The following is a 65,405-nucleotide window of genomic DNA, read 5'->3' as shown; positions in this document are numbered from 1 at the left end:
GGAGAAAGAGTGCCAGGAGGAGGTTCAACCCTCCCCAGCACACGAAATCAACGAGGTCTGGCGACTCTACACTGATGGAGCAGCTAGTAACGAGGGTTCAGGCGCAGGGTTAAAATTAACAAATCCAGCAGGCCAGGAATATACTTATGCTATTCGGCTGGATTTTCCAAGTACGAATAACGAGGCTGAATATGAAGCATTCCTGGCCGGATTGAGGATTGCGCGTAAAATGGGTGTAAAAAATTTGGAAGCCCATGTAGATTCCATGCTAGTGGCAAACCAAATAAACGGGACGTACACGGCTGTGAACGACACAATGGCCCTGTACCTTGCCCAGGCCAAAGCCATCATGCGCGATTTTAATGATTGTAAAGTGATACACGTCAAGCGCAGCGAAAACAAATCTGCGGATGCGTTAAGCAAGCTTGCATCACTGGCCTTCACCCACTTGGGAAAGGACATCCGCGTGGAACTCCTCGAAACACCATCAGTCCCGCACAAGGAAATCTGTGTCATCCAAACCGGTACAGAAACATGGATGACCCCAATAATAAAATACCTTGAAGCAGGAACGTTACCAGAGTCGAAGTCACAGGCAAGAAAACTACGCTGTAAAGCACTGAATTATCAGCTGGTCAATGACATCCTTTACAGACGTAACTTTCTTGGCCCATTGTTAAGATGCGTGGACAACCAAGATGCCGACTACCTCCTAAGGGAGGTTCACGAAGGCATCTGTGGAGTACACGCAGGCCCCCGCGCTGTGGTAGCCAAGCTAAACAACGCGGGATACTTCTGGCCGGGGATGCATATGGACGCGTTGGCATACATCAGAAAATGCAGATCTTGCCAGCTTTACGCACCCAACACGCATCGCCCGAAAAATGAACTTGTTCCTGTCACTTCCTCGTGGCCATTTCAGAAGTGGGCCATTGACGTGACAGGCCCATTTCCTACAGCAGCTGGGAATGTTCAGTTCCTAGTGGTAGCCATTGACTACTTCACCAAATGGATAGAAGCGAAACCTTTAGCCCAAACAACCGCAAAGCATATCAAAAAATTTATTTGGGAATTTATTATTTGTCGTTTTGGACTTCCACAGAATTTGGTAAGCGATAATGGCACCAACTTTGCTGACAAGAAGCTACAGCAATGGCTGAAAGAACTTCAAATCACCCACACCTTTACCTCAGTGGCACACCCGCAAGGTAACGGTGAGGTGGAAAGAGCAAATAAGAGCATCGTCGAAGGCATAAAGAGAAGACTCTTGGAACATAGATCCGGTTGGGTGGACGAGCTTCCACACGTCCTTTGGGCAAACAGAACGCTGAAGAAGACCAGTACGGGAGAAACCCCGTTCAGTCTCACTTATGGCACTGAAGCCATGATCCCAGTCGAAATCGGTTTACCCTCACCAAGGGTCTTAATCCAACCAGAAGACAATGATGCGGAAAGACGGTTAGACCTTATGCTAACCGAAGAGCGCAGAGACTTAGCCGCCGTGCGTGAAGAAAACTACAAACGACAAATGCAAAAATACTACAACACGCGGGTAAAACTCTGCAATTTCAATAAAGGAGACTACATACTGCGTAACAACGAGGCTTCGAACCAACAACGCCCAGGAAAGTTGGCCCCGATTTGGGAAGGGCCATACGTTATCAAAGAAGTTCTGGGAAAGGGCGCATACCGGCTCGAAAGGCTCGATGGCACTCCCATCCCTAGAACATGGAATGGAGCTCAATTACGCAAATGTTATATGTAGATCAATTCCAACTTGTAAAGAAAAGGCCTAGAGCCACTTCTAATGGAAATGATTCTCCTTTCATGATATATTGATAGCTTGTAACCTATGAACTTCCCTTACGGGAAGAAGTAGTTGCGTGTGGAAGGCGGCAATACCCGCATAAACACAACGCCAAAATGTTAAAAAGTTCTAAGGAAAACCTACACGCAGGTCAGATGTAGGTAAAGTTTAGCCATCCTTGTAAGTGCAAGTGACGGTCTTACCCGCACAATCACAAACAAGGAAGCCAAACTTAACTTACCATCTACCACGTTAAAAGGTTAACTTATGAACACTTAAAGGATAAGAAAAACTTACACGCAGGTCAGATATAGGTCTAAAGTTAAAGCCATCCTATTAAGTGCAAGTGACGGTTGCACCCGCACAATCACGAAAGAGGAAGCGAAAACTTTAGTCCATTATCAACCACGTTCAAAGGTTTAACTTAATGCCTTAGAAATTTCGAAAAGGAAAACCTACACGCAGGTCAGATAGAGGGTAAAGATTAGCCATCCTACCAAGTGCAAGTGACGGTTTTACCCGCACAATCACGAAGGAGGAGGCAAAACTTTAACCCATCATCAACCACGTTCAAAGGTCCTTATTCTAAACACTTGGAAAATTGCTAATTCAAACTAAGTATGCAAGTCATAAGTTTATAAAGCAAGGAACCCAAGGAAGGAAATAACAATCTTATACGCAAAAAGATTAATATTTCACAATCTATTACAAGAATGGCTGGGTAACTACCCGCCTAAAAGAAATCTATACAAAGCCAAGTCTATCCTAGCAGTGGGAAAAGATCTTCAGGATCAGGCTTCAGGGCCACCTCCGCTTGGACCAGCACCGTCAGAGCGCGGCTGCCCAAGGAAAGCCTTAAGGATGTTTAGCCCATCATCAGCAGCAGCAGCTTCATTCACCTTCTCCACCACTGGATGCGGGAAGGAAGCGTACTGGTTCACAGCTTGGTCATAAGCAGCTTCAGTATTAACATTGAATAAAGGGAAGTTGGAGGGCGGAAAGCCTCTCTCAGCAAACCCTAGACCAAGCAGGAAGCCAGTCTTCTCCCCATCCTCATGAGAAGCGTTGAGGGCTGCGCTCATCGCATCGTCATAAGAGGTCTCTGAAAGGACCCGACGCACAACCTACAAAAGAAATACAAGTTAGAACATTTTCTAATTACGACCGGAAAGCGTAAAGAAAAAGATAAAGATACCTGAGGCAACGCTTCTCGAAGCAGCCATTGGAGGGTAGCTTGACTTTCTTTGTAAGCACGTTCGGCTCCGCTTTTATCAAGGTTGGCAAGTTGAACTTCCTTGGCGGCAGCTTCTTCGACGCTTTTGAGTTTCCTTTCAGTGCGGTCAAGCACCCCCCTCTGGTCAAGGATCTCCTGCAGCTTCTTGGCATCTTCCATTGCCAAGGCGTCATGAGCATGCTGAAGAGCCTTTAATTTGCATTTAAGCTGCTCATTCTCTTCGCGAAGCGGCTCAGCAACAGCTTCAGCCTTGGCAGCCCTCTCAGTTGAGTTTCGCGCAGTCTCCTTAGCCAGCCGAAGCTGTTCATTCACAGCTTGGGCAGCCTTGGAGCGGGCCTCGAGTCGCGCCTGGACCTCAACCTCGAGGGCCTTGAATGCCTTCTCCTTCTCGGCTGCGGCAGCGGCCAACTGCCGGTTCTCCTCCCGAAGAGCCCGCGCTTCAGATACATCTTTGGCGCGAGCTGCTTTTAACTTGTCGTTTTCACGACAAAGCAGCTCGACGCGGGGCTGCGTCCGGGCCTGGAGAACCCGAAGCTCATTGGTTAGCCTACCCTCTTGGTAGCTAGCCATGGCTTCCCCCAACGCACCATGAGGAGCAGCGTGGCGAGCCCAGTCCACGCACTCCACAGGGGTACGAAGGGTTGTTCCTCGGCGTATGTTCCATCTTGGAACATACACTTCATTGGAATCCGACACTGCAAAAGAAACAAAGACAGTTAGGGAAAGATGACAAAAATATACAAAGGAAAAAGAACCCTACGTACCTGTAGGGTCAATAACAGGCCGATAGCCGCCAAACCCATCACCTGAACCTAAAGGAAATCCATCCAACAGGTCAGGCAGACGGGAAGGTGGCATAGATCGGCGGGAAGCCCGGCGCGTACCTGATGGTCCGGCCGTCGGTGCCGGTGGCACAGGTATAGTGGCAGCCGCTGTGGTAGCCATTGTTGGCGCCACCTCCTCAGCAACAGTAACCGCCGGCTCCGTGAAAGATGCTGTAAAAATTGCACTCACGGCCGGCGGAGACACCTTCTCAGCTGGAACAGCCTCAGGAAGGCTGGAACCAGCGGAGGCAGGCGCAGACGCCTGGGTCGACGCCTCGGGAAGGCTGACCGAGCCTACCGTCATTGGCGGGGGAATACTTGCTCCAACTCCACCCTGGAATGCGTCAACATCCGCACCTGCACAAGCAAATGTGTTGAATTTATTTGAAACAACAAATCTAGACAAGAATTATGGGGGTACTTACGGGGTTTCTTGAGCTTGAACATACGAACGAGTGGGGGCGAACCCGATGGAGCCGGCCTCTTGACACCGGTAACCGTCGTCGTCGCTGCCTCGCCGGAGGAATCACCTACAGCCTCCGGAGCGGTGGTCTCCTCACCACCGGGCTTCCCCGCCACCTCTGCATTATCTGACTCCGAGTCAGATAGGACTACCGGGTCGGCCGTAGAGGCCACCTTCTCCTTGCCTTTCCCGACGGCAGCCTTTTTCTTCCGCATCAGTGGAGGACCTTCTGCGGATTCCTCAGAAGAAGAAATGTCAACTCCAGCAGCAGGCACAGCATTGAGAGGTTCAGGATAGAAGATAGGCTTACCTGGCCGTCGGTGGCTCAGGATCTCTTGGCCTGGCGGGTAAACCTCCACGAACCGACCCGCGGTCTGCTCTAAGATGGGCAACTCGTTCTCGTCCAGAGCACGAGTACCCATCCGCGCAGGACCATCTTCCTCCCGCGGATTCAGGAGCGACTGAAGATCGTTCCCCTCTGAAATCAACAAGAAAGTTAGAAAAAATCGAAGTCAGCAAAATGAAACAAGACGTACCATAAGGGACAGAGTTCGAACCATATTCAAGGACGATCGGAACCTTATCCGCATTCGCCGCCTTCCACACCCGGCTCATCCCCAGCATCACCATCGCCGACTCCGGAAAACGGAAAACCGGGGACTGGACCCGGGATATCTTCGAGAACCATTCCGCCTCCTCGTAGTTGAGGGCGGGAAGGTTCGGAAGCGCCTGGCCATTCTTGAACTTCATGGCGATGGGGATGGCGCGAGCGGATATGAAGAAGAACTCTCTTCTCCACGAGCGAAGACTCCGCTCGGTGGTACAAATCTTTAAACCCTTGATACGGGTTGTAAGAGTGTACCACCCCTGGATGCACCTCCAAGTGTAGAAGGTCATCAGACGGTCAACGAGGGGCTCAAGGCCCAGTATCCGGCACACCCACTCAAAGTGCCGGACCTTGGCAATGGCCATGGGGTGCACCTCTGTCAGGTGCACACCGTGCCTCTCCAGAACACGGTACACAAACTTTGTCAACGGAAACCTAAGGTTTCCGTAGACAAAGAATGCAGCATAAACCCCGATCTTGCCACTAGGGGCATCGTACACAGTATGGTGGGGTTCAGGAAACTCAGGCTCGAGAGACTCGAGCATGAACTTCCTGACAATATACTGGTACAGATCGACAGGAAGAGAGCACTGGCATTCGCCAGCAGTCTTCTGGTCATCAGCATCATGAGAAGGCATGGTGGAAGAAAGAAGAGATTTCAGAGTAATGCTTTACTGAAAAGAGAAATTCGCCGGAAATTACTGGAGAAGAAGAGATGAAAGTGGAAAGTGTGGATTACAAAGAGCCCTCTCCCCCTTTATATAGTAATCGCAATTAATGAGATGAAATTAATACGGAAGAGAGAGAAGTCAAAGGTGCAATGAAACTATGACACGTGGCAAAGGCAAGCTGGCAACAGCTGTCAAAAGGACGTGTGCCAGAGATTTCGCGGCTACGCGCCCGGAATCCCGTGCCCACGCGCCTGAAAAAGCAACTGGAATGACCACATAATGTCATGTCGCCATAACTTCTGGCACGTCCTGACACAGTCAGAAGAAACCGTCGCACGACGTTTGAGGTATTGGGTTGTTATCCATCCACCAACTCTTCAAATTTCAAAATTTAAAAAATTTTTTTGAAGACTAAGGTTCAAAAAAGTAAGCGGGAAAATACCCCTTACCTTGGCAAACAAGTAACCATAAGCCGGGTGTGGGTACAGTGTAAAGGCAAAACCCTTCACATACCTAACACCCGCAGGGAATTGAAGCCAAAATATTTGGCAACCAAGTAACCATAAGACGGGTGCGGGTACAGTGTAAAGGCAAAACCCTTCACATACCTAGCACCCGCAGGGAATGGACGCCAGGAATACCTTGGAAGTAAAGTAACCATAAGACGGATGCAGCTACAGTGTAAAGGCAAAACCCTTCACATACCTAGCACCCGCTGAGAATTGAAACCAGGAAGGATCTTCTGGGCAATGCTTGTGAAAACGGAAATAATATCCCCGCATAGCGGGAACATCGAGTACTACGTTGTTTGAGGCTCCAAGATGGAATTGGTGGTTTAAACATAATTGATCACTATGTTCAAAAAACTACCAGAACCACAGGGAGAATCCGCACAACTAAGACTCAATGCTCCTGACTTGCGAGGAGGTTACAGACCTACCCGCATCATACCCAAAGACCAAGCAGGAAACTCGGGAATTTCTGCAAGTGACAAGGACTTCCGCGGGAAGAACCCCCATGGAAAACCTTACAAAAACCCCTTTTCAAAACCCTTTGCTTATAAGTCCAAAAGTTCACCTCACTTTATTAGACATTCGTGAAAAGAACATTGGACTGGGGGGACTTGAAGAGGTAGGTCCCAGCAGGGCTCAGTTGGTCCCGCATGACTCACCTTGAACAGGGATGTCTGCGCAAAGACCATCTACTCCCGCAGGACCCACCATGCTCAGAGAAGCCTACGCGCAGTATGCAAGCTGCATACGCAGGGAAAGCCTCCCAATGGTAAAGTAACCCGCCTGTTCCCGCAGTTGCGGATACAAGCCATCAGGGAAGGCTACCCGCACAGCATAGCTACACGCATAAGGCTTAACACTTACAAATATTCAGTGTCACCTGAAAGAATGAGCAGAGGCGGGAGGGGGAAAACTCCCGCCAAAATGGGCCAGTCTGTATGATGGAGGATCTTTTGCGTGATACCTGACGAGGTAAAGACAAAAGATCTGACCAAGAATGCGACAGCTCACTGACAGCAGCGTGGCAGACAGCACGCCACAGCACTGTGACCAATAGCCGCCGCCTGCCCACCAACTCCTGCCAGACCACGTGCCTAGCCTGCAGTGGGTAGAAGACGAAGAGTGCACGGCACGCCTGCTCTGTGTCAGCCGCTACCTATCCACCACTCACGGGTAGGGCACGTGCATAGGTTACAGTTGGTGGCGTGTTGGGCCGGCTAAACCCCTTGGAAACCCACCTTCGGCTATAAAAGACAGCAAATGGTATTATCATTTCATCATCTACTATCTTGTATAACTTACTTGATAATTGCTCTAATAGTATTCATATACTTTTATATTTAAAGAGCAATATAGACTGATTCTCACGCCGGAGGGTGGTCACAAGGAGGAACCCCCCCTTCTCAGTGACGAGCTTACGGTGTCTGTTTTGCAGGTTCCTTGAAGTACAACTTACTCTGCTGGACCTAACCTTCGTGGGAAACATTACTTAGCCCCCAGATTACCCATAATCTGCCAGGGGTCACTTAGTGTTTCTTCACCTACCTTCATCATTTTAATTTCGGCGGCATCAGGTGATGATGCAAGATTAGCTGAATAGGTGGCGTTCACTAGTTGAATCCTTGAACGGAACAAGTTTTACTTCACCGCACTTTTATGCTTTCGGACGGGTGTTCATGAACATCGACTTTAGGTATGAATTTTCCCTGAACCTTTTCAATGTGATAAATTTGATCAATAACTCATTTAGAATATTCATCGACCATTAAAAAAAATAAGAGAGATACCTTTACCTACCCCCAACCTCCCTATTCTATTCGTTTGCAGTAGCCACCTTATGGTATCTAACAGTAATGCTTAACGCACATGCCATAACCTACAACTTGTTATAAAAAAATATTATAAAATCTCTGTAACACATACAAAACATAAAATATTAAAACTTAATAAACATTTCAATAATTTTGTCAAGAGGTGCCCAAACTGGGTATTTTCAGAAACGGAAACCAGACATGGTATGGTCAACAAAACTCAAAACCATGTCGGATATTAACCGGTTCCGGGTACAGATGAGTATTTAACCAGGTTTTTCGGGTTTCGAGTAAAGTTGGGTCGGGTTTTGACCGGATATTTCTGGTTCAGGTTTAGGGCACGGCTCCAAAAAGAAATCCTATGCCAGGTCATATCCGCAGGACGGATAAAACCCAGTTCCAAAATTGGATATTTTGTGAACCTCTAATTTTGTCCGTTGGCCAATTCCGTGTATATTCAAGTATTTGACCTAGTTTTCCAGGTATTTTCAGGAACCAGGTAGGGTATGATTAATAACAGTCAAAATCAGGTTAAGTATGAACCAATTCCGTATATATTCAAGTATTTTCGAGGGTCGAGTGTTTACTGGGTATTTCCGGTTCCAGGGAGTCCGGCTCAGTTCCGACTTATAGTACAGCTTTGGGAAAAAAATCCTATACCTGATCATATTCACGGATTAAATACGAATAAAAACAGTTCCGAGATACGCCAGGTTGGGTCCAAAATAGGATATTTTATCAACTCTAATTTTGTCCGTCGGCCAATTTAGACCACAACTGGACAAAAAGACCTCGAAAATATAACATTTTCCACGTGAGCCATCATGATTGGTGAGAGACCAATCCTTTACATTGAACGTGATAATAAATAATAATAATCCATCAATTATTATTATTATTATTATTATTATTATTATTATTATTATCTAGGGTTTCGTATTGTTAAGGACGATTGATTGATTGTATCGAAATCATTATCATTAACATCAAATGGATCCATTCGAGAATGCGAATTGGGATCTAATCGATTACGACAGTCTCATAAACGACGTCGCATCATCCGATCTCTTACACTGGCCCGATCAGAGGTAACTAACTACTCATTTGAATTATCATTTCGAGTTTGTGATATTTTGTTAGATTAGTTTTATATTTGTGATTATATATTTAGATTATAGAAATTAAAAATGTTGTTGCATGAGTAGATTGGTAATTGCTGTAGGAGTGTTTGTATACGAGCAGAGTCCGAGCTTGACTAGGCTCGTTTCGAGCTCTGTTTGTAAAGCTTGAGTTATTTTTCAAGCTCCGCTGGGGGCTCGGCTACTTTATTATTATTATTATTTATTCATTAGTTTATATACATTTTTATATATTTTGAGAAATGTCTTAACGAGCCTAAGTTTCGCTTGAGCTCGTGTGCAATGCTTAAATAAGCCAAAGCTCAGCTCAAGGCCGGTACAGTGTGAAATTAATACATAGAAGTTTTAAATTCGAGTGTAAACGAGCCGAGCCGGGACTAGGCTTGGGCTCGGCTCATTTTGACTTACGAGAGCTTGAGCTAGGCTCGTGAGTTGTTATTTCAAGCTCAGGCTCGGCTTGTTTTTTATTTATTAATTATTTGATACATGTTTTTGATTGCTTTTATTTATTTTGAGAAAACCTTAAACGAGCCAAAGCTCGCTATGCAGTGTAAAATTATAAATAAAATTCCAAAAGAGGTAAAACTTAAGAAAAACACAAGGCTTGTGAAGACTCAATGAGCCTAAACGAGCTTCCATACAAGGCTCGAGCTTGATAACTATACGCGCTTTATTTGAGGTTCGGGCTTGGCCTGTTTTGAGATTTTTATTGATTTGAGCTCGAGCAGCTTGGCTCGTTTGCATCCATGGTTCTAAAGAGTTAAAACTTAAATTACACTTGGCTAGTTAAGCCTTAACTAGTTTGATGAGCCTAAACAATCTTCCCATACAACGCTCGAGTTTGGGCTTGATAGCTAAACGAGCTCTATTCGGGGTTCAGGCTCAATAAGGCTCTGCTCATTTCGAGCGTTTTATTGACCCGAATTTGAGTAGCTCGCAAGCAGCTTGGCTTGTTTGCACCTCTTAAGTGCTTCCATATATTTGATGCTAGCAACTTCTACCAGTAGATCTATGGCATATACTTGATGTGTAGCCTTTTCTTCTGTAACTAATTTGAAATAGCAAAATTTTGGTTGTTGTGACTTATCTATGAGTGACAGTTATTGATATGTCTAATTCTTGCAATAGTTAGTTAGGTTTAGGGCAATGCATATGTTTAAAGTTTTATGAGAATTGTAAATGTTTTCCTTGGAGTTGAAAGCAAAGTTGTTTGATTGATAGTTAATTTGGCATTGCAGTGCTGTGGTCCAAGTAGATGCTTCACTTGTTAACTTTGTACCACCCAAGAACGAGTGCGTGGAGAAAGAATGCTCAAGAAAAAGGTATATAGAGTACTATTTCAGCTTATGTTAGTAACCGTGCCATCAGATTTGGTCTAAATGACACCGTTACTAACATAAATTGTTTCCTTGTAATGTAATAAAGATTATAGACCTAGAAGTAATATCATATAAAGTATGACGTTTCTAGTTTTCTGCAACTATCATATCCATTTTTAATATCTGAATTAGTTTTCATTATAATTGTACTTTTGTTGCAAGCTAATCACTTTACTTGTTTAAACAAAATATAGACACATAAGTATTTCTGATTTATATTTTTAACGACTGTAATTGTGCTTTTGTGTTACAAGATAATCACTGCACTTTTGGGGTTTTGTTTATGTTGTGTATAAGATTCTAGTTAATCTTCTCGTAATGTTATAATTGCTTATACTGTTCGATAACAGGGGACGCGGTAATTCATGCAGCAAGGCCGAGAGCAAAGCATGTCGTGAGAGGCAAAGAAGGGAGATGTTGAATAACAGGTCACCTTTTTCTTCATTAAGTTTTCTTAAAAACATTATCATTATATAGCCTAGATGAAATATTGTTGATTCTTTTTGCAGGTTCTTAGAATTAAGCTCTACTTTGGAACCTGACCGACCTGCCACCACTGACAAGTTAGCTATACTTGGAGATGCTATCCGAGTTCTGAATCAACTCAAATCTGAATCACAGGATTACAAAGAAATGAATGAGAAGCTATTGGAAGAAATTAAAACATTAAAGGTTAGTATATGTACCAGTCTTATCTATCTAATATATATATATATATATATGATTAGGATCATGTGAGAACCATTTTGAAATTGTGAAATTTGAGAACCATTTTGAACCACAAAAAAAATTCTTTTTAAGAAAAATAAAAAAAAATATAAAACAAAAAAAAGGCGAAAATAAAAAAAGTAAAAAAACCAAAAAAATTTATTTTTCATCCTGGTTTCATAAAAAAAAATAATAAAAACATCGGTTTAGCAAAATTATACATTTCTGTATAATACGTATTTTTTAATTTATACAAGTTATTCTTTATACACATATGTACAATTAAGATATATGATAATGTACATATGTGTACATTATTTAAATCGACATTAAATACAAATATACATATGTGTATAATTAGTTTTTTTTACATGAAATCGGGATAAAAAAATAAATTTTTTTGATTTTTTACTTTTTTAAAATTTTCGTTTTATAATTTTTTAAAAGGTTTTTCTTAGGATTCTCACCCATATATAATATATATATATATATATGTGTGTGTGTGTGTGTGTGTGTGGTGGGAGGTTTTAATAAATTTGGCAAAACGACAGGCGGAGAAGAACGAGCTTCGTGAAGAAAAACTTGTTTTAAAGGCGGAAAAAGCGAAAATGGAGGAGCAGGTGAAAGCCATGACCAATAATATTGCGCCACCTGGATATATGGCACCACATCCAGCTGCATTTCAGGCGGGAGCAAACAAGATGCCTATTTTCCCGGGCTATGGTTACATTCCAATGTGGCAGTATTTACCACCATCTACTTGTGATACATCTCACGATCATGAGCTCAGGCCACCTGCTGCTTAATAAACGCGAAGGGATGACGATCAATGGGGATATTGTTAGCTCATTGTAGTTTGTAAATAGGATTATGCGTAATTGCATTTTGCTGTTTTCGATTTTATGAACTTTTGTGGTTATTGATTTCTAGAGACGGTTAGAGTTCTATTGTAGGACGAATTTGTTGGTTAGAAATAATGGTAGTCAAACCGAAATGTTGGCTTGTTAACGTTGAATGTGATGTTCAAGCCAATCTTAAATTCCTTTTCATGTTTCATCTGTGTTTATAGTTGCTAGGGATTAATGTTAATGTTCCATTGGATCGTCTGGACTAGAACGAACAATACGCCGAGTAATCTAAAGAAACCGAAATAATAATAACCAACAGTGTGGTTTCAGGTATAATGTTTGTTGTTGAATTTTTGACCAAAACTCATTATTTTTGCCAAAAGTTTGTAAAGTAGTGATTAAGACCATGTTTGGCTAAGCTTTTTCTTTTTGCTTTTTTGCTTTTGGAGGGGTAAAATGTCCAAAATGCCCCTCCAAAAGCACCAAATTAAAGCTTTTTTGTTTTTTGGAGGGACATTTTGGACATTTTATCCATCCAAGAGCAAAAAAGCAAAAAGAAAAAGCTTACCCAAACACCCCCTAAGCAATACTTTTTGTCTAAGTTTCGATCTCAAATTCATTACTTTGGGTCATCTTTTTCCAGACCCAAACATTTTAAGTCCAAACGCAAAACCGGAAACCCAATCATAACTGAAGTGAAATCTTATGTAAAACCAAAATCGAAAGGTTTCTTAAAGCTGAATACCTGAGCCGAACTATAATATCAACGCCAAAGTTAGTGAACGTGCAATGCGAATTGAAACTAAAAGGACTAAACATGAAGACTAGAGTAGTAGGGGGTGAACAATATTCTAATTAACTGAACTGAAACTAAAATAGTCAATAAAGCTGAACCAAAATAACCAATCAAAGCTAATAACCGGATGGTTTGTTTAACTTTTCGAAAACCAAAAGTTACAGTTATTTCTCGTTCAAAAACCAAACCGAACAACAAAACCGAGTCAATCCACACCAAATTCTTTATTATTGGATTTGTATCCCAAACTCATTAATTTTTGACAGGTTTTAAGTTCAAATGGGCAACCCTTATAGCCCAAAAATCTCAAGACCAAATGTAAAACTAAAAGGCAAAAACTGACCTAAAACCAAACCGAACTCATATATAAAGTCGAGATGTTTCTTAGAGCATTATCAGCCTGTTTATTAAAAATTATGTGAGTGGGTTTTGTAAATTATATAGTATGATGATGAGCGGTTATGAGTAGATGAGAGAAAAAAATGTTATACGAGAAAGCTAAATTTGGGGTTACATTATTAACATCGTATAATTTTTTAATACTTTTTGAAAGTGGTTGTGAGTTGAGAATAAATAAAAGATAATGATAAATGTATAAAAAATATTATTTAACTGAAGAATAAAAGAGAAAATGTAGTAGTTTTTAATGTAATTATATGGATATAAATAGAAAATGAGTAGTGAATAAAGACGCACATCCAAACCGGTGAATGACCAGTTTCTAACCAATTCTGTAACCAGTCCCTGCCTAACTGGTTTCTACCCAAAAAAAACCGACAGTTAGTAACCAGTTATACATTTTGGCCAAGAAACCGGCTAACCGAAAAAAGTAATTAATATAATTATATGGATATGGACAGAAATTGAGTTGTGAATAGAGGCGCACATCCAAACCGGCGAATGACTAGTTCTAACCAATTCTCTAACCAGTCCCTCTCTAACTGGTTTCTACCCTAAAAAACCGACGGTTAGTAACCATTTATACATTTTGACCCAGAAACCGGTTAACCGAAACCGATTTTAGGTTTTTTTTTTAATTATTTTTCCGGTTATTTACTGGTTTGGTTATATCCGAAACCGGTTATACCGGTTAAGCTTTTTGTGCTTGACAACCGATTAGTACTCGACCTAATTAACCGGTCTAGCCAATTAATTTGTATTTGATCCAAATCCTATAATTTACCATCACAAAACCAAAAGGACTAAACATTAACGAAAAAGGAATACAAAGGACTACACACATATATAACATATTATACAAAGTTATATAATAAACCCTTCTTCCTCCAAAATCCCCAATTCCAAACTCTCAACCTAGGGTTTCACTTTCACTCGCCTTTAATCCAATCAATTCAATCAATCGAATCTAACCATGGCTCGTAACGAAGAGAAAGCCCAGTCAATGCTCAACCGTTTCGTAACAATGAAAGCCGAGGAAAAAAAGAAACCGAAAGACCGCCGTCCGTTCCTCGCGTCCGAATGCCGCGACCTGTCCGACGCCGACAAATGGCGTCAGCAAATCATGCGCGAAATCGGCCGCAAAGTCGCCGAGATACAAAACGAAGGTTTAGGCGAACACCGTCTCCGTGACCTCAACGACGAGATCAATAAACTTATCCGAGAGAAGGTGCATTGGGAGCGGAGAATAGTCGAGTTAGGCGGACCGAATTATTATAAGTATTCGGCGAAAATGACTGATTTGGATGGGAATATTGTGGACGTACCGAATCCGAGTGGACGTGGGCCCGGGTATAGGTACTTCGGTGCGGCGAAGAGGTTGCCTGGTGTTAAGGAGTTGTTTGAGAAGCCGCCGGAGTTGAGGAAGCGGAGGAGTCGGTATGATATTTATAAACGGATTGACGCGGGGTATTACGGGTATCGGGATGAGGAGGATGGGGTGTTGGAGAAGGTGGAGGGGGGTGCGGAGGAGCGGATGAGAGCGGAGGCGGTGGCGGAGTGGGTGAGGATGGAGGAGATTAAGAAGGAGGCGAGGCGTGCGGTGAAGAGCGGAGAGGTTGTGGAGGTTGGTGCGGGTGGGGCGGGTGGTGAGGCGAGGAGGATATTGTTTGAGGAGGAGGAGGATGTGGTGGCGGAGGAGAGACGGGAGAGGGAGAAGGAGATGGAGGAGAAGGAGAAGGAGTTTGTGGTGCACGTGCCGTTGCCGGACGAGAAGGAGATTGAGAGGATGGTGTTGGAGAAGAAGAAGATGGAGTTGTTGAGTAAGTATGCAAGTGAGGATTTGTTGGAGGAGCAGAGTGAGGCCAAGAGTATGCTTAATATTCACCGTTAGATCGGTACGGTTTCGTTTTGTTTTGTTTTGATTCATATTATTGATGGTAGACTGCAAGTTTTGAGTTAGATTTAGTTAGTTTCGGGATAGTTAAGTAGTTATACGTTTAATTTGATGCAAGGATATTTTGTGCTTTAGTTTAGGTTCTTATTGATGCTGCAAGTCTGCAAGTATAGTTATTCTTATTGTTGCTGCAAGTATGCAAGTTTAATTAGATTTAATTAGTTTCGGACTTTCGGGATAGTTTGGTAGTTATACATTTATATTTTATTGTGATAAATAGTTTTTAGTGCAAGTTCATGACTAAAGAGAAAATCGTCATCATGTTTTGTTTATTAGACCTTAAATTGGTTATTAGGAGTTAAAATTGGTTTAAATGCATATCCTGTCATGCTATATCATACAGGCAATGTGAAATCATACGAGCTGTATGAAGTCAAATCAAGTTTGCAAACTAGGGTTTGTTACATCATATGGTCCGTATTATAGGGGAAAAATGGTCATACGGGACATTGGACTTCGTTAGTGGTGATGTCTGTCATTTCGTTGTTAGTAAACACATCATACGAGCTGTGCAACTTGGCCATATGTCCATTTTTTTGCATTTCATGACTTTGCGTGGTCATTTTTTGCTTTTCGTATAGGGCGAAGTCGATACATAATATTCAGCGTTAGATTGGTATGGTTTCGTTAGTTTGGATTTGTATTGATACAATGTTATTTTTGTGCTTTAGTTTAGGTTCATATTGATGATGGTAGACTACAAGTTTTAAATTAGATTTTATTAGTTTCGGGGTAGTTAGGGTAGTTATACGTTTATTGTGATAATTAGTTCTTAGTGCAAGTTCTTGACTAAAGAGAAAATCGTCATGATGATTTGTTTATTAGGACCCTAAATTGGTTATTGGGAGGTTTAAATGCATATCCTATCATACACAGCGTGCCTGCCACTTTGTTCAGGCCATGTGATATCATTCGGGCGGTTTGATTTCATACATGCTGTGCGAAGTTAAATCAAGGTTGCACGCTAGGGTTTGATACATCATACGGGCCGTATTATAGGGCGACAAACGGTCATATGGGTCATTAGACTTTGTTAGTGGTCAAGTCTGTCATTTCGTCGTTAGTTAAACACATCATACGAGCCATGCAACTTGGCCATATGTTCTTTTTTTTTTGCTTTTCATATGACTCTGTGTGGTCATTTATGCTTTTCATATAGGGCGAAGTCGATGCTTAATATTCAGCGTTAGATTGGTATGGATTCGTTTTGATGAAATGTTAGTTTTGTGCTTTAGTTTAGGTTCATATTGATGATGGTAGGCTGCAAAGTTTTGAACTTGATTTAATTAGTTTTGGGATAGTTAGGTAGTTATACGTTTATTGTGATAATTAGTTCTTAGTGCAAGTTCTTGACTAAAGAGAAAATCATCATCATGTTTTGTTTATTAGGAGGACCCTAAATTGGTTATTTAGAGTTAAAATCGGTTTAAATGCATATCCTGTCATATTATATCATACAGGCAATGTGATATTATACGGGCTGTATGAAGTCAAATCAAGTTTGCACACTAGGTTTTGTTACATCATGTGGTTCGTATTATAGGGAAAAAATGGTCATACGGGACATTAGACTTTGTTAGTGGTCAAATAAGTGATTTTTTGTTAGTCAAACACATCATACAAGGCATGCAACTTGGTCATATGTTTATTTTTTGTTTTTCATATGGCCCCATGTGTTTTTTTTAACTGTCATATGGCTCGTATGGCACGCTAGTGGTGTCTTGATACTTTGGTGAAGTCGATGCACAATATTTAGCGTTAGATCGGTATGGTTTCGTTAGTTAGATCTTATTGATGCAGTGTTATTTTTGTGCTTTAGTTTAGCTTCATATTGATGATGGTAGACTGCAAATTTTTCATTGATTCCATTAGTTTGGGGATAGTTAAGTAATTATACGTTCATGTTGATAATTAGTTCTTAAGTTCTTTACTAAAGAGAAAATCATCATCATGTTTTGTTTATTAAGACCCTATTGATTATTGGGACTTTAAAACGGTTTAAATGCATATCCTACCACAGTATCATATACCAGCGTGCCTTCAACCTCATACATGCCATGATGCAATATGATATCATACGGGCCGTTTGATTTCATACATGCCGTATGAAGTCAAATCAAGTCTGCACATCAGGGCTTGTCGCATCATTTGGGCCGTGCATACGAGCCAATGGGCCATTAGACTTTGTTAGTGGTCAAGTCAGTCATTTCTTTCATTTTTTGTTAGTCAAATGCATCATATGAGTCATGCTATTTGGCCATATGAGCATTCTTCGCTTTTCATATGATCCCGTGTGGTCATTGTACTGGCCCGTATGACACGCTGGTGGTTTCTTGATAGTGTGTTAGTAGTGTTTGTATAGCTCCAGCCTCATTCATAAGTGCTTTAAAGCTAGTGCAGGTTAACATATTCTATGAACTCGTATACATGTTCCTGCACATGGAACCAAGTTATTCAAATCCATTATGTGTTTTTTTACAAACAAATCAAGGGTGTCGGAGTCGTGTTATTCATATATATTAAGAAAAATTAATTGAACAAATGGCAAATTGCATGCTTCTACACCCTGGTCTTTTTCAAAGGATCCCTCAAGAGAGTATAAAAACACGTTTTTCATTATTAAATTTTTTATAAATAGTACTTGACAACAACAGATAGAAGTATCTATGCTTCGTAGTTCTTGAATTTTGAGGTTCTTAGAATCTGTATTGACAATTTGCATGTGTATCAAATTGTCATTATGCAGGCCTTTTCAAGGTGTGTGACTGACTGTGGACGCAGTAATAGTGGAAGCTATTTCAACCATATTTTGGGGTGCCTACAAGAAGTAAAAGACACTTGTACAAGGTTATGAAGGGAAAAAGAAAACACTCCTTTTGTTCAGTTTTTGTCATTCGAGTTTAATGTTCAGAAATTGCAAACTTTTGCTTTTGTTGTTACCCGTCCAGCTTTAGTTACTTTAATGGCAGTCAACGATATTGTATGTCTTACCTTTGTCATTAGTATAATCTTTTGTTGAATTGTATGTTTTGTGTTATTGAATTCAGAAGCATTGGTAAAGAGTTGTTAGACTAGCAGATAAACGTTAAGACAATTTTCGAGTTTTTAGATTTTTCATAGCCCGGTTTTGGCTTGTTCTTAGAGTAGGAATGTTCATTGTGATTACGAGTCCCATCAAAGGTAAATTCTAAACTTAGTTCATATGGTTGAGATAAATTAATCCTTAACGGGTCAAGATATACTGAGATTAAAGTCTTGAAAATTCACCACATTCTTTGAAAGGTATATATTAAAACCGCATACCGGTACCCTAACTACTTAGATAGCGCTCGTAGCAATACACCGGTCTGATAATGAATTTTCCAGCCATCTGTCTCATCTGGTCTTACCCAAAAACCTCACAGGTGGTGTAGCCATACGTTAATGGGTGTAGGCACGCGTCGACCTTGTAAATGAACTCTTTTGATGGATTTCAAATGAGAGTTTGTCAAACCAATAAACCAAGTTTCCAACATATACCAACCAAACAACATAATCAAATTCTTCTTAAAATCGCAACAACACAATAAGTATTTCAATACAATTGCTTCACATATCAATACAAATTACTTGACGACACGGTGAACATAAAAAAATATAGCTTTTACTCATTAAAGATTCATAAATTGACGTTTGGACGAGTTAGATCTTGAAATGCAATAGTGAAGAAGTGCCATCAAGCCCCTTTGCTCTATAGTGATTTACATATTCTTTAAGTGTTGTGCCTCTATACTTGGCTGGATTATCTTCTGAAAGCAGCTTGGCGATGGGTGCATATACCTTCGATGTCTCCATCGCACCCGTGGTAAAGAACGATGCCACCGATACTCTTGGCCCAACCTTGTTTGCCACCACTTTGTGTTGCGAACTCACAAACCTATCGTTTGTAATTAGCTGAAAAGTTACATTGTATTTTAATTAACTATACAACCTTAAGACAATACTATATAATAAACCATATTTATGTATGGAGAAAGATGAAGGAATGAGAGATGCCTGCAAAAAATCTCCGACGTTTACAATAAGAGCTCCAGGCGTATGAGGAACATCAGTCCATTGATTCTGATACAAGACCTTGAGGCCACCAATACCATCTTGGAGAAGAATCGTGATGAAATCATTGTCGGTGTGACATGGTGACCCTATTGTTAATTCAGGTTGAGGGCAAGAAGGATAGTAATGACCTTGAACACCAAGCCCGTCAGCACATCCCATGTCGAAAAGGTGATCAAGTTTGAGCCCAAGAGACTCCGACATTAACTCAAATAAACAAACTCCAAGTTCCATCATTAGTTTAGAGTAATCCAACAAAACATCTCTACAACAATATCCCGACGAAAACAAACAAATGAAGAGTTAGTTACTAAAGAGAGTTATAAAATGGATGAAACGTTCAGACTTAAAACTTAAAACCTGCAAGATGGTGGCAACTCATGTGGTTGTGGCGGGTTAGGAGCCATGGTGATATAGACTGTGTCTCGCCAGTTAGTCACCGGTCCAGTGTACAAGTCGAAGTTACTATTATACACCACCCTACTCTTCCCATTCACCTCTCTTTTGTACCAATGCTTCTTCACCTCCGTGTCTTGCTCATGAAAATCCTTCATTCCTTTTATCATCTCGTCCAAAACATTAACCAGGATTCCATGATTCACTATCTGAAAGAAACCCCACCTCTCCGACGCATCCTTCACTTCCTTAATCACCTCCTTACGTCGTATAAGGTCTTCATTGATTCCTTCAAGGTCTATGGTGGGAAGAGTTAGTTGTGTTTGTGGGGAGTTGAGGTTTTCGGGTGAAGGTAGACGAAATATTCTAGGGACTTCGGTTACTCCAGAATCAACAAGTCCTTTCACGCCGGTTTTGGTTTTGTCGAATGCACTAAGCTCCGCTTTTCGGTCATAGTCCCATTGGAAGGTAGAAGTGGCCATTTTGGTTTTGAGAAAACAAAAAACTTGGAAGTGATATGTATTAAATGTGTGTTTATCAATTTATTATCATGAAGAGAAACTAAAACAAAAGTATGCCTCCTATGTGTAATAGAAGTATCCAAACAGACAAAACTTCAGTTGCCAAGATTGAAGGACAACTCACACATGATAATATGATAATGATATGTGGTTCTTTTATAGACTAATACGACAAATTTTGTTTTAACTTTATACTATTTTTGGTGTTGAAAAATCTCAAAAACAATATTTGGCTTATTTAATGTACTTGAAAAGTAGTCGACATAAATTAACATTTTAAATATCTATAAATATTCCATAGGAAAATATTGTTCAAAAGAGTTAATGGCATCGAAAGTATCACATAGGACTATGTGTAGTGTTTAACTAGAAAGTAAAAACGTGACTGTCAAGTTCAGTCACGTTCCAAACATAATGTTTCGAAGGAAACCCATAATTTTAAGTCTTTTAAAATCAGACATAGTGTTTCAACGAAAACCCTCAAATTATTTGCCTTTTAGTTTGTTTGGACCGCGAATTAAGTAGACTGTTTAAGATTCTCATCTTTTATAGGAAAATTACGCATCCGTCTTTTTTTCTTTTAATTATAAATATATAAAAGCTTGCAATACTATTGTTCAATGTCTCCATTCTCCACTAATGATAACACACAACATTATATTAAGTAGAAGTTCAAGCCTACGAGATAAAAGAAGTGTTTCAAGATGGATTATTGGATTACATTATCAAATGACTAACATGAGAATAAAAATGTTCACTTGTAGCAAATATTCATAAATTGACTTTTAAACGAGTTAGATCTTGAAATGTAAAAGGGTAGAAGTGCCATCGATTCCCTTTGCCCTGAAGTACTCCACATATTCTTTTACCGTTGTGCTTCTATACTTGGCTGGATTATCTTCTGAACACAACTCCTTAATAGGCTCGTATATCTTTGATGTTTGAGCCGAACCCGTGGAAAAGAAGGATGCCACCGATACTCTTGGCCCAACCTTATTTGCCACCACTTTGTGCTGAGAACTCACAAACTTGTCGTTTGAAATCAACTGGCAAGTTCCATAAAATGCCCATATTTTAATACATAATCCTTTAAATGTCTAAGTATGTTTGACAACTAAAATATGTTTATACTATAATAGACAAGCAAATCAAAATTTTAACTTGAGAGAGGGAGATAGATATATGCCTGTAAAAGATCTCCAACGTTCACTACAAGAGCACCTGGTACCGGAGGAACATCAATCCACTGATTCTGATAAAAGACCTTGAGGCCACCAATATGATCTTGCAAAAGAATAGTGATGAAAGTGCTATCCGTGTGGCTTGGGCTGCCTATTGTTAATTCAGGTTGTGGACAAGAAGGATAATAATGACAAACAAACGCAAGCCCATCGACACATCCCATGTTGAAAAGGCGATTAGGGTCAAGCCCAAGAGCCTCAGACATTAACTCAAATAAACAAACTCCAATTTTCATCACTTGTTTCGAATACTCAAACAAAATATCCCTACAACAATTATACCAAATGTTAAAAGAGTACATTTAATAACTTCTTATTTAAACCTTTACAATAATATCAAACCTGCAATGTGGTGGCAAGTCATGTGGTTGGGGAGGGTTAGGAGCCATGGTGATGTAAAAGGTGTCGCGCCAATTAGTCACCGGTGCAGCATACAAGTCATGGTTGCTATGGTACACCATTCTTGTCTTCCCGCTAAAATCCCTTGTGTACCACTGCTTCTTCACCTCAGTGTCTTGCTCATTAAAATCCCTCACTCCTTTTAACATCTCCTCCAAAATATTAATATTAATCCCATGATTCACTATCTGAAAGAATCCCCAGCTCTCTGAAGCACCCTTCACTTCCTCGATCACCTCTCTACGTCGTATAGGATCTTCATTGATTCCTTGGAGGTCTATGGTTGGAAGAGTTAGTTGTGTTTGTTGGGAGTTGAGGTTTTCGGGTGAAGGTAGACGGAATATTCTAGGGACCTCCGTTATTCCAGAATCAACAAGTCCTTTGACACCGGTTTTGGTTTCGTCAAACGCCTTTAGCTCTGCTTTTCGCTCATAGTCCGGTTGGGTTCCAAAGGTGCTAGTGAGGGCCATTTTCTTTGTGTTTGGAAGATATTCACCAAGAAGTTATAATAACTATGTTAGTGGAGTACCACTAGAAAAAGTATATATGTCAACAAACAAAGTACCATGGTCATATAATTGTTGATATCATGTCTCTAAAAGTAAAGATATTAGCATGTTCCATAATTTATGATGGAATTTTGTTAAAGTGTCTAAAGTGATTGAAATGACTAATGTGTAGTACCTGTTTATGTGACCACTCATCATATTGCAGTGACTCTCTTTGTACTCTTTCTTTTACACACTTATTTTTCGACGATTAAGCATACATTTATTATAACGCCAGAGGTTTATCACCGGAAGAATTCACTCCTTGTGGCAAGACTAAGGCGTTTATGTATTGCAGATCTGATCAATGGTAGTAATCCAAAAGGTGTTCGGAGTCCAGTGGCGGATGCACTTCATAAGGAAGGGTAAGGGGTAGCATCCGCTACCCCTCAACTTTTGTCCAACACTGTAAGTTTTGTTTTTTGGTCGGTTTCGTATTTCGCTACCCCTGAAAAAATTTTACGTTACCCTTATTTGTTTAAAGGTCAACCAACTAAATAGTTCAAATTAAATAAAGGCCAAACAAATTTATAGCCCAAAGCAAATAAAAACAACTAATTTTTTTTCTTTTGCTTGAACGAGAAACATTAAACATAAACATACTCAAAAAGAACAGGCTCAACAGAATCATCGTTTTTTAAAAGTTCAAATCAAATAAAACCCAAACAAAGTTTGTAGCCCAGAGCAAATAGCAACCATTAACCTTTTTTTTGTTTGAACGACAAACATCAAACAGAAACAGGTTCAACATAATCATCACTTTGAGGTTGAAAATTTTAAAACATGTTGGGATATGCAAATTCAAGAACTTGGAAATAGATTTAGTGAGGTCTTAACTAGTTTGTTAGAAAATATGTCTAGTTTAAATCTTAATATTCGTTTTTCAATTTTGACATATCTAAGATAGTGGCATTTTCGAAAATGTATCCGAATGATTTTAGCAATGAAGAAAGATTGGTTATTTCAGGTGATCATACGGCTTTTATCACATTGTAAAGGTAGATGATAAATTTTAAAAATTAGATGAATGTGTGACCTTGCTCGTGTAATGTTGGTAATAGGAAATACACCACCTTTTTTTTAATCAAATATTGAAGCTAGTGTTGGTTTACCGATTGCAACCACAACCGTTGAAATATGTTTTTTCTTAAATGAAACTTATCAATACGAGTTTGCAAAAGCAAATGAGTGCTTTAATTTGTGTAGTCGAAAGAGAAACGTCCGATAAAGTAAAAGAACATGGTGTAATGACTCGATTTCAAGCTTTTAAAAACCGAATAGGAGAAATTTGCACCCCGTGTATCGTGTTTCTATTTTTGGTTCGTATACATTGTATAAAATACGGTAAAAAGAATTTTAAACGTTACCCTTAAAAATTTATGTATAGATCTGCCACTGGTTATCTCCTGTGAAAGTTGCTATCCAAATCCTTTGGTGTTTACTTCTTCATTTAATCATTTACTCCATTCTTTTTGAGACAATGAGAAATGATAATAATAGCTGTAAGCTAGTGGAGCACCATGGCGACATGCACCTCATACATTCATACACCACTACAAATAGAATATCTCAATCCACAAAGTACCATGCATAGTTATATGTACATATAACTAGGTATGTAATCCCGTAAATATATCACTAGTAGGTTTAATTATTACACAAAGCTGCTATCATGTACTCCCTCCGTCTCAATATAAGTGTCGATGTTTGAAAAACACAAAGTTTAAGGTGGATTGAATGATTACTTTTTTTTTCTTACCAAATGACAATAATGCCCTTGAAAAGTGGGTCAATCAGTATTGTTTATTAATGTTAGTTGTGTGTGTTTAAGGGTAAACTTAGAAATTGGCTAATAAATTTTGAAAATGGGCACTTATAATGAAACAAATAAAAAAAGAAATGTGGACACTAATAATGAGACATAGGAAGTAATAAAATAAGCCGTAAATGTCTGAAAGATACATGCATTTGCATTACATTAATTAATTTGCAAGATATCTAATTTTTGAATGGAATTTTGTTTAAGGAACCAGAAAACCGAGTTGGTTTCAAAATAAAATACTTTTTGACTGTAAGGCCATGTGTAGTGGGCGGCATTTAGGCGAATTTTGGGCGCGAAGGGGAGCGAACAACCGCCCCTGGCGATAAGTGAGCGAAAAGGGGCGGGGGCGGGGTGTTATTGTCACCTGGGTGAAGAAAATAATAATATTATTATATTACATGTTGTGTGTGTATATATATGTATATGTATATGTATATATGTTGTGTGTGTATATATATGTATATGTATATGTATATATGTTGTGTGATATATGTATATGTATATGTATATGTATATGTATATGTATATGTATATGTATATGTATATGTATATGTATATGTATATGTATATGTTGTGTGTGTGTATATATATGTATATGCAAAATGAATCCTAGAAACAACCCGAACCAACCGAACCACCCATTCCCTCCTTTCGGTCAACACCATGCTTCACAAAACCAACCGAACGTGAACTTACAATGGAACCCGATGAACCTAAACCAACCGAGCTATCCGTTTCAATTTCCCGACCCGAACCTAAACATGTACGCCAACCGAGCTATATGTTTTTTTTTTATATTTTTAGTTATGTATTTTTTTGTATTTCTTTTTAATTTTAATGCATTTTTATTTAATTATTTGAAGAAATTGGTTTTTATTTGTAACATCCTACTTTCGGTTATAATAATAAAATAAATTTCGTCTATTTTATAGTGGGTCGTTACCGGTTTAGATAAATAGAATATGAGTTGGGCTAGTGTTGGGTAAATGGGTATGGGTTATGGACTTGGGTTATGAAAGAAAGAAGGAGAGTCCATGGGCTTGAGCCCATGATCCCTAAATATATAAACCCTTAATCTCCATTTAATCCTTATTCACACATATTCCATACACCACCCAAAACACACACTTAAGCTTTCTCTCTAGCCGAAACCAAGAAGGAAAACGATCCTGACCCGAGGTAATACTAGTATGATGTTTTATTTACTTAAACTCGTTAGATATAATCGCGAAACAACGAGCCGACACCGTTAAACCGTTTAAGTCACGAGATCCGGATGGAATCGGGTATAAACCGGACCTAAGATGAGCTTAGGGATCTGTCATACCCCGACCAAAGGCGGCGGAACATGCCGGGGTGCAACGTGATTGGACAAATACGCAAGACACTATTTAAAGTGACAATATTTATTTAACTCATTTTATTTCAACAAATCAAATAAACAACACATCTCGTTCACACAAACAAATTGAATACAAGTAACATTTATATTGTTCGTTTTACTAATATCCTAAAGGTCTTGGTAACGTTTTCATCAAGTCCTCGAGTCAAGTCAAACCTGTAACATTTCATAAAATAAAGTTTGTCAACACAAAGGTTGGTGAGCAATTCATAAGTTTGAGCATATAAGTATATAGTAATAAAAAGCCACAAACTTGTATACGAAACGATAAATAAAAGCAACAACTTGGATAAATTGATAATCACTAATAGAATTACGTTAGCGCCACCTAGCTACAAGGGGTTGCCAAGTAGTCTAGGATTTAATAGAATATCGTTAATTGCATTACGTTAACGACACCTTGCTACAAGGGGATGCCAAGTAGTCTAGGATTTAATAGACTTCCACCAACCAAAAGCGATAAACACATAGACAAATAAGCATAGAACACAAAATCGAGCAATTATTCATTTAAGGTATACAATCACGTTTGTGGGTTTAAGATTCAAGTAAATAAAGCATTTAGTTTGATAAGTATGAAATGTCACCCCAAAACGGAAAATGGAAAAATGGGTATGAAAGTACTCACCTCGATTGACGAATCGGGAAATAATAAATGATCGATAAATAGAAAGCTTGTAAACGAAACGAACGAATCCGACTTGAAAGCTAATTGAAACGAATAAATAAAATATATTAATGAACTTGAAACCATAATGAAACTATATTGGAAACATTGAATGGGACGGTTCGGTTGTAAATCGGATTATCGGTTAATTTGTTAATGGTTAGGGACTCGTATTTAAATGACAATTAAAATAAAATGATATTATTTTATTGGGCTTTTAAATAACTATAAACCAATATTAAATAGAAGCGAGGCGGGTTTTAAATCAAGAGCTCGGTTATATAAAAATGAATAGATAATAAAGCTTATAATGATGTTATTAATTATAAAGATAGAAATGATAATAATGATTTTAAAATATGTTTTATATATATATAAGATAATGATGTTAATAATAATAACAATAATTATTTTTATAATACTAATATAATATAATAATTATAACAATAATTATTATTAATAATACAATTATTAATAGTTATAGAATAGAAATCCTTATATTAATTATAATGTTGTTGATAAAAATGATAATAATAATAATAAATAATATTGATATTAATAACGATACCATACTCGATGTTGGTTCGATTTCTAAACCAGTTCACAATTTAACTATAATAATATTGTTGCTAGTAATTAATGATAAAATATGATTTTAATAAATAATAACAATATGATCCTTAATAATATTAATAACAACTTTAGTATTTATAAAAATAATGATAATAATAATAATAAAATCTAGATAATAAATATAATGTTAATATTAACTTGAATAATTTGTTAACAAAAACAACCAAAGTTGGTCACATAAGGAAATCGAACCCGTGACCTCAAGCTTAAACACACGCACCAACTAACCGCTCTAAACGACCATCTAATTAGGATTTAGGAAAAAATAATCTTAACCCTTACACTTAGCATCATCATTTCCAAAACAAATTAAAACCCAGATCCGATTAGCTCGATTAATTACCAGTTAAACTGAAAGTCACAAACAAGTTCAATACCTGAACTCGAAGCCGGAGAGGAGGAACACAAGGGCTCGCCGGAGCCGATTCCGGAGGTGCGCCGAAAAAATGGTACAGAGAGAGACAAGGCGGAGAGAAAGAGAGAGAGAGAGAGACGAGGCGGAGTGAGAGAGAGAGAGAGATGAGAGAGAGCGAGACGAGGTGGAGAGAGAGCGCGCCGGAGAAAGAGAGACCGAGAAGGAGAGAGCCGAGAGAGATAGAGAGAGCTGCGATGTGACATGGCGGCCGTACACCGGTGGCCGGTTTTCCGGTCACCGGAAAAACGAGGCTGGAGAGTTTTGGGTGTTGTGGGGCTGCCGGAAAAGCCGAGGGGTAGTGGTGGTGTCGCGTCGGAGGTATAGGGGGCAGGTGGTGTTCGGTGGTGGTGTTGACCGGCAGAGGTGGCTGCGGCGGAGGTTGCCGGAGGTGGCTGGGGTCGTCGGAGGCGGCTGCCGGAATTTGGAGAAGAAGATGGGGGTGCGGCTGGGTGTTATGTTTATGTTTTAGGGTTAGGTTTTGTTATATATGTATGCATATTTTCATAACAGCCCCCCCCCCCCCCCAAGTTTCAATCAATGTTTAAAACGAGTTAAAAGGTTTCTAAAGCTTATAACTAGTTTACGAAAATCATTTTAAACCCTCTATGATTTCCTAGCGACACTATAATATGACGAACATCGTTTTATGGTCGAGGTATATAATAATATTATATAATAATTAAATATGGTTTTAAAAGTATTGAGTTGGGTTTACGTATTAAAAGTTTACAAAAACGAATATAATTCGAGATCTAAATTTGACGAATGTCACAGTATCCCCAAGTTTTTGAAAATTTCGTCCCGAAATTAAAATAAACTTAAAGAAAAGTAATTATTAACGAATGTTGTCTTTAATAAGATAATTGCATGAACAAATTTTAAGCAAACGAATAACGTCAAATCCTTGCATGATTTGAAAAACGCTACAAATGAGAAACACAATAAAGGCACTTATATTTAGGATGTACCAGCGGCGTATCCACCATGCCTTTATCACAATTCTCATTTCCATCGTTTTTCTGCCATCATCCTCGAGTCTGAGTTATCGCACACAAGTGTACTTACTATGGCTTCCATACGGGGATTTCGATAATTAAGTGTGCACCCATAATTATTTAGATCGTCGTATGGTCCACATGGTTCGTTCCATTGTGTGGCTTAAGAGACATATTATTTTGAAATCTTTAAATAATAGATGAGTAAATAAATTTATTGAATTTTATCAATATTGACAAAACAGTACTAGCGGTTGAGAATTTCGGGATTTGACTTTTTAATAAGTAGGAAAATGGGATATATAAATGAAACAGTTTAAAGTCTTAGAATATAAACAAGGCGAAAAATAACAATTCGGCTTAAATTAAGTAAAGACGATCAATTTAGATAAGAAAAATTTAGGGTAAACAATATGAAAAAAGATTCGAAGTCAAAAGTCATCAAGATAGTTACCAAAGTTTATAAATCGAGGTAATAAATGAAATTGATAAGATGAAACTCGATAAATAGAAATGAAAAGTCCAATAAATGATCATATAGAGTTGGGATAAACGATTATACAACTTGCAATAACGTCGTACGATGAATTTCACACGTGAACAAACTTGAGGTTATAAGTATTTGAGGATATGATTACATGAAATGTGATAACATGAGAATGAGGTGAGTTTCTTTGGGGTGACACATACGTGCATCAATATAAATAAAATAGTATTGATTAATAACCAAAACAATCGATGAAATGTGATAAAACGTGAATACGGCCACTATTGTAAAACCATTTATATAATCGTCATTATAATAACGGTTTCTAATAGCGCCAAAACTTGTAGTCAGCCACACATAGGTCGTTGATAGATTAGATAAAATGATATAGAATAATGTATAGAATCGTGTTTACATAAATGCTCAAATATAAACAACATAGTCATGAAAATATCGTTTAAATGATAAACGAGATTTTTGGCGAAGTTAAAGTTTTGAAAGTATTACACAAATTGTTGTTGAATAGCTTGGATTCGGTCAAATCAAAACACCAAAAATAAAATCTCATGGGCATAATATTGTCATCGAAACATCTCATCAAATGAAAAGAAAATCGCAATAATCGTGAGACTCGAATTAATGTCTAAATATGTAAATCGCGTTTTATATGCTCATTGAAAATATAAGAATAACATTGAAAATGAAATCTCAAGTAAATTCGTTTTATTGTTTCCAAGAAAAAATGAATATAATAATATCAATATATCGCGGTTGTGATAAAAAAAATATTTATAAAATAGTGCTTGCGATAATAAGAAGTAATAGTTTGCGTAAATCGTTATTGAGCAAAAATTTGTGTAACAATATAAAATATTTATAAATGCGTCCCAAAAGATTTGCAAAGCCATGGTCATTGAGTTTATGCAATATGAGAAAAGTTGTAATTTATTACTAAATAAATTTTCGCATTCAACATTCAAAATGAAACCTCGATTTATAAAGTTATTAAAAGATTTATCACCTTGGGTGACAATATTTAAAGCCTTGAAATTATACATGTAATCGTTTAATAAATTTCTTTGAAAACAAATCCTCATAATTAAATTTTTGTCTTGACAATATCTATTTTTCAATGGTGATTTATAAAATGTGAGTATAATAATACGTAAATCATCCTTTTTTTTGTAAAAGTTTATAATTTAAAAGCGATTATTTGAATACATGAGGTTGTTATAAATACACTAGTTGTATGTACGTATAAATACACACACACACATATATATAAAATTTTAAGGGTAAAGCGAAGCTTGCGTGTGTATGGAGAGGTTTTAGGCTTCGGATGGTGAATGGTTTGGAAATTTGGTGAAGAGTGAGTATGTTTCGATTGACTTGCGTAATTGGGTTTTCTTGAGTTGGATTTATGAGGTTTGTTGAGTTTAGGACTTTTGAGTGGTTAAGCTTGGATGATTTGTGTGAGTAGTGGTTGGCTATTAGGATGAGGTTTGGCTTATTTGAGCTCGGGTTAAGTTGATGGGTTGGATAATTTTGATCTTGGCTAGTTTGGGTTGAGACTTGGTTTATACATGTATTTTGTAAGGAGTGTTTGGGTTGCTATTTTGATATCAAACTCTATAGTTGGATGAGAAATATTGTGGCGATATGGTTTGTGACTTGACCTAGTATGGGTCGAAGGGTTTTGAGTCTTAGTTGGGTAAACTTTGGTTTGTATATGTTCAAGGCATTCGTGAGTGTGTTTGTCGGTGTCTTTGAAGTATTAGGATAGTGAGTTTGATAGGTTTTCTTGGCGTGGGAGTGTCGGTATTTAAGGCCTTTTGTTGGGTTAATGTTGTACATCTTGGATTTTGCATGGGGTTTGAGTTGGTGAGGATATAACGTTGATGTGTTAGGTTTCGTTCATATCGAGGAGAGATTTTGAGTGCTCGGGAAACTTTTGAAGTTGAAGGGTGGTTTGATTTAAGGCGGTAGTTTGAGATGGGATACAGGTGTTTGGGAACTTGTGGATGCGTTTAGGGAAACTTTTGACTCATAATAAGTATTAAACTGAAGATATCATAATTTATAAATAATATTTGAAGTATCAATGAAAATTTTGATAATTAAAATTAAAAGTTAATATATGTATAAGTATATATATTATATAAATAGATATTTTTTGAAATCCGAGTGTGTGAATCACACACCTCTTTTTTTTTATAAAGATTAAAATAATTTTTTTTGCTTATGAGGAAATTTAAAATACGTAAATTGAATGTCAAAATTTGTTATGAGATTTTAATATTAAATGATGAATGTCGTCTTGGAAATATAAAGTTGCGAAATGAAATCCCCTTTTTTACCAAGTTCGTTATTTAATATCGTGTAACAAAAATATCATGGTAAGTTAAAATGACCGGCATTGTAAATCGAGAAATCACAAGTAAACGATTTTTTTTTATATTTTTTTAAAAATAAATTTTCTATGAGTTTTGCGTGAGGATTTCAAGAAAGTTACAAACTATAAGTTTGCGAATTTTCTTGAAAAATCAAAGCGAAACTACCATAAGAAATTTAAAACGAGTTGTATCATAAGATGCAAGTTTTATTGGTGAAAATTTATAATGAAGCAAAAACGCATAGTGAAAGTTGTTGTAAAATAGATTTTAGGTAATGAGAATTCTACCATGGGTATTATGTAATATAATTAGAACGTTGTGAAAAGTTTAAATAATTAATATTGTGAAAGGATCGTTCAAAATAAACGGAGTAGTTATAAAAATAAAATTTTATAAAATTTTGTATAAGGACTTTAAAGACAATTTAAGGTTTATTCAATAAGACATTTACTTGAAAGGTTGAGGTGAAATTTATCATAAAACCTTCTTGATATGATGAAATTTATACAACAAGATTTTTTTTTGTAAATCGTTTTAATGAAAATATATGACATATTAAAAATCATTATGAATAGATCAAACTATATATATACATATATTTATTTATTTATTTTTTTACTTATATCGAAGAGGTTTTATTTTAATGAACGGAATTCACAATAAAAATTCTTGTGAAATCAAAATGAGAAAATTGGTGTAAAACTTTACCATATAAAATTGGGATATAAAAGAACTATTAACAATAAGAAAAATGTAATATTTATAAATGAAGACTTGTGATAAGAATTTATAACAAAATAAAGGAAAAATGATATAAATTCTTGAAATTTGTAAACAATGTCTTAACAATTTAAAGATGGAAAAATCGTGCATGAACCACCATGACTTGATATTCCAACTCTAAAAAAAATATATTTACAAAACACTACGTTGGAGTCCAAACATGTGCACGAACCACCGCGACTTTTCATGTTTTTGACTCAAATAACAATAATAACACAATAAATCGAGATACAACGTCATGTCAAAACACTAGTCCACGAATCACCGCAGTTCTATTGTTTCAACACCGAAAATTAGGATGGCGAGCGGAACGATCGCATTCGACTACTTAAAGTGGTCTTCTCATATGAGACAATCTTTAAGGAGATTTGAAACAACGAGATCCAATTTAAGCTCGTGATCCATAAAACACAATAAAAATCTAATGTTTTTGCGTTTTAAGGTAAGGATACCTTGGAGTACTATGAAAGTGTGTGTATGTGTATATTTATGATTTGATAAAATAAACAAGTGCATTGAACAATCAAGTAGGGTAAACACGTATAGGCAACACGTATAAGGACCCTAAAGTAAAGACTATACTAGGTCGTTACGTCTAACCACCTATCCTATAGTCTTGTGGCTCTGATACCAATCTGTCACACCCCGACCAAAGGCGGCGGAACATGCCGGGGTGGAACGTGATTGGAAAAATACACAAGACACTATTTAAAGTGACAATATTTATTTAACTCATTTTATTTCAACAAATCAAATAAACAACACATCTCGTTCACACAAACAAATTGAATACAAGTAACATTTATATTGTTCGTTTTACTAATATCCTAAAGGTCTTGGTAACGTTTTCATCAAGTCCTCGAGTCAAGTCAAACCTGTAACATTTCATAAAATAAAGTTTGTCAACACAAAGGTTGGTGAGCAATTCATAAGTTTGAGCATATAAGTATATAGTAATAAAAAGCCACAACTATTTTTATATGGTTCATAAGTTTGAGCATATAAGTATATAGTAATAAAAAACCACCTCTACCCTCACCTACCCCTTTTATATGGTTCATTGTATCATTAAATATAATAGGAAAATTGGTTTTTATTGGTACCAACTGTTTTTTTTTTTGCCGGCGGTGGTCCCAACTTTCATTTTGGCTGGCAGTAGTCCCAACTTTCACATACGTTGAAACCACCAGTCCGCGACTAACGGATTACAAACTCCGTTAATTAAATGATGATGTGTCGTCCTAGTTGTCTAATACAGATGACTGTGCATCCTACGTGGACCGGCTCAGCTGATTATACATACTCCCTAAATCCCCAACGTTCGAATACATCAAAATCCCCAAATTACTCAAAAGCCCTAATTGAATCAATTGCACTCTCAAGCCTTAATCACACTAAAATTTTGATCGCAATGAGCTCATCATCATCTTGTACATCTGCTCATAAGAAAAACCCTAAAATTTTGAAACTTAATTTACATGGCAATGTCTACTGCAAACACGATTTAATTTCAATTCGTAGGGTTGCTAGTTACAGAAGTTCTCGAAATGGGGATGAATTCTACAGTTGCCCTTTATGGCCTGTAAGTACATTATTTAGCTTCCAAGTTTAATTTTGCAAATTGTTTCTTTGTGGTTAGAATCAACACTACAAATTCTTTCTTTGTGGCTAGAATCAAGACTGCAAATTCTTCATGTGGAAAGAAGATTTTGATGAGTTCTTAAAGAAATGCAGTTCAATAAAAGATCAAGAGATGCAAATAGAAAATTTAAAATTAAAGTACATGATGTTGGAAGAAGAGAACAAAAATTTGAAGCTTCAACTGTCAATGAAAAAGTCCAATTGGAAGAGTAATAGTGTTTTAGGTTTTGCAATTGTTGTCATAGCACTTTGGTGGATTTTATTTGTGTGAAAACTTTGTGTTGGAATGCAATCTGTTTCCTTTGGACCCGTTGACTATCAAGAATATGTTGTTATGCAATATGTTAATGTTGTTATGCAATCTGTTAATGTGTGAAAATATGTTAATGATGTTAATGTTAATGTGGATATATGGTTACAAGAACATGCTCTATCTGCACATGGTGTATATGCTCATATGGACTTTCTTTTTTTGACCAACATGGCATACTTATCAGATTGACCAATTACCAAAATTAGTCGATATCAGATTGACAATTACCAAAATCACATTTTGACTACTACATAACATGTGATATAGATGTGCAGATAGGAACCACAAACATTGACTCTATGTCAGATTGACCAAATGAACAGATTTATTGGTCAAAATGATCATAATGCCCCTATCAAATTAACTTCATAAATGACCAAACCTACTGCATAACATGTGATATAGATGTGCAGATATGAACCACAAATATGACCAAACCAGTTTATGTCCACAAATATGACCAAACCAGATTACGCCCACAAATACAACCAAACCAAATTATGTCCACAACTTTAACCAAACCAACTGTCAAAATGACCATAATGCCCATACCATATTAACTTCATAAAATTGATCAAAATTACTACAACTAATAATCAATTAAATTACTACAACTAATAATCAATTAATATTTTCCATAAGTCTGCAAAATACATTATCCATACATTAACCACAAGTCTGCATAATTTCCATACATTAACCACAGTACATATTAAAAACATTCCATACATAAACATTACAAAATACCACATGTCTGCAAAAAATATTAACCAAACTTAAACATTCCAAAATGCATTAACCACTTGGCTGCAAACCAGAAACCATCAAGTAGCTTTCTCCTTGCCTTTAACCTTTGTGTTCCCCCTTGTCCTCTTAGAATTTGTTGATTGTTGTGTTGGTTGACTTGACATCTCTTTTGTCATCCCCCTTTGCCTCTTAGAACCAATTGATTGCTGTGTTGGTTGACTTTCACGTGTGGCTTGAGTTGACATTGTTGACCTTCCCCTTGAATTAGTTTGTGATGTGGCTTGAGTTGACCTTGTTGACCTTCCCCTTGCATTAGTTTGTGATGTGGCTTGAGTCTTAGGCTTTGTACAACTTCTAATGTTATGACCAGTTTCTTTGCAGTTGCTGCAACTCATTTCTCCTCCATGTTTTGTCAATTTACCTGGCTTCTTAGGATCTTCATAGTGATCTTTCTTTCTTTTTGTCTTTGGTCTCCCTGGTTGAATTTTGATGGGAGAAGGGTCCAAAGGATGCTCAACTTTTGGCCAGTACCTTTGACTAGGCAAGGGTGGAATTGTGTGTGAGTATGTCCTTAAATATGTCTCCTTAAGATAACATTCATCAACAAACTGTTCAACATTTCTTCCAAGAAACCTAGCAACTGAGCACACATGCTTGCATGGTATGTAACATCCTAAAAATTTTAATGATGAATAAAAGAAGTTATGTTTAGTGATTTCGCGTAATTAATTAGTATCGGGTAGGGAGCGGGTCTTGGACGTGGATTAATTGAGATGGGTTATATAAGAATGGGATTTCAGGGATATAAATACCCCCAAAACCCCAAAAATATCTTCATTTACATCTATTTCTTCACACACTCAAAACACACACATTCTAACCGATCAAGATTCGAAGCCGAGACCCGAGATTTTGTTGATAGATCTGAGTTGGTAAGTCAGCCGTGCACAACTGAAGAAAGGGATTACGATCAACGGAGAACGTAACCGTGTTCAGGTGAGTTTCTAGCCCCATTTATGTGTTATGTTTTCGGGGCTGTGTGCATACTCAACATGTTTGTTAATACACTTATCCTAAGAGATAAGTGTATGCCTTATGTGGATAATGTGAAATGTATGGATGATTGCTTGATGGTACGTGAACGATCTTCGGATATTGCACGTACTGTCAGGTTGTAACGCTATGTATAAGGTAAGTATGTTATGTATGATTATGTGTATGAACATGATAGAGATAATAGAAGAAAGAAATGATAATGTATGGTTGTATGGTTACGAAAAGGGTACCGAGCCCTAATAATACTCGAGGTATGATGTATGGTTGTATGGTTACGAAAAGGGTACCGAGCCCTAATAATACTCGAGGTATGATGTATGGTTGTGTGGTAACGAAGAGGGAATCGAACCCTACTAATATTCGAGAACTAGGGAACCGAACCCTACTAATATTCGAGGAAGAAGGGTACCGAGCCCTAATAATACTCGAGGAAAGAGGGTACCGAGCCCTAATAATACTCGAGGAAAGAGGGTACCGAGCCCTAATAATACTCGAGGAATGTAGGGCGTAATGCTCTTTATAACATAAGATATGAAAGTAAGTTAATACAAAAGAAAGTAAGAAAGTATGAAAGTAAGAAAGTATGAATGTAAGAAAGTATGAAAGTATGAAAGTATAAAAGTATGAATGAAAGAATATAATGTTATGTGAATGGTATGATTATGTGATTATCTAGAACTCACTCAGCGTAGCTGACTTTTAGTATGCACGCAGGTGAGTAGGATGAGGCAGCTCGCTTGAGGAGACACATGGCACTGAACAAGAATCTGGCATCTGAAGACTTATGATGTTTTAATTTAATGCTTTAATGTTGAAAGACAAAGGATGTTTGAGACAAGTTATGAATTATGTAAAGTTTTATGAAAGTTTTATATTCCGCGTAAATGTTTTAATTAACTATGATATTTAGAACTGTGTTTATGAGTAAATCCAACACGAAAGTAGGGTTACCGGTAACGGGGCCTTACAAGTTGGTATCAGAGCAAAGTTCGAGAGATTTAAGCATCCTACATGCCTAGACTCGAACAGATTATGGGATATAAGTAAGAAAGGAAAGAAGATGCCAGTTCAAGAATGCCATGTGTTGCTCAAGCAAGAACAGTAAAGGTAAGGTGTATGATTAAATGATATATGTTAATGAGAAAGGAAAGATATGTGAACGGCAGGGATAGGAATAATTGATTGTTTACTTTGACAAACTGCTTAAGTAGAACCAGCACAAATAGACTCATAAAGGGAAGTGTATAGGACACGGAAAGTAACGTGATCAGCTAGTCACAACTGGCCACTGTTATTACCTGTTAGCCTTACTATCCTTGTACTAAATAGTTCCTTGAGTGATGATGTTTGTGTTTTCCCCTTTAGAATACTAATGGCTGGAGCTGGAGAATTTGTTGAAACTGGGGGTCGCACTGGGCGTCGTGGCAGGCCTCGTCTTGTCCGGCAACCCTCGGTAGAAGAAGCTTCCCACACCGAAGATGAAGGAAGCGCAGCTGGAGGAGACCAGAACAACAACGAGGAAGTTCAACTTAGCCCTGCAGTTCAAGCAGCCATTGTTCAGGCTGTAGTTGCTGCTGTGAAGAACCTGAATACCGAAGGATCTGCTGGAAGCCGTGAACGAACTGCTGAAGGGGCGGGTGGTGATGGTAGGAAGGATGGGGAAGGTGAAAGAGGGGCCTCGAGTGGGGATAAGTCTGTGAAAGTCGATGATAGGAGAAGAGGACAAGGTGGGTGCAGCTATAAGTCCTTCAAAGGATGCGACCCGCCAAAGCTGACCGGGTTGGGAGACGCAATCGCTACTCTCCAATGGATAACCGCTATGGACAAGGTTATCCGCATTAGCGAATGCCGTCCCGACCAAGCTGTGGGTTATGCTACTCAGTCATTCGTAGATGAGGCTATGTATTGGTGGGAGAGTGTGGAGCAGAGGAAGACCCGTGAAGAGATCAAAGAGATGAAGTGGGATGATCTGAAGGAGTTAGTGATGATGAAGTTCTGTGCTGACGCCGAGGTTGAAAGGGCGGAGATGAAATTCTTAAACTTGAAAGCTGGGACAATGACACACCGTGAGTACACCACCGAGTTCAATCGAATGTCCATGTTGGTGCCCGATATGGTCAACACTGAGGCAAAAAGGATCAAGTGTTATGTGAGGGGATTACCACAGAGAGTTCGCATGTTAGTCAGAACAAGTAAACCTACTACTTTCGATTCTGCTGTCGAACTCGCAGAAATGGTTTATGCAGACTTGGTTGCGGATGATGTGGTGGTGGGAGATGAGAAGAAAGAGAAGAAATGGGTCGCTCCTGCTAAACGACCCGGTACCCAGATATGGAACCCTAAGAACAAACAACCGAGAGTTTGGGAGAACAGGTCGTGCAAGACTTGTGGCAAGGCGCACAGTGGTGCGTGTAGGTGGGGAAAGGGTTCGGATACATGTCATAAGTGTGGAAAGATACATGCCGGGGAATGTAAATTTGGGTCGAATGTTTGCTACAAGTGTGGGAAGGCAGGTCATTATGCTCATGAGTGCAGTTCTAAGCCTGCATGCTACAAGTGTGGTAAGACAGGTCACTTTGCTAGGGAGTGTACCGAGAGTGAAGCTGGAGGTAGTGGAAGGAAAGATGCTGATCAAGCCAGGCCAAGAACTAGAGCCTACATGCTGACTCAAGAACAAGCCAAGCAGATTCCGGATGTTGTCACAGGTACGTTTCTCGTGAACGGTGTTTCCGCTACTGTATTATTTGATTCGGGCGCAAACAAAAGTTTCGTAGCCACACCATTTAGTAAACTAGCTAAAATGAAATGTTGCCGAGTGTCTGAGACCCTTATAGTAGAAACCGCTAGTGACACTTCGGTTAAAATAACAAAGATGGTTAAGAACTGTAAGATAGAATTGGAAGGACATGAGTTCCCGATTACCTTGTACGTTATGACCTTGGGAGGGTTCGATGTGGTTTTGGGTATGGATTGGTTGTCTGAGTTTGAGGCTCAGATAGTATGTAAGAGTAGGATTATAAGGTTAAAGTCATTGGATGGTAGCGCGGTAACGGTCTATGGTGATAAGGAAAGTTCCGGGCTTAATGTCATTTCGATGATAAAAGCTGAGGGTTTACTAAGGCGAGGGTGTGGTGCCTACCTGGCGTATGTTGTCAACGCTACGGCCGAGACGAAAGAAATGAAAGATGTTCCTATTGTGCGCGACTACCCAGAAGTATTCCCTGAGGATCTTCCGGGGTTGCCACCGGAGCGAGAAATAGAATTTCAGATAGATTTAATACCAGGAGCCCAACCTGTCGCGAAAGCGCCTTACCGTCTAGCACAGTCTGAGATGAGAGAATTGATGTCCCAACTGCAAGAACTCCTAGACAAGGGTTTTATCAGACCGAGTGTTTCTCCGTGGGGCGCACCGGTTTTGTTTGTGAAAAAGAAGGATGGAAGTATGAGAATGTGCATAGACTATCGTGAGTTGAATAAGCTTACGGTAAAGAATAGATATCCTTTGCCAAGGATTGATGATCTGTTTGACCAACTGCAAGGTTCAAGTTGGTTCTCACGAATAGATCTCAGATCAGGCTACCATCAGCTGAAGGTGAAGGAGGCAGACATCCCTAAGACAACGTTTCGAACGCGGTATGGACACTACGAGTTCCTCGTAATGTCATTCGGTCTGACAAATGCTCCTGCAGCATTTATGGACATGATGAATAGGGTGTGTCGGCCGATGTTGGATAAGTCGGTTATCGTCTTCATTGACGATATATTGATTTATTCAAAGAACGAATCTGAACATACTGAGCATCTGAGAGAGGTATTGGAGACTCTGAAGAAAGAGAAGCTGTATGCCAAGTTTTCGAAGTGCGCGTTCTGGTTAAGGGAAGTGCAATTTTTAGGTCACGTAATTAATCCGGAGGGGATAACCGTGGACCCGGCTAAGATTGAAGCGATAACGAATTGGAAGACTCCGCAGAATCCGACTGATATACGAAGCTTCCTAGGGTTAGCTGGCTACTATAGGAGATTCATCGAAGGTTTCTCCAAGATAGCCGCACCGCTGACCGGTATGACCCGAAAGTCGATAGTATTCAGTTGGGGGAAGTTTCAGGAGGAAGCCTTTGAAGAACTGAAGAAGAGACTCACGCAAGCTCCAATCCTTACTTTACCCGATGGCGACGAGGATTTCGTTGTTTGTGCTGATGCCTCGCATCAAGGGTTAGGTTGCGTGTTGATGCAACGAGGGAAGGTGATAGCTTACGCGTCTAGACAGTTGAAAGTCCATGAGAGTACTTATCCGACGCATGATTTGGAGTTAGCAGCTGTAGTGCATGCTCTTAAGATATGGAGGCATTACCTGTACGGTACTAAGTGCACTATCTATACAGATCATAAGAGTTTAAAGTACTTCTTCGAGCAGAAAGAATTGAACATGAGGCAGAGAAGATGGTTAGAATTGATAAAGGATTACGACTGTGAGATTAAGTATTACCCCGGTAAAGCTAACGTGGTCGCTGATGCGCTAAGTCGTAAGAATGAGGAAGTCCTTGCAACCGTGAAGTCATACAAGTTGATCATGAACTCAAGTCTTTTTGAAGAAATCATCAAAGTGCAGTCAGAAGTGTTAGTAGACGAAGGGTTAGTAAAGAAAGAAAGGATTTATGGCCAGCAAGATGAATTGATGGAAAACACTCATGGAGTTAAAACTAGATTTGACCGTATGTGGATTCCACGCCATTGTGATCTTAGAAGTCGAATCTTAGATGAAGCTCATAAGTCAAGGTACTCAATCCATCCTGGAGCTACAAAGATGTACCAAGACTTGAAAAGAGATTACTGGTGGCCAGGAATGAAGAATGATGTAGTGGATTATGTTAGTAAGTGCTTAACTTGCTTACAAGTCAAGGCCGAGCACCAAAAGCCTTATGGGAAGATGCAACCGCTAGAGATACCTGAGTGGAAATGGGAACACATCACCATGGATTTCATAACTAAGCTACCTCGTACAGCTAAGCAACATGATACCATCTGGGTGATTGTGGACCGTTTGACCAAGAGTGCTCACTTTCTGCCCATACGAGAGGCCATCTCGTCAGAAACGTTAGCAAGCTTGTTCATCAAGGAAGTGGTAACCAAGCATGGAGTACCGTTATCGATCGTGTCTGATAGGGATACACGGTTTACTTCGAGGTTCTGGAAGAAATTTCATGAAGCTATGGGGACGAGGTTGAACATCGGTACGGCGTATCATCCTCAAACCGATGGACAGTCCGAACGGACGATCCAAACCCTTGAGGATATGCTACGTGCTTGTGTTTTAGATTTTGGTGGAAGTTGGGATGATCATCTGCATCTGGCAGAGTTCTCCTATAACAATAGTTACCATTCAAGTATTGGTATGCCACCGTTTGAGATGCTGTACGGTAGACGATGTAGAACCCCGGTGTGTTGGGGTGAGATTGGTCAAAAGGAAATGGGAAGCATAGAAGTGGTTCAAGAAACGTCTTCAAAGTTCGATCAGATCAAAGCAAGAATGAAAGCCGCTCAAGACAGACAAAAGTCTTATGCAAATAAGCGGCGACGACCAATTGAGTTTAACGTGGGTGACTATGTGATGCTCAAAGTCTCGCCTTGGAAGGGGATTATCCGTTTTAGGAAAAGAGGAAAGTTGAGTCCGAGGTACATTGGACCGTTCAAGATTGTAAAACGTGTGGGTGAAGTAGCTTATAAACTGGATTTACCCGATGAGTTAGAAGGAATTCATTCAACCTTCCATGTTTCTGATCTGAGGAAGTGTCTAGCTGATGACACGTCTCACGTGCCATTGATGGATATTGAGGTTGATGAACAATTGAACTACATCGAGCAACCGATAGAGATCGTTGATCGCAAGGAAAAGCAGCTTCGTCACAAGATTATACCTTTGGTAAAAGTGATATGGAAACACCGCAAAGGATCGGATGCTACTTGGGAAGCGGAGGATGAGATGCGCAAGTTTTACCCTAGTTTGTTTATGTAATAGTTAGATTTCGGGGACGAAACCTTTTTAAGGGGGGAAGACTTGTAACATCCTAAAAATTTTAATGATGAATAAAGGAAGTTATGTTTAGTGATTTCGCGTAATTAATTAGTATCGGGTAGGGAGCGGGTCTTGGACGTGGATTAATTGAGATGGGTTATATAAGAATGGGATTTCAGGGATATAAATACCCCCAAAACCCCAAAAATATCTTCATTTACATCTATTTCTTCACACACTCAAAACACACACATTCTAACCGATCAAGATTCGAAGCCGAGACCCGAGATTTTGTTGATAGATCTGAGTTGGTAAGTCAGCCGTGCACAACTGAAGAAAGGGATTACGATCAACGGAGAACGTAACCGTGTTCAGGTGAGTTTCTAGCCCCATTTATGTGTTATGTTTTCGGGGCTGTGTGCATACTCAACATGTTTGTTAATACACTTTTCCTAAGAGATAAGTGTATGCCTTATGTGGATAATGTGAAATGTATGGATGATTGCTTGATGGTACGTGAAAGATCTTCGGATATTGCACGTACTGTCAGGTTGTAACGCTATGTATAAGGTAAGTATGTTATGTATGATTATGTGTATGAACATGATAGAGATAATAGAAGAAAGAAATGATAATGTATGGTTGTATGGTTACAAAAAGGGTACCGAGCCCTAATAATACTCGAGGTATGATGTATGGTTGTATGGTTACGAAAAGGGTACCGAGCCCTAATAATACTCGAGGTATGATGTATGGTTGTGTGGTAACGAAGAGGGAATCGAACCCTACTAATATTCGAGAACTAGGGAACCGAACCCTACTAATATTCGAGGAAGAAGGGTACCGAGCCCTAATAATACTCGAGGAAAGAGGGTACCGAGCCCTAATAATACTCGAGGAAAGAGGGTACCGAGCCCTAATAATACTCGAGGAAAGAGGGTACCGAGCCCTAATAATACTCGAGGAAAGGGGGTACCGAGCCCTAATAATACTCGAGGAATGTAGGGCGTAATGCTCTTTATAACATAAGATATGAAAGTAAGTTAATACAAAAGAAAGCAAGAAAGTATGAAAGTAAGAAAGTATGAATGTAAGAAAGTATGAAAGTATGAAAGTATAAAAGTATGAATGAAAGAATATAATGTTATGTGAATGGTATGATTATGTGATTATCTAGAACTCACTCAGCGTAGCTGACTTTTAGTATGCACGCAGGTGAGTAGGATGAGGCAGCTCGCTTGAGGAGACACGTGGCACTGAACAAGAATCTGGCATCTGAAGACTTATGATGTTTTAATTTAATGCTTTAATGTTGAAAGACAAAGGATGTTTGAGACAAGTTATGAATTATGTAAAGTTTTATGAAAGTTTTATATTCCGCGTAAATGTTTTAATTAACTCTGATATTTAGAACTGTGTTTATGAGTAAATCCAACACGAAAGTAGGGTTACCGGTAACGGGGCCTTACAAGGTATATCTGTCAAAAAACAATTTTTATATACACACATGCAAGACCTATCAACATATCTAAATCTTTAATGGTTAACATACCTGTTAAGTCCCACTTTCTACATGAACATGTTTTGCTATTCAAATCCACAACAAGATCCTCATCAAAATCTTTAACTTGGAACACATTATATGCTGATGGGAACACTGTACATTTATGAGCCCACTTTTTTCCTCTATCAAGTTTTTTTTGTAACCTTGGGCACACAACCACATCTTGAGCTAACATTTCAGAATGCTTAGTAATTATCCTGGTCATTGTTGATACCCTAATAGCCTCTAACATGTTTATAATATGCATAGATCTTGCCTCAACTATGGTCCCATTAAATGTCTCAGCCATGTTACTCACTATGACATCACAAGATGTATTATTCTTAAGAAAACACCTTACAAAGCAATTAGGATTCTGTTTCATGAAAGCCTCCACTGCATCAGTTGATATGTCTCTCATCCCCTTGATAGCATCATTAAAGTCAGGCTCATTATAAGCCCTACATGCTTGCCAATAATACATCTTCAAGTCTTTACCCTTGAACTTCTTTTTCCAATTTGCATAGATGTGCCTTGCACAGTTTCTATGCTCAACATTTTTCCAAATCAAAGACACAGCATTCACTAATCCCTGCATATTTCCAGTTTGCATAATCAGTTTAGACATCTATAACTTACAACTTGTTACTTACATATTAACAAAGTAAAGACTTACCTTTTGTTGGTCAGACATAAGTGTCCAGTCCTTTCCACCATCTTGGACATCTAGGCATTTTCTTAGTTCTTCCATGAACCATTCCCAACTATCATTAGACTCACCTTCAACTACAGCCCATGCAACAGGGTACATTTGGTCATTAGCATCTCTCCCTATTGCAGCTAACAACATACCTCCTAAAAATGTTTTCAAAAAACAACCATTCAAGCATAAAAATTTCCTACAACCAGCTAAAATCCCCCTTTTCACCCCATCAAAACACACAAAAAACCTAAAGAATGTCTCCAAGTTTGAATCTGGATCCTGGTTATTGAACCCTGGGGGAGCAGTCACCAAATCAAAGGTTGAATTTGGATTGAATTGTTTCAAAGCTGCCAAGTAAGACCCAATTTGACTGTAGTGCTCCCTCATTGACCCATGAAGCATCTTAAATGCACATTTTTTGGCATTGTAAGCCAACCATTTACATATAAGCACCTTATGTTTCTCTTTGACTGCATCTTGGATCTCTTTTCCTTTCCATAGAGGTTTAGCTTTGAATAAAGGCAACAAGTCTTTAGCTATAAACTTAGCAGTCAATTGCCTATTCTTTGCCATGTTTCTCTGAAAATTATGTTTATCATTAACAGTCTTAACCATATAACACTTCTTGCCCTTATGAAATGAACAATAGAGACTAAATGGACACCCTTTCACACATTTGACACCTACACGTCCTCCTCTACTCTTGTTACTTGTAGCAATGTATACATTTTTACCATTTGAGACTGCATAATTACTAACTGCTTCTTTGAAAGCATCCCTGGTGGGGAACTTTATCCCAACAACCCATTTAAACTTAGACCAATTAGTTTCTTCATTAACAACTGGAACATCTATTTTGTGTTTCTTCCCTCTTATGTCATCATCTTCACTCTCTCCAGGTGTGTCAATTTCAGCATCAGAATCTTCATAAGTACTATCTACTTCAGGAATTGCATCAGTAGATTGTTCTGCACACTCTTCAATTAACTTTCTCTTTGATTCAACATCTTGCTCAATCATCTGTTGTAACTTAGCAACTGAACCTTTCCACTCTTCATCATCATTGTCAGATCCATCATCATCCAAATCAATTTATATGACTAATCCTCAGAATCATCATCTTCTGAACTATCTGAATCTAACCCACCACTATCTATTTCATCTTTATTTGTGTCAATTGGTGGTGATTTAAGTGTTGTGTCTGTAACCTTAACTGGTGATCCAAGTGTGAAAGTTGTAACCTTATCTGGAGATTTAGATGTTGTACTAGTATCCTTATCTGGTGATTTAACCGGTGGAACTTGTTTTCTAGCTGTCAGCTTAGAGTACATCTTAACCTCTGAACTAGGGCTCAAGCATGCTTTTTGTTGGCTACTGGGCTGGGCTGCAGTGATAATGGGCTGGGCTGCAGGGATAATGGGCTTATCTGGGCTGATAATGGGCTGGGCTGGAGAGATAATGGGCTGGGCTGGAGAGATCATGGGTTGGGTTGTTGCAGGGGTATTGGTTGTGGGCTTTCTTAACTTTTCAGTTTGAACATACAAAACCATACCTTGTGCAGGCACGGAACTAGAACCAATCAAAGACAACAAATCGAATACCTCTTTATCACTTGATAGCATCTTTAAACGACCATCATCAGGAATCTTACCATACAACCAAAGACCGTTTTTCGATTCATATGAACCATACTCCTTGGCATAATCCAGTAGCTCAAAATAAGAAAGTTTGTCAACATCTAACATCAATGAAGTTTTTTTTCCACCAACGTACCTTAAAATCGGTGGTGCAACATCAAAGGCTCCATTAGTGTGGAAGGAAACCCGTATTTGATTATTCATTGTTAAAGATTAGGTCTTTTTCGTCTTTCAATTAGCTGAAGAAGAATTAGGGTTCTTGAGAGTTACAGAGAATTTGGGATTAGGGCTTGTTATAAGTTGTGACTTTATGTTTGAATAATCTTAAGTATAAAACATATGTTTAAGTACACATCAGCTGTTTCTGTCCACGTAGGATGCACAGTCATCTGTATTAGACAACTAGGACGACACATCATCATTTAATTAACGGAGTTTGTAATCCGTTAGTCGCGACTGGGGGGTTTCAATGTATGTGAAAGTTGGGACTGCTGCCAGCCAAAATGAAAGTTGGGACCACCGCCGGCAAACAAAAAATAGTTGGGACCAATAAAAACCAATTTATTCTCAGCATGTAAGGAACTATAGAATTGTCTTCCCTAGTGACCATCCTCATCTCTGGAGACAACCATTTTCTCACACGATGACCAACAACGTCATAAACTAAGTCGGCTTCGCTAGGAAGACCTTCATCTCCGACCAACCACATTGCCAAAAAACCGAGCATCACAACCTGCCTCTGCCTCTGCCTCTGATCACTAAATTCTACCATTTTTTTATCTCCAACATTTTTTATCCCCAAGTTACCAAATTGGGAAATGAAAAGAACGAGAAATTGGCGATGATAGAGGAGGCAAGTCCGCACACAAAATGGAGTGGCTTTGACGGTTGTTTAGGATTCTAGTAAGGGCAGCAACATATTGTGTGTTCTATGATTGAGAAAGAAAGAGCACAACTTTTATCATCTCATCCAAAACACTAACCGGGATTCCATGATTCACCATCTGAAAGAATCCCCAACTCTCCAACGCATCCTTCACTTGCCCAATCACCTCTTTACGCCGTATAGGATCTTCACTTGCCCGATCTCCTCTTTACGGCGCAAAATCAAATTTTTGAAAAATTAAACTATTAACAAAATGAAATCATACTAATCAATGAATAGAAACATGTTATTATAAGAAAGTTAAGTAAACCAATCACATAGTATATTTTTTTATATATATAAACATCTAACTACATACATGTATCAAACAAAATAAAATTATGATGCCGATTACCGACCATCAATATTAATGGGTGTGGCTAAACGTACCCTCTGGTTGTTTGTCATACCCCTTGGAAAAACTAACTTTCATATTACCCATTTAAATCATATAATTACCAAATTAGCACAAAAATAAGAATTTCATATTATTTTTTTTACAAGTTGCGGTTTTTATGATTTCGAGTTTAGGGTTAGGGTTTAGGGTTTAGGGTTTGGGTTTAGGGTTTAGGTTTTCGGTTTCGGGTTTTGGGTTTAAGGTTTAGGGTTCGGGTTTAAGGTTTTAGGTTTTCGAGTTTCGGGTTTATTTTGTAAAAGATAAAGAGGTAAAATAAGGATATTATAAATATATATACTATTAAAATTAAAAAAATATATATTATAAATATTTACAATATTAATACTAAAAAAATAAATTAATAGTAATACTTGATAGTTTTTAATTTGATATGTGTAGTAGAGATTATTAAGTGAAAAAAAATGTTGTAGGGACTAAATATGTATATAAGTAATGTTAAGAGGTAATAGTAATTTATTTAATAAGTTAAGGGCGGTGTATATTTAGTAAAAATGATGTAAAGGAGGAGGGGGTATGTAGCAACACCCATATTAATTGGTTTTTAAAGTCACAATTTTTATACATTTAATATGGTGCCAACATGTTAAAAAAATATTTTTATAGAATTTAGAGATTTTTATAATCCGTAATATTTTCAAGAATGATTTAATTTTTAGTTCATGAATTTTCCTTTCAAGTAATATTTACGCCTAAACAACCCTTTTTAGAGTTTTATATATCTTGTAGTTTGCTTATTTTTTTTTCACAGTTTAGATTTACATTAATTTCAAACAATATTCTTATTAAAGATAATTGCGAAGCGCGGATATAACCACTAGTTACATTACATGTTACATATGAACATAAAATAACAATTTTAACTAAGAGAGATTGATAACTCCCATAATGGCTTCTCAACAGATTAGATTTTGAAGTGCAAAAGGGGAGAGAGTCCTTTTCCCCCGTAATAAGCTGTGTATTCTTTCGGTGCTGTGCCTCTATACTTGGCTGGATTATCTTCTGAAAGCAACTCGGCTATGGGTTCATACACCTTTGACGTATCCATCATACCCGTCGTAAAAAATGATGCCACCGATACTCTTGGCCCAACCTTGTTTGCCACCACTTTGTGTTTTGAACTAACAAACTTGTCGTTCGTAATTAGCTGCAAAATTCCAATGGATTTATATTAAGACATATGCTTTTAACTTCTAAGAATAAATCTCAATTTCGAATATATTTGATTCGCATTAAAAAATTAATGACTAGCAATGAAGTGTGAGATAACAAGTATATATATACACTATGATAGACCAATAAATAAAATGACATTGAAGCTTGAAACTTAGAGAGAGAAAGAGAGATGCCTGCAAATAGTCTCCAGCGTTCACTACAAGAGCTCCTGGTATAGGAGGAACATCAATCCATTGATTCTGATAAAAGATCTTGAGGCCGCCAATAAGATCTTGTAGAAGAATAGTGATAAAATCATTATCGGTATGGTCTCGGGTACCAGCTGTTAGTTCAGGTTGTGGGCAAGAAGGATAATACTGGCCAACAACAGAAAGTCCAGCCGCACATCCCATGTCGAAAAGATGATTGGGATCAAGACCAAGAGCCTCTGACATTAACTCGAATAGACAAACCACAAGTTTCGTCACTTGTTTCGAATACTCCAACAAAATATCTCTACAACAATATCCCAATCAAATAAAATATTCAATGGTTAAACTTAGTTAGCTCTTATATATGGTTGAATTCAAGTTTACAAACAATAAAGTTATTTCAGTTTACTCATTAATAATTCATTTTGGCTTATAAATATTTGTTATTTATACTTAAATTCACTATGTCAATAAGATGGATAAGACACAATCTACGAATTTATTTTTCATCGATTGACCAAAAACCATTTTGGACTTTAATCCACCAAACTCACTAATTAGTCAGTAGGTAGAGAATTATTGATGTTTTATTAATCTAATGGTATACGGACAAATAAGGCACTTATAATATAACCATGTCTCTATTGAGCGGTGGTTGCACATATGTAGCATATATTGATTTGATTGAAAACCTCAAAAAAGGGTTGTTAAATATAGATTAAAAAGTACTCTTCAGATCAAATATAACCAACTTTAATAAATGTGAGAAGCACACAAATAAAATGAATAATTATGCTAATACTAAAATAGGGTTTGGATCAAATACAAATGACTTTTATCATGAGAACTATACAACTAACTAGAGTAATTATGATTACTCAAGAAATTTTAAACTAGAGTAATTATTATTATATTATATTATTTTTAATAACATAATTATTATAGTTCAAAACTGTAATTACTTTAATTATTTGTATGTTTGCTATGTTTATATTATTTGTACCGAATATATTATTATTATTATTCTATAGTTTTTGAACTTGAGTAATTATTATAACCCTACCATCTTTTTTGTAGTATAATAACTCTAGTTCAAAATTGTATAGTTACATTAATTATTCTAACTATTTTATACTTATAGTATATTAATTTTATTTGTATCAAATTACACCCCTTAAAAAGTAAAACCTGCAAACTGGTGGCAATTCGTGTGGTTGGGGAGAGTTCGGAGCCATGAAGCAGTAACAACTGTCTCGCCAGTTAGCCACATGTGTAGCAGATATGTCAAAGTTACTGAGGTACACGAACCTAGTCTTCCCGCTCAAATCCCGTTTGTACCACTGCTTCTTCACCTCAGTATCTTGCTCATGAAAATCCCTCACTCCTTTTAACATCTCCTCCAAAACATTAACCGGCATTCCATGATTCACCATCTGAAAGAATCCCCAGCTCTCAAACGCGTCCTTCACTTGCCTGATCACCTCTTTACGACGTATAGGATCTTCATTGATTCTTTCAAGGTCTATGGTTGGAAGAGTTGGTTGTGGTTGTTGGGAGGTGAGGTTTTCAGGTGAAGATAGACGGAATATTCGAGGGACTTCAGTTACTCCGGAATTAACAAGACCTTTGACGCCGGATTTGGTTTCGTCGAAAGCTATGAGCTCCGCTTTACGGTCATAGTCCGGTTGGATTGATGTGTCACTAAGGACCATTTTTCTTGTGATCTTGGAAAAGGAAAGCTTGAATTGATGTATAAATGATGAGTTTCTAATTTTAGTGTATCATATCATATTTATAATCATAACGTGGTCGAATTGTTCATTAGAAAAATAGGAGTTTTGTTTCCTTCTAAATAAAAAAAGAACAAATGAAAATAAAACATATTATTTGACATGAGATCGAAGTCTCACTCAAATATAAACCAAAAACAATAAGGGTATGTTTGGTATGAGATAATAGAAAGAATGAGAGAATGTAATGGACAATGGAATTAAATGGTCAAAGGAATTAAATGAATCATTATCGTTCCATTATCTTGTTTGGTTACCACATAAGAATGAAATGAATCATCATTTTATTATTATTATTTTATTAAATAGTAAACTATACACACATAATATTTTGTCAATTAATGGAATTTAATGGAATGGTAATAACATAATACGATATAATAATAAAAGTATAATAACATTATAATTTAATAATAATAATGATGATAATAATAATAATAATAATAATAATAATAATTGTTAATCATTTTCCATTCTATTCCTTGAAGGATTTTTTTTTTTATTTAGACCTTTTTTTAATCAACATTAAATCAGTTTGTTACACATATAAAAACTAATCGAGCAAGATCTGGATAACGGGTAAGCGAGTAACAAGATGCGCTGTTATTCCCCTTTTGAATCGCAAAGCCTATTCTACTAAATATAAACCCCTTGATTCCTCAGGCTCTGCGAGTCACTGTGGACCACCTTCTGTACCCACTCTAAAAACTCGGGAGCTAGGGATCCAAATATGTCGAAGGCAAATGGAATGAACACGTGCTGATTCCAAAACACGCTGCCTCATGCAAAATGTTATATATATAGGAATTTCATTCCTTAGAAATGATTCATTCCATTGATGAATGACAACCAAACTTGTTTGATTCCATTCATTTGGAATGATCCATTCCATTACGCCTATCATTACTTCATACCAAACACTACCTAATAAATAACGGTAAATGAGTATCGAACACAACGAGTTTGTGGGAATGTGTTTACTAAGTAGCTCCTAAATTAATAAAATTAAAATCAAAATGCCAAAATGTAATCTCAAAGTTTTGTTTAATTGAAATTAACTAGCAAATAACTAAGAAGTTTGTAACCCATTAAGAGCAAGAGTGTTCCTTCCGGGGTCTAGGTTTTATATGAACAATCAAGGTTAATGTATATGCAATTGTTTGTGATAAAGGGACCAAGTACTCGGATTACTAGAACACAAGGTTATCACCCGATGATAATTAATATAGCCAACCCAAATCCGTCCCATTAAATCTCGATTGCTAGTGATACCATGAACGTATGGTTCATAACACAGATCAAACAATATTAACAAACTACAAACAATCACACAAATACCATAATAATACTAAGCACGAATGATTAGATTACTACTACAGAAACTAAAGAACATTAGCGTCGTCGTTCACAATAAAACATTACATCCGGGAAGAACAAAAAGAAAATTAGCCACTCATTGTTTAGATGACCATATCAACATCTAATTTGAAATCTACATATGAAATAGCTTCAATCCTCCCTTAGAAATCACCAAAAATATTTTTCTTAACCCTAAAAATCGCCTCCCGCCGGTTATAGTTCGGAAATATGACAAAAGATTATGAAATAAAGCAAAAATCGTCATCGGTATCCGGCCTCCAGCAACTACCATAGCTTATGGTAACATCTACGGTGGCCACCTTCTATGCTACAGTGTTCTTGAGTGAAATCTACCGTAGCTTACGGTAGCGCCCAACTTTTTCTTTGCTCATTGTCTTTTTCACTCACTTCTTCCACTTGATTTCTTTTCCGCTTTTTCGTCATGCTTCCTCCTAGCATCCTTTATGCTCCTTGTACCTATCATGACAAAGTACACCGTAGTCATCCAATTCCTTAAAATTAAACAATTAAGCATACGGTGATTATTATATTTATGACAATTAAGGGTCCTCCTATTGTCCACCTGCCATTATCTACTGCGATGGATGAACGGAAATATGATGTTATCGTCACCACATACTTATTTTGATGTATAATTCGGTATAAATTTTATTTAAAACCGAATTGCTCTATGTTTCAACGTACTTTTTATTAAATTCTGAATGGGGTCAAATACCGTATTTCTTTACTTGTTTTTTTTAAATAAGTCAATTAATAGAAACATGTTATTATAAGAAAGTTCAATACAATAATCACATAGTTCTTTTTTATATGAAAATTTTTTTAAGAACGGCGATTTCTTGTATTTAAGCTATTGCACTTTATAAATTTGGAGAACACTGTTGCCCCCACAGTGGACAGAGTATGTTGTCTTAACCGGGTCCACACTGGCTATCAGAGTTTGGCTTAGGTGTTCCCCGGGAAATCATACCGCCGGCTGCCACTTAACAGCCGTTGTGCCACCACAGGAGCGTAACTCTCTTGCGTAACACACGGTGGGACGAAAACTCGGATGGGCTCAGGGTTCAAACTGACAACCTTTGCATAAGGCTTAGCTCAAATCATTCATTACTAATATACACCAAAGTGAAACAAGTGAGATTTAAACTTGAGTCTCCATTGAAAAATCTAAGCCTTCAACCACTAGGACCCAAGTAGAGAATTAAACATCTAAATAACATACATGTATCCATCAAAATAAAATTATGATGCTGATGGTCAATATTTAATAGGTTTTTAAAGTCACAATTTTTAGGTGCCAACATGTTAAAAATATATTTTTATAAAATTTAGAGGTATATTTAGAAGCCCGGGATATTTTTCTACTCCAACAATTGTTAGTTCATGAATTTTCTTTTCAAGTAATATTTACGTTCAAACAACCTCTTTTGGAGTTTTATATATCTTGTAGTTTGCTTTTTCTTTTTCACGGTTTAGATTTAAATTTCAAACTATATTCAAGTTTTATTAAAGATCATTGTGAAGCGCGTATATAATACATAAAGGGTATGTTTGACAAAACTAGCTACTAGCTGTAGATGGAAGCTCGTGGCTGGTGGCTTGAAGCCAGTAGCTGTAGCTGTAGCTGTAGCTGGTAGCTTGTGGATGTAGCTATTTTAGATCTATTTAGATGTTTTGACAGAGTAGAGCTTTTAATAAAATGTATAAAATTACTAAAATAGGCATAACTAAATATAATAATAGTAAAGGTATTTATTTTGAAAGATTATTTAAGTAAATTAAAATACTAAAAGTTTGTAGCTTTTCTAAACGCTACTAGCAGAAACTTTAAGCTTTAAGTTTTTTCTCCTAACCTAAAAGCTTCAAGCTTCTTTAACAAACCAAGACTTTTAATTATGAGTTTTTTTTCTTAAAAACTTAAAGCTTAAGCTCATAAAAGCTTCCTGCCAAACATACTCAAAATAACACTTTTAACTCATACATATTGATAACTCACGAAATGGCTTCTCTACATATCATTTTTGAAGTGCAAAAGGGGAGAAGTGCATGAGGTCCTTTCCCCGTAATAATCTATGTATTCTTTCAATGTTGTGCCCCTATACTTTCTCTTCTAAAAGCAACTTCATTCACCTTTGATGTCTCCATCGCACCCGTGGAAAAGAATGACGCCCCAATACTCGTGGGTCAACCTTGTTTGCTACCACTTTGTGTTTTGAACCGACAAACTTGTCGTTTGTAATTAGTTGCAAAATCCCAATGGACATGGATTTGTATTATGATGACAAGCACTGAAGTGTGGGATAACAAGTTTATACTATAATTGACCAATAAATAAAATGGCACTGAAGCTCAAAACTTAGAGAGAGAGAGAGAGATGCATATAGATAGCCTCCGACGTTCACTACAAGAGCTCCCGGTATAGGAGGAAAATCAGTCCCTTGATTATGATAAAAGATCTTGAGGCCGCCAATATAATCTTGTAGAAGAATAGTGAGAAAATCATTGTAGGTATGGTTAGGTTGTGGGCAAGAAAGATAATATTGGCCAAGAATAACAAATCCATCCACACGTCCCATGTTCAAAAGATGATTGGGGATCAAGGCCAAGAGCCTCTAACATCAACTTGAATAGACAAATCGCAAGTTTCATCACTTGTTTCAAATACTCAACAAAATCTCTTTACAACAATATCCCAATCAAACAAAATATTCAATGGTTAAACTTAGTTAGCTTGCATATGTGGTTGAATTAAAGTTTACAAACAATAATTGTTTTTCAGTTTTCTCATTAATAATTCATTTTGGCTTATAAATATTTGTTAGATTTTATGTTGTCGTTGAAGTTGAGCTCTGTATTCATCCACTAATATTATGTCATGCAATGCTGACTAGATACTGACTGGACACTCGCTAAAGTCACTTTTAAAGCCACCTGAGCCTGTTGTGGTCCAGGCGAGCGGTGGCTTCAATGAATTATCAAATTTATTTATTTATTTATTTTTTTCTTCTACCAGGTGAGCGGTGGCTTCAACGAATTATCAAATTTATTTATTTATTTATTTTTTTCTTCTAACTTTGGAAACTAACAACTAATATTACATTAAAATAAAAATATTAACAAATAATTAGTCTAGTACAAGATTATCGGGACGTCTAGCCCACAAATTCTCGACCAACTCATGACGAATGTTTCCTTGGACCTCGCAGTTCTTGAGATATAAGACGTTTTGGAATTTTTCATCATCGGTGATTATCGATTTGGGTCATGAGACGTCACCTTGGTAGTTATGACAAATAGCCATACCTTGGTCCTTAAGAACCATGCTATGTAGAATTATACAAGTATAGACGACATCCTTTGTTTTCTCCCTTAACCAAAACCGTAGTAGCCTCGAAATCAAATGAATTTTTTTTCTTTAGAACTCCAAATGCATTTTCAATATCTTTACGTGCCGATTCTTGCTTCTTCTTAAAGTACTTCCGTTTGTCTTCAACCGGAGATGCATAAGCTTGAATTAGCGTCAACCACTCGTTATAAATCCTATCAATTAGGTAGTAGCCATGCTTGAATTGAATCTCGTTCACATAAAACGATTGAGTTGACTCAACCCCGTCATGATGTCATCAAATATCGGTGAATGTACGATAACATTTATGTCGTTATTTGACCCGGCAACACCAAAAAATGCATGCCAGAACCAAAGATCATGGGACGTCGCTGCCTCAAGTATAATATTGGGCCGGGATGATCACTTCGGTGGAACTGACCTCGCCAGGCTGTAGGACGCATATCCCATCCAACATGCGTTGCTACTGAGCACTCCGGGGAAACCATGTTTTTCACCGTGCACCTCATATATGCGTTGGATATCATACAAAGTTGGTTTGCGCAAATATCTCCGTGAGTAAATCGATATGATCCTATGTATAAACATTGTCAAGTAAACCATCAAACAATATATAAAATATAACTAAACGAAACATATATGTATATTTGTATACCTTGACAAAAAATATGAAGTGAGTCTCGCGAAACTTTTTAAAACATTTCTAGGTATCATCCATTGCGTCTGAGAAATTCCATACACTAGTTGACGAATAGCAGCTGTACATTTTTTGATGATCGAGAAACCCGGTCTGCATCTTGCATCTTCTCTTTGTTGAAAAAAAGGATAGCGATCTGACAAATCATTTCATAAATGCATGAATAGTTGTCTACTCATTCGAAACCGCGCCTAAAATGATCTTCGTCATAAAGGGGATCGGGGCTAAAATAGTGACATAACCAAGTTTCCGCCCACTCGATCACGACGAAGAGGTGGTTGTCTTGTTAGTCTTTCTCGTCTATGAAACCGTTCAGCCAACAGGTTAGCTGTTATTCTCCCGGCTTAAAAAATAAGGCCGTCTTCCTCGAATAGTCAGACGAAGAAAAGGAATTCCATTGAATTTTTTTGTTTATAATTGGGTGTATTGGAGAGAAATGAGTAGAATGGATGAGTATTTTTTGTAGGTTTTTTTGTGTGCGAAAGTGTTTGTTATGTAGCTAAATATAGAAAACAAAAAGAAAATTAATGCTATAACGGTCACATGCATATTCCTCAAAAAAATTCCATTCTCAACATTCCTTCATTCACCGAGACTCCACTCGTGGCAGGGTGTTGCGGTGTTCGCCAACAACGTGGGTCGCGCCAGCCACTCGCGACGCCCATGAATGGACAACAACAGTATGGCCTTAACATGTTTTGTGTACTATATAGGTAGACACAAATCAACCTGTTACTTGTTAAGTATCTGATTATATTTTTTATAAATAAAATATCATCATCGTACTCAGTATATCCCACCAATAGCAAAGCTATGGTAGGGTCTGAGGAGGGTAAGATGTAGACAGCCTTACCTCTACCCCATAGAGATAGAGAGGCTGCTTCCGGTGAAACCCCGGCTCGATAGTAGTTTTGCATCAAGCCTTGGACATAAGGCACATAGCACTCAGTCATCAGGACACCGACTAATCGGTGCATGTACCCTTGTCTTTTAGCTATCAACGCCACCACATGATGTCTGATTAACCTTCCACCACATTTATAAATAAAATATATAATATGTAATATGAAAATGACTAGATGAAAGGTTAATCGAGTTGTGAAAACCATAAAAACTCATTTCCATGGTCCATGTGATGCCACATAGGTGGTTTAATTGTTTAATGTATTATAATGAAAATGACATTAAGGTAATTCACTATACTCTCTTTTATCTCTCTCATGTACATCCAAGATCTTATCCCAAGATCTCTCATATGATATAAACTTGCTTTGATAATTATACGTGTGAATAACGACTTAAACCTAATTCATGTTATTCCATAACAATTAAAGAAAGTAATATGCATAACTTCATGATCTTCGCTAAAAAATTATTTTATTTTAGCAAGTTGGTTTATATTAAGTATTCATAAGATAACCCACTTTAAAAATGAGACAATCCCTTAATTTACTAAGTGAATTGCCCTAAATTTTTTTTATTTTATTTTTTTTTGTAAAAATAGCATTTACATCATACTTATAATACAAATTAAAATTAGTTGAGTTGTAAAAGATCATCCTTGAATTAACCCACACAACTCTTGGATAATTATAGAACTTTTGTAATAATCACCCAAAGCTGTTACACACTCACTTGACAAGTAATCTACCAATTTTAGTGGATTAACATGAAGAATCCGTGTACACATCATTGTTGACATTCCCATTTTAGTGATGATTAATTACTACTAATACCCATTTGATCCATGCTTATATTAGGATTCATGTTTTTTTCTCAACCAGACTTTACAAGAATGGCAGTTTCTTAACTTATCATCAAGCTCGGTACTTGGTGTCTCTTTTAAATTTTATAATCCAAGCCTCACAAGAGTGGTAGTTCTCCGGCTTATCGTCAAGCTCGACACTTGGTGTATCTTTTAAGAGTATCTTAGCATTCCTCATCAAGTGATAATTACAACATAACATTTACTTTTTATAAACCGATCACATTTATAACCTATATTATTAAACTTTAGTTAAGATTCATTATAAGCCAAGGTGATGCTATGAAAGCTTAGCCAATACTAAGTATAATGTTATACATTAAAGTAATATATACAAACATGATCAAATTAGAACAATCTAACCAAATTGGATGACTAGTCTTTGATGTTGATGAATTCTTTCAAAAGCTTAATCTCCTTGATCTTCAAAAGGTGGATGGATAGGATAAATCCCATATATATAGTGGTGAAAGAAGGTGGGCGAAGTGTATTAAGTGTTATTCTGGTTGATGGTGTACTGAATATGGTGGATGAACATTTAATTTATAGGCTCAGCAGGGTACTTAGTACGGCCTGTGTTGACATGGGCACATCCCTGTTGATTATTTTATCTGATATTCTTAAATGCTCATTTTCAAAAAGTACACAAGGAGAGTTTTATCTGGACACGACCGTGTTGACTCTGGACACGGCCATGGTGAGTCTAGAAGCTTCTATTTTGTCTTTTCTGTTTTACTGCCAACAGGGGGTGTGTTGATGTCAACATGGCCCGTGTTTTCGTTAGTTTTGTCTTTTCCTCTTGTACTTTCATCATGGGGTGTGTTGGTGTCAACATGAGCCATGTTGTAACTTCTGAATTTTGTCTTTTTCTTGTATGCTTGTAACATGGCCATGCCTTGCTTCACCAAGTGGTGTGTTAAGTTAGTTTTCACAGTTTTTCTTTGTTTCTCTTTGTATATGGGCTCGTTTTATTCTTTAGAGTTATATTTACCTAGAGATAGAAATTATAAACATTAGTGGTTATTTATTATAATATTATTGTCGATATTGCATCATTTTGGAGATATTTTAGCCATGAAGGACGCATAATTTTTTATACATCAAATCTCCTCACACTAAAGGCTACTTATTTACCATTAAGAGACTATGAATCGATAAAAGGTAGCATCTTAATAACCATTAAGAGACTACCAAACACCTCCTTAATTTATAGCAGCCAAAACGACTAATCTCTTATTGTAAGTCAAGATAATGACTTCTTTGAACCTATTTCCAAAATATTTTTGGATTCATACTTGTTAGTGTCGGCTTTAATAAGAGTAAACTAAAGTTAGGGCATTAGCCCTTCAATTAAAACCAAAGTTAGAATAAAAACATACTGAATGATGAAATTAACCTTAAGTTATTTGAAAAGACAAACGTATTTGTGGTTAGTTATTTTGCTTTGTAGAACAATAAAAATTAAAAAAGGCTCTAAATTCTCATTTCGTTTTAGGCCTTTATAGATTTGGGCAAACCCTAATACCTATTAAGAAATTGTATGCTTTTATAGTTTTTAATCTCTTAGCACATGTATTTGTTATATTGTTTAAATTTTATAGCAAATGAATTTTACGTCATTTATTGTATTGCTTAGTTAAGTTCGATAGCACATTTTAATGGGAATTTTCTTTGGTTTGCTAACTAACAACGTTGTAAATCGGGTAGCAGGTGCTCCTTCCGAGGTCGAGAGTTCAAATAATGCAGTAAGAAGATCAGGTAAATTTATAGTAGTTTAGTAGTTAAAAATTATTGTAAATCTAAAAATGGTATGTATTCATCTCAAACTTAATGATGTCTTTATTCTATTTCTTCATTAATAATCGTCTACATTGTTAATTCAGGTTGTGGATAGCTATTTGCAAATACATTATACTTACAATACACCAACCAATCGATTTAACAAAATTCTAACGAAAATTACACCAAAACTATAAAAATGTATCAAAATATATTACAATACCATATGATTCAAAACGAATTACAGCTTTAACCCATTGGTATGATTCTTAAATGACTTTTAAATAGGTTAGATCATGAAATGGAAAATGGTTGATATGTCATCAAGTCCTTTTTGTCCTAAAATAATTTACGTACTCTTTAATTGTTATGCCCCTATACTTGGTCGGGGTATCTACTGAAAGCAACTCACTAACTGGTTCATACACCTTCGATGTCTCAACCGGCCCCGTGGTAATGAATAATACCACCGGTACTCTTGGCCCAACCTTATTTGCCACCGCTTTGTGTTGCGAGCTCACAAACTTCTTGATTTATAATAAGACACTATGTTGTTAACTTCTAAAAGAAAAATCTTAGTTTCGTATATTTTTCATTCTTGTTATACTAACCAACTAAGCATGAGATACCAAGTTTATAACATAATAAACCAATAAAACAACATTGAAGCTTGCAACTTAAGAGAGATGCATGCAGATAATCTCCGGTGTTCACTATAAGAGCTCATGTTATATGAGGAATGTCAATCCATTGATTCTGATAACAGACCTTGAGGCCACCAATATGGTCTTGGAGAAGAATAGTGATAAAGCCATTGCCAGTATGATCTCGGGAGCCTCAGGTCGGGGACAAGTAGGATAATAATGGCCAAAAAAAGAAAGGTTGTCCGCACATCCCATGTCAAAGGGCGATTGGGTTGAGCCCAATGGAACCCCAAAAGGCACAAACGGACCCTCAAAGGCATAAATGGAACCCCAAAAGGCAAACAAGGACCCTAAAAGGCACAAAGTGACCCCAAAAAGGCACAAACATAGTCAAAATGGACAAAAAGACTCAAAAGACACAAGCGGAGCCCAAAAGGCACAAACTGAGCCCAAAAGGCACAAATGGAGCCCAAAAGACACAAACGGGCCCCAAAATGCACAAATGGAGCCCAAAAGGAACAAACTGAGTCAAAAGGCACAAGTGAAACTCGAAAAGCATAAACGGACCCCAAATGGCACAAACAGAGACAAAAGGCATAAACGGAGTCAAAAGGCACAAACGGAGCCCAAAGGCATAAACAGAGTCAAAAGGCACACATGGAGCCTAAAAGGCAGAAACCTCAAAACTTTCAAGCCCCAATAGCGATAACCTCATAGTCACTATCCCTTGGCAGCGCGTAAACTCTCAAAATGCACAAACGGACCCCAAAATGCACAAACTGAGTCAAAAGGCACAAATGAAACCCGAAAAGCATAAACGGACCCCAAATGGCATAAACGGAGTCAAAAGGCACAAACGAAGCCCAAAAGGCATAAACGGAGTCAAAAGGCACACACGGAGCCCAAAAGGCAGAAACCTCATAACTTTCAAGCCCCAATAGCGATAACCTCATAATCACTATCCCCTTGGCAAGGCGTAAACTCTTAGCCCTGTCTAGTATGGAGTTATGGACAACTTTGGCATCTTTTGCTATTTTTGGATGCTTTTGCATCTTTTATTTGTTTTTTCTCTTTTTTTTTTCTTTTTTTTAGATAATACCCTAAATATATAACACCCTTTTAACTGAGTGTTTCTTAACGCTCACTTTTACAACAACGTAGCTTATTCTTGATTTCGAATATACCGTTGTGAAGTTTTTTTAACTACGTTTAAATATTATTCAAATTTTATTAAAAATTGATGCATTGCCTGTTGTGAAACACGGGCCTTTAATCTCAACTTACACTTATTACATATGAATATATGATGAACATAAAATAACAGCTTCAATTCGTAGTGATGGACAAGGCTTAAAATGACTTCCAATCAGCTTAGATTGTGAAGTGTAAAAGGGCAGAAGTGCCATCAAGTCCCTTTTCCCTGTAATAATCTGCGTATTCTTTTATTGTTATACCTCTATATTTTGCTGGATTATCTTTTGAAAGCAACTCAGCGATTGGTTCATACACCTTAGATGTCTGAATCAGACCCGTGGTGAAGAATGAAGCCACCGATACTCTTGGCCCGGCCTTGTTTGCCACCACTTTGTGTTGCGAACTCACGAACTTGTCGTTTGTAATCAACTGTAAAATACCAATGCATTTATATTTAGAGACTATGCTTTTAACTTCAAAGAATAAATCTCATTTTCAATATATTTGATTGGCATTAGAAGTTTTAACTGCATCAATGAAGTGTGAGATACCAACTTTATACTATAATAGACCAAAAAATAAAATGACATGAAGCTTAGAGAGAAAGAGAGATGCCTGCAAATAATCTCCGGCATTCACTACAAGAGCTCCTGGTATAGGAGGAACATCTGTCCATTGATTCTGATAAAAGATCTTGAGGCCGCCGATATGATCTTGCAAAAGAATGGTGATAAAATCATTGTCGGTATGGTTTGGGGTGCCTATTGTTAATTCAGGTTGTGGGCAAGAAGGATAATAATGACCAAGAACAGCAAGCCCATCCGCACATCCCATGTCCAAAAGGTGATTGGGATCAAGCCCAAGAGCCTCTGACATCAGCTCGAATAAACAAACCCCGAGTTTCATCACTTGGTTCGAATAATCCAACAAAATCTCCCTACAACAATATCCAAATCAAACAAAATATCAATAACTAAACTTAAGATCTTGTGGTTAAATAAAATTCATAGGACTTTTAGTTCATTTTCACAATATAAAAATATGCTAAAAGTAAATTTATTAAGTCAAACAAATGGATAAGATTCAATCTAAGAATAATGATTTCTCATATAAATATTCATCCATTGACCCAAAACCATTTTGGACTCCGACTCACCTAACCCACTAATCAGTCGGTAGAATATCATTGAAGCTTTTTTATTTAGTCATCTATTTTGGACAAATAAGCCACTTAATATAATGGTATATTAAACAGTGTATGTAATTGTTTACACATATGTACCATATAGATCTTGCCTTGAGATTGATAACTCCTGAAAATAAGTATTTGTATATTATTGCACAACCAAGAATCAATTTACTCAACTGTCACCACATAGGAGCTGATGGATACCCGTAAGTGGGTTAAACTCTAAAGAAAACAAGAAGAAGATAGAATAAGTTTTACTACAAATTTTTCTTCATATTTCAAACAAAATGCTAGTACAATTTATAGAACTTGAAAATGCATGCTAACCTTAGAAAATGGGAAACGTGCAAGACTAATAACTAAAAATGGGAAACATGGAAACGTGAAAGAACAGTTAACAAAAAGCAACTTTCATGCATGACTAATTCAACCCTAACTGACTACATGGAAACGTGGCTTTATGGATAAGGTAGTTGACTCGTATAAGGAGCATTCCCAGCAGCTCCCCTAAATTTACGTAAGAGAGTTTTAGAAATTATAAGATTGGGTTGTGAGCGGTCGTGAGCGAAAATTATAGGGTGCATTGAGAAATGTAGTGATTTTTTGTATATTTGGAGAATACTGTTTGCCCTTATTTATTTTTAATATTTGTTGAATTGGTTGTGAGTAGATGGGAGATATAACTGTAATGATAAAGCTATAAAAAATATTATTTAATTAAACATGAGAGAAAATGTAGTGATTTTTAGTGTAATTATAAATATGAGGATGTGGCTGTCGGGAATGCTAACACATTAATTAAGGGCTTTTTAGACTATAATAACACTCACGTAGGTTGATCGGGATTTTTACACTATAATAAAACAAAAAATTATACTGGGGACTTCTGACCCAAGTATGTCCGCCCCGGTCTACTACTTTATCATTTAATCTTTTATGGAGCTATTGTGATTTGATAGAATACGGATGTATATATATAGCATATATTGATTTGATTGAAAGCCTTTAAAAGGAGTGTTCGTAAGGGTATGTGTAGTGGGCGGTAAAATTGGGTTGCAATTTGGGTTTGGGGGCGAGAACACCGCACCGGTGGGCGACGAGAAATTGTTGCCGGTGTGAGTTTGGTTTTATTATTATATTGTGTGTGTGAGAGAGATATATATATGTATATATAGGACTACAACACCATTACACCCTAAAACAAAAAAATCACTCTTTGCTGACTGGCGTCACATGGTACAAAACGCCCCATTTTGTAGTTCATCCATTACACATAGCCTAAGCATGATCGTTTTTTTATTTTCGCTTATTGAAAAACTATATAGTAAGCAATTAACTGATAGGATGATACGTCAAAACAAATCGACCCATACCTGCAAGTTGGTGGCAACTCGTGTGGTTGGGGAGGGTCCGGAACCATGGTGCAGTAGAACGAGTCGCACCAGTTAGTCACTGGAGCACCATACAAATCAAAGTTGCTATTATACAACCACTAAAATCCCTTGTGTACCACTGCTTCTTCACCTCCGTGTCTTGCTCATGAAAATCAGTCACTCCTTTTATCATCTCATCCAAAACACTAACCGGGATTCCATGATTCACCATTTGAAAGAATCCCCAACGCATCCTTCACTTGCCCGATCACCTCTTTACGACGTATAGGATCTTCATTGATTCCTCCAATGTCTATGGTGGGAAGAGTAAGTTGTGTTTGTTGGGAGTTGAAATATTCCATGGACTTCTGTAACTCCGGAATCAACAAGTCCTTTTACGCCGGTTTTGGTTACGTCGAATGCGATGAGCTCCGCTTTCCGGTCATAGTCCGGTTGGAGAGATGTGCCATTCAGGACCATTTTCTTTGTCACGGGAAGACAAAGTTATTGTGATAAAGAACAAAGTTATTGTGATAAAGAACGAGTAGGTGTATAATATTTATAACGATAATAACGTGTCCGTTTTGTTCACTAGGATAACTATGGAAATTCTTATGCACTATATTTCAAACTAAAATAAATAAATAGATAAATAAATAGAATATATATATATATATGTATATATATGTGTGTGTGGAGAAAAATAGAATACAATAATTGCTTAACGTATATTAGGTACAAGAATACTTATATTCATGAAATCGATCCACGAAATCAGATCACAAGATCTCGAAATCGTCAATACATATCTAATTAATCATTGGTTCACCGAAATAAACAGTTTTGGATCGTTAATCGATCATTTTTTACTTTTCTTCACGAGGACCGTTTTTGAGTGTTTTAGATTTTTGGCTGAGCGTTTTAATTTTTTGGCCGAATGTTTTGAGAGTTTTAGTATTTTTGTCTTTGAGTGTTTTTGTTTTTTGCCTTTAAGTGTGTCACGTACATATCGTACGTTAAGCAAGTATTGTACAATAACCTCACAAATATATATATATATATATATATATATATATATGTATGTTTAATTTATTAAAAGTTGTCTCGTCTAACTAAAAAAATAAAGTTGTGATGTTCAAAAAGATATGACACGCTACATCAATTGAAGCCATAAAATAACGTTTGTATCAATTTGATTCATTACAGTACGGTTTTGGTGCTTGCCATATTACCATAATATATTGTTTTCGATCAATCTACATATTCTAATAAATTAAAATAACTGTAGACACATGTCAGTTTGTGGTTAAGTCTCACCATTTTTTCCCTTCAAAACTAATATATTTCATAGATCAATAAATATTCACTTTCCTTTTACACTCTATTTATATTATATCTATAATATAATTAAATTATTTACTTTTCTTTAAACTCTGTTTATATTATATATCTATACACTTTTATAAATATAAATATCTACTTATTGTACTACTATACATTGTTAAAATATATTTCACAACACAGTTGGTGAAATCCAAAAATCAATAACAAACCGTGTTTGTTAAATATTGAAAGTACAATAACTTTAAATGTTATCATTAACATATTATACTATGTATATTGTTGAATACTGTAAACTTAATTAAATTTGATTGTGACGGGTTAAATGTTGGTAAATAGATCGTTTGGTATAAATTAAATACATTTGGCTCAAATTTGTTACGAGGAAAAAAAGGGTAATCTAAATATTTTAAAAAATTGAGAATGCAAATAGATTTATCGTCAAACCTGTTACGTGTTCAAAGTTTTGAGTTGAAAATGTAAAAAAAATGAAGTTAGAATTTCAAATGTGATTGAGTTTCGAATTTATTTTTAAGGACATTTTTGGAAATAGTAAAAAGATTCGGGATTTTGCACATTGATTAGTTTTTCCATGACTATT

The 65,405-nt window shown here is 37.3% G+C and overlaps 4 protein-coding genes and 2 pseudogenes across 5 annotated transcripts; 2 read left to right on the top strand and 4 right to left on the bottom strand.

The window, feature by feature from the left end:
• Positions 1-8,845: 8,845 nt before the first annotated feature.
• LOC143541809 (transcription factor bHLH104-like) lies at positions 8,846-12,170 on the top strand. The gene is made up of 5 exons (XM_077034534.1): positions 8,846-9,017; positions 10,307-10,390; positions 10,798-10,875; positions 10,957-11,119; positions 11,707-12,170. The coding sequence occupies exons 1-5, from the start codon at positions 8,920-8,922 to the stop codon at positions 11,959-11,961; spliced, it is 678 nt and encodes a 225-aa protein (XP_076890649.1). The 5' UTR covers positions 8,846-8,919; the 3' UTR covers positions 11,962-12,170.
• A 1,937-nt stretch (positions 12,171-14,107) lies between these two features.
• Positions 14,108-15,104, top strand: LOC143541808 (uncharacterized; annotated as a pseudogene).
• Positions 15,105-18,744: 3,640 nt separating this feature from the next.
• Positions 18,745-20,377, bottom strand: LOC143541806 (1-aminocyclopropane-1-carboxylate oxidase homolog 1-like). The gene is made up of 3 exons (XM_077034533.1): positions 19,605-20,377; positions 19,188-19,509; positions 18,745-19,085 (listed from the first exon to the last, which is right to left on the bottom strand). Exons 1-3 carry the CDS (start codon positions 20,120-20,122, stop codon positions 18,834-18,836), a joined length of 1,092 nt encoding a protein of 363 aa, XP_076890648.1. The 5' UTR covers positions 20,123-20,377; the 3' UTR covers positions 18,745-18,833.
• Positions 20,378-20,884: 507 nt separating this feature from the next.
• LOC143541830 (1-aminocyclopropane-1-carboxylate oxidase homolog 1-like) lies at positions 20,885-22,317 on the bottom strand. The gene is made up of 3 exons (XM_077034546.1): positions 21,745-22,317; positions 21,348-21,669; positions 20,885-21,207 (listed from the first exon to the last, which is right to left on the bottom strand). Exons 1-3 carry the CDS (start codon positions 22,269-22,271, stop codon positions 20,956-20,958), a joined length of 1,101 nt encoding a protein of 366 aa, XP_076890661.1. The 5' UTR covers positions 22,272-22,317; the 3' UTR covers positions 20,885-20,955.
• A 25,343-nt stretch (positions 22,318-47,660) lies between these two features.
• On the bottom strand, positions 47,661-50,069 carry LOC143541833 (1-aminocyclopropane-1-carboxylate oxidase homolog 3-like). The gene is made up of 3 exons (XM_077034549.1): positions 49,495-50,069; positions 48,289-48,610; positions 47,661-48,086 (listed from the first exon to the last, which is right to left on the bottom strand). Exons 1-3 carry the CDS (start codon positions 50,016-50,018, stop codon positions 47,844-47,846), a joined length of 1,089 nt encoding a protein of 362 aa, XP_076890664.1. The 5' UTR covers positions 50,019-50,069; the 3' UTR covers positions 47,661-47,843.
• A 10,784-nt stretch (positions 50,070-60,853) lies between these two features.
• LOC143541832 (1-aminocyclopropane-1-carboxylate oxidase homolog 1-like) lies at positions 60,854-63,968 on the bottom strand (annotated as a pseudogene). Its single transcript, XR_013136811.1, has 3 exons — positions 63,464-63,968; positions 61,517-61,838; positions 60,854-61,330 (listed from the first exon to the last, which is right to left on the bottom strand). The product of XR_013136811.1 is annotated as a 1-aminocyclopropane-1-carboxylate oxidase homolog 1-like (transcript).
• Between the last annotated feature and the right edge of the window lie 1,437 nt (positions 63,969-65,405).

This window comes from Bidens hawaiensis, unplaced genomic scaffold (assembly GCF_021521415.1).
Source record: "Bidens hawaiensis isolate Kalapana, Puna unplaced genomic scaffold, B.hawaiensis_p1.1 tig00012650_1, whole genome shotgun sequence".
Lineage (NCBI taxonomy): Eukaryota > Viridiplantae > Streptophyta > Magnoliopsida > Asterales > Asteraceae > Bidens > Bidens hawaiensis.
Note: the sequence above shows the minus strand (reverse complement) of the source record. Positions and strands in the feature narration are given on the sequence as shown.

Coding starts and splice junctions, on each gene's coding strand:
- LOC143541809 (XM_077034534.1), top strand. CDS start 8,920: ATGGATCCATTCGAGAATGCGAATTGGGATCTAATCGATTACGACAGT. Junction 10,391..10,797: donor AAAGAATGCTCAAGAAAAAG/GTATATAGAGTA, acceptor GTTCGATAACAG/GGGACGCGGTAATTCATGCA. Junction 10,876..10,956: donor AGGGAGATGTTGAATAACAG/GTCACCTTTTTC, acceptor TTCTTTTTGCAG/GTTCTTAGAATTAAGCTCTA.
- LOC143541833 (XM_077034549.1), bottom strand. CDS start 50,018: ATGGTCCTTAGTGACACATCAATCCAACCGGACTATGACCGTAAAGCG. Junction 48,611..49,494: donor GAATTGCCACCAGTTTGCAG/GTTTTACTTTTT, acceptor ATATTGTTGTAG/AGATATTTTGTTGGAGTATT. Junction 48,087..48,288: donor ACGCTGGAGACTATTTGCAG/GCATCTCTCTTT, acceptor GGAATTTTGCAG/CTAATTACGAACGACAAGTT.
- LOC143541830 (XM_077034546.1), bottom strand. CDS start 22,271: ATGGCCCTCACTAGCACCTTTGGAACCCAACCGGACTATGAGCGAAAA. Junction 21,670..21,744: donor GACTTGCCACCACATTGCAG/GTTTGATATTAT, acceptor TAATTGTTGTAG/GGATATTTTGTTTGAGTATT. Junction 21,208..21,347: donor ACGTTGGAGATCTTTTACAG/GCATATATCTAT, acceptor GGAACTTGCCAG/TTGATTTCAAACGACAAGTT.
- LOC143541806 (XM_077034533.1), bottom strand. CDS start 20,122: ATGGCCACTTCTACCTTCCAATGGGACTATGACCGAAAAGCGGAGCTT. Junction 19,510..19,604: donor GAGTTGCCACCATCTTGCAG/GTTTTAAGTTTT, acceptor ATATTGTTGTAG/AGATGTTTTGTTGGATTACT. Junction 19,086..19,187: donor ACGTCGGAGATTTTTTGCAG/GCATCTCTCATT, acceptor GTAACTTTTCAG/CTAATTACAAACGATAGGTT.